The sequence below is a fragment of the Bufo bufo genome, chromosome 11, assembly GCF_905171765.1.
Source record: "Bufo bufo chromosome 11, aBufBuf1.1, whole genome shotgun sequence".
Taxonomy (NCBI): domain Eukaryota; kingdom Metazoa; phylum Chordata; class Amphibia; order Anura; family Bufonidae; genus Bufo; species Bufo bufo.
In genome coordinates this window covers 102,184,323-102,256,411 of record NC_053399.1, presented here as the reverse complement: position 1 = coordinate 102,256,411, position 72,089 = coordinate 102,184,323, and the positions used below count along the sequence as shown (strand labels likewise).

Sequence of the window (72,089 nt, the reverse complement as noted above, 5' to 3'; positions counted from 1 at the left end):
TTTACCGACCATAAGAATCTGGCATACTTGGAGTCGGCCAGGCGTATGAATCCGAGACAGGCCAGATGGTCTCTGTTCTTCTCCAGATTCAATTTTGTTGTTACATTCCGACCTGGGATAAAAAATGTGAAGGCTGATGCTCTCTCTCGCTGTTTTCCGGGAGGAGGAAACTCCGAGGACCCGGGTCCCATTTTGGCGGAGGGGGTAGTTGTTTCTGCTCTATATTCCGATTTGGAGGCCGAGGTCCAGGCTGCCCAGACTGAGACACCTGCCCGTTGTCCTTCTGGGAAGTTGTTCGTGCCTCCTGAGCTACGTCACAAACTCTTTAAGGAGCATCATGATACGGTTCTTGCTGGTCACCCCGGGAGTAGAGCCACGGTGGATCTCATTGCTCGGAGATTTTGGTGGCCGGCTCTTCGTAAGTCGGTGGAGGGTTTTGTGGCTGCTTGTGAGACGTGCGCTCGCGCTAAGGTCCCTCGTTCACGGCCTTCAGGTTCCCTTCTCCCGTTACCCATTCCTTCCCGTCCTTGGACACACCTGTCCATGGACTTTATCACGGATCTTCCTCGTTCCTCGGGGAAGTCGGTGATCCTGGTGGTGGTGGACCGTTTTAGCAAGATGGCTCATTTCGTACCTTTCCCTGGTTTACCTAATGCTAAAACGTTGGCGCAAGCTTTTGTCGACCATATTGTTAAATTGCACGGCATTCCCTCTGATATTGTTTCCGATAGAGGCACGCAGTTTGTGTCCAGGTTCTGGAAGGCTTTCTGTTCTCGCCTGGGGGTTCGGCTGTCCTTCTCTTCTGCTTTTCATCCGCAGTCGAATGGTCAGACTGAGCGCCTCAATCAGAATCTGGAGACATATTTGCGCTGTTTTGTTTCAGAGAACCAGGAGGATTGGTGTTCATTTCTCCCTCTTGCTGAGTTTGCTCTGAACAACCGTCGTCAGGAATCTTCTGATAAGTCACCATTCTTTGGTGCATATGGGTTCCATCCACAGTTTGGGACATTCTCGGGAGGGGCTCTTTCTGGTTTACCTGAGGAGGAGAGATTTTCCTCGTCTTTGTCTACCATTTGGCAAAAGATTCAGGGTAATCTTAAAAAGATGAGTGAGAGGTATAAGCGTGTGGCTGATAAGAGACGTGTGCCTGGTCCGGACCTGAATGTGGGTGATCTGGTGTGGTTGTCTACTAGAAACATTAAGTTGAAGGTTCCCTCCTGGAAATTGGGTCCCAAGTTTATTGGGCCTTATAAAATCTTGTCAGTCATCAATCCTGTTGCCTTCCGTCTTGATCTTCCACGGGTTTGGAAGATACATAATGTATTTCACAGATCTCTCTTAAAACCATATGTCCAGCCCACGGTACCCTCCTCTTTGCCTCCTCCTCCGATTTTGGTTGATGGCAATCTGGAGTTTGAGGTTTCCAGAATTGTGGACTCTCGCATGGTCCGCGGTTCTCTTCAGTACCTCGTTCATTGGAAGGGTTATGGTCCTGAGGAGAGGATGTGGGTTCCGGTGTCGGACATTAAAGCCACTCGCCTCATCAGGGCATTTCATAGGGCTCATCCTGAGAAGGTGGGTCCTGGGTGTCCGGAGTCCACCCGTAGAGGGGGGGGGTACTGTCACTACCAGAGCTTTGGGACGTTCTCACAGCTCTGTTTCTCCACCCCTGTGATGATGTCACTACTAGAGCTGGGAGGAGTTCTCACTACTCTGTTTACTTTTGGTTTCTTTCACCACAGCTGTCCTTCATGTGTTTGATTTTCCTCTCTTTATATCACCCCTCCTCCTATGATAGGATGTGGATTATAGTTCTCACTTCAGTTGTAGCTCTGGCTTTAGTTTCTTCACTTGTAGCTATCAGTTCACTGGACCTGTGTTCTGCTGCAGCTAGCACTCCGGATATTGCCAGCCTGTCCTTGGATCCATCTTCTCTGCGGCTGCAACACCGTCAGCTAAGTGTGCAGACATTGTTGTGTTCCTGTTTATTTTCTGACTGGATCTGAGGTGGCCACGGTTCCCTCCATATACTGAGTAGGGCACTGGTGGCCGTGCCCCTTCCACTATTGTAGGGGTTACAGTGGTCATTAGTCTTAGGCACGTGGGCATGCCTCTTTCTGCCATTTGGATCCGGGCATGTGCTTTAGCAGAATAGGGAGAGCGTTGAGGGTCGGACAGGGGTCACCCGTTATCCTCCCTAGTTCTGGGTCCAGTCAGTAGCTCTGTACTGTGTATTACTATTGTTGCCCACATACAGCCGTGACACTAGTGCACATAATATATGTCTATAAGAGACTAGTGCATATAATATACATCTATAAGAGACTAGTGCACATAATATACATCTATAAGAGACTAGTGCACATAATATACATCCATAGGAGACTAGTGCACATAATATACATCTATAAGAGACTAGTGCACATAATATACATCTATAAGAGACTAGTGCACATAATATATGTCTATAAGAGACTAGTGCATATAATATACATCTATAAGAGACTAGTGCACATAATATACATCTATAGGAGACTAGTGCACATAATATACATCTATAAGAGACTAGTGTACATAATATACATCTATAAGAGACTAGTGCACATAATATACATCTATAAGAGACTAATGTACATAATATACGTCTATAAGAGACTAGTGCACATAATATACATCTATAGGAGACTAGTGCACATAATATACATCTATAGGAGACTAGTGCACATAATATACATCTATAAGAGACTAGTGCACATAATATACATCTATAGGAGACTAGTGCACATAATATACATCTATAAGAGACTAGTGCACATAATATACATCTATAAGAGACTAGTGCACATAATATACATCTATAGGAGACTAGTGCACATAATATACATCTATAGGAGACTAGTGAACATAATATACATCTATAAGAGACTAGTGCACATAATATACATCTATAGGAGACTAGTGCACATACTATACATCTATAGGAGACTAGTGCACATAGTATACATCTATAGGAGACTAGTGCATATAATATACATCTATAAGAGACTAGTGCACATAATATACATCTATAGGAGACTAGTGCACATAATATACATCTATAGGAGACTAGTGCACATAGTATACATCTATAGGAGACTAGTGCACATAATATACGTCTATAAGAGACTAGTGCACATAATATACATCTATAAGAGACTAGTGCACATAATATACATCTATAAGAGACTAGTGCACATAATATACATCTATAAGAGACTAGTGCACATAATATACGTCTATAGGAGACTAGTGCACATAATATACGTCTATAGGAGACTAGTGCACATAATATACATCTATAGGAGACTAGTGAACATAATATACATCTATAAGAGACTAGTGCACATAATATACATCTATAGGAGACTAGTGCACATACTATACATCTATAGGAGACTAGTGCACATAGTATACATCTATAAGAGACTAGTGCATATAATATACATCTAGAGGAGACTAGTGCACATAATATACATCTATAGGAGACTAGTGCACATAATATACATCTATAGGAGACTAGTGCACATAGTATACATCTATAGGAGACTAGTGCACATAATATACGTCTATAAGAGACTAGTGCACATAATATACATCTATAAGAGACTAGTGCACATAATATACATCTATAAGAGACTAGTGCACATAATATACATCTATAGGAGACTAGTGCACATAATATACGTCTATAAGAGACTAGTGCACATAATATACGTCTATAGGAGACTAGTGCACATAATATACGTCTATAGGAGACTAGTGCACATAATATACATCTATAGGAGATAGTGCACATAGAATACATCTATAGGAGACTAGTGCACATAATATACATCTATAGGAGACTAGTGCACATAATATACATCTATAGGAGACTAGTGTACATAATATACATCTATAGGAGACTAGTGCACATAGTATACATCTATAAGAAACTAGTGCACATAATATACATCTATAGGAGACTAGTGCACATAATATACATCTATAGGAGACTAGTGCACATAATATACATCTATAGGAGACTAGTGCACATAATATACATCTATAGGAGACTAGTGCACATAATATACATCTATAGGAGACTAGTGCACATAATATACATCTATAAGAGACTAGTGCATATAATATACATCTATAAGAGACTAGTGCACATAATATACATCTATAGGAGACTAGTGCACATAATATATGTCTATAAGAGACTAGTGCATATAATATACATCTATAGGAGATAGTGCACATAGAATACATCTATAGGAGACTAGTGCACATAATATACATCTATAAGAGACTAGTGCACATAATATACATCTATAAGAGACTAGTGCACATAATATACACCTATGAGAGACTAGTGCACATAATATACATCTATAGGAGACTAGTGCACATAATATACATCTATAGGAGACTAGTGCACATAATATACATCTATAGGACACTAGTGCATATAATATACATCTATAAGAGACTAGTGCACATAATATACATCTATAGGAGACTAGTGCATATAATATACATCTATAGGAGACTAGTGCACATAATATACATCTATAGGCGATAGTGCACATAGAATACATCTATAGGAGACTAGTGTACATAATATACGTCTATAAGAGACTAGTGCACATAATATATATCTATAAGAGACTAGTGCACATAATATACATCTATAGGAGACTAGTGCACATAATATACATCTATAAGAGACTAGTGCACATAATATACATATATAGGAGACTAGTGCACATAATATACATCTATAGGAGACTAGTGCACATAATATACATCTATAAGAGACTAGTGCACATAATATACATCTATAGGAGACTAGTGCACATAATATACATCTATGAGAGACTAGTGCACATAATATATGTCTATAAGAGACTAGTGCATATAATATACATCTATAGGAGACTAGTGCACATAATATACATCTATAGGCGATAGTGCACATAGAATACATCTATAGGAGACTAGTGTACATAATATACGTCTATAAGAGACTAGTGCACATAATATATATCTATAAGAGACTAGTGCACATAATATACATCTATAAGAGACTAGTGCACATAATATACATCTATAAGAGACTAGTGCACATAATATACATCTATAGGAGACTAGTGCACATAATATACATCTATAAGAGACTAGTGCACATAATATACATATATAGGAGACTAGTGCACATAATATACATCTATAGGAGACTAGTGCACATAATATACATCTATGAGAGACTAGTGCACATAATATACATCTATAGGAGACTAGTGCACATAATATACGTCTATAAGAGACTAGTGTACATAATATACGTCTATAAGAGACTAGTGCACATAATATACATCTATAGGAGACTAGTGCACATAATATACGTCTATAAGAGACTAGTGCACATAATATACATCTATAGGAGACTAGTGCACATAATATACATCTATGAGAGACTAGTGCACATAATATACATCTATAGGAGACTAGTGCACATAGTATACATCTATAGGAGACTAGTGCACATAATATACATCTATAGGAGACTAGTGCACATAATATACATCTATAGGAGACTAGTGCACATAATATACGTCTATAAGAGACTAGTGCACATAATATACATCTATAAGAGACTAGTGCACATAATATACATCTATAGGAGACTAGTGCACATAATATACATCTATAGGAGACTAGTGCACATAATATACATCTATAGGAGACTAGTGCACATAATATACATCTATAGGAGACTAGTGCACATAATATACGTCTATAAGAGACTAGTGCACATAATATACATCTATAGGAGACTAGTGCACATAATATACATCTATAAGAGACTAGTGCACATAATATACATCTATAAGAGACTAGTGCACATAATATACATCTATAAGAGACTAGTGCACATAATATACACCTATGAGAGACTAGTGCACATAATATACATCTATAGGAGACTAGTGCACATAATATACATCTATAGGAGACTAGTGCACATAATATACATCTATAAGAGACTAGTGCACATAATATACACCTATGAGAGACTAGTGCACATAATATACATCTATAGGAGACTAGTGCACATAATATACGTCTATAAGAGACTAGTGCACATAATATACATCTATAGGAGACTAGTGCACATAATATACATCTATAGGAGACTAGTGTACATAATATACATCTATAGGAGAATAGTGCACATAATATACATCTATAGGAGACTAGTGTACATAATATACATCTATAGGAGACTAGTGCACATAATATACATCTATAGGAGACTAGTGCACATAATATACATATATAGGAGACTAGTGCACATAATATACGTCTATAAGAGACTAGTGTACATAATATACATCTATAAGAGACTAGTGCACATAATATACATCTATAAGAGACTAGTGCACATAATATACATCTATAGGAGACTAGTGCACATAATATACATCTATAGGAGACTAGTGCACATAATATACATCTATAAGAGACTAGTGTACATAATATACATCTATAAGAGACTAGTGCACATAATATACATCTATAAGAGACTAGTGCATATAATATACATCTATAAGAGACTAGTGCACATAATATACATCTATAGGAGACTAGTGCACATAATATACATCTATAGGAGACTAGTGCACATAATATACATCTATAGGAGACTAGTGCACATAATATACATCTATAAGAGACTAGTGCACATAATATACATCTATAGGAGACTAGTGCACATAATATACATCTATAGGAGACTAGTGCACATAATATACATCTATAGGAGACTAGTGCACATAATATACATCTATAGGAGACTAGTGCACATAATATACATCTATAAGAGACTAGTGCACATAATATACATCTATAGGAGACTAGTGCACATAATATACATCTATAGGAGACTAGTGCACATAATATACATCTATAAGAGACTAGTGCACATAATATACATCTATAGGAGACTAGTGCACATAATATACATCTATAAGAGACTAGTGCACATAATATACATCTATAGGAGACTAGTGCACATAATATACATCTATGAGAGACTAGTGCACATAATATACATCTATAGGAGACTAGTGCACATAATATACATCTATAGGAGACTAGTGCACATAATATACATCTATAAGAGACTAGTGCACATAATATACATCTATAAGAGACTAGTGCACATAATATACATCTATAGGAGACTAGTGCATATAATATACATCTATAAGAGACTAGTGCACATAATATACATCTATAGGAGACTAGTGCACATAATATACATCTATAAGAGACTAGTGCACATAATATACATCTATAAGAGACTAGTGCACATAATATACATCTATAGGAGACTAGTGCACATAATATACATTATGCAAACCCAATTGGAGTACTGACCAGTGTGGTTACGAGCGCCCGACTCGCTGAGACCGCCCCCCGTGTGGTGGATAATGGTTGCGCCGCTCCTGTCATTCAAACAGACCTGGGAGGCGGGCCTAGGACTCAGGAAGAGCGTGACGCGCGTGCGCACGTTGGAAGCAGGGACGCTGATTGCTGCACAGGGAGAGAAGCGAAGTGCCGGAGCAGCATGGCTGAAAAACTAGAGAGCTCGAATCCGGACGGGACCCCCACGAATATGACTCCGGAGCGCCAGGTTCATGTGCAGGAGTTATGGGACCGTCACCGGAGGGAGCGTAGTGTGGACCGCGGCCCTGAGTCTGCAGAGAGCAGTGCAGGTCAGCATGCAGTCACGATGCCGCGACACCAGCCACCGAGAATTGCTGAAAGGTCCTGTTTGGTTGATGATACCTCCGCCATAGCGGAACAGACCGCGCTTTGGGCTAGATTGTCCACAGAGATAAAGTCTGCTCGACTCCCGCGCACCCATGCTTTCAAAAAGTATAATGAGGGACTGACTCGCAAGTTACTGGAGGCACCGGTAAAAGATTTCCTGGTACCAGTACGAAAACTGGACTTTTTTAAACAGCGGGGATTTGGATTTATCCGCAACATGGCGACTAACCGTGAGTAATATGTCAATCGCCGATCTGTGAAGAGAAAGGAGCTTCCCCCTTGGCTACACAGCCTCTATGTAAATGAGGTGGTCGAGTTCATCCCTGCAGAGGGTACACGTGGACCCTATGCCACGGCAGTACATCACCCAGGACAACCCACAGAGAGCCAGGAGCTTGATCAGGACTCTGAGTCTGAGGAAGAGCCAGAAAAGGAACTTTCTACCGCCCCCGTGCGGCCTGCTGCCAAATATGTGCCACCAAGTACAACCCAGAATCAGCATGCTACTGGTTTTGCAGGAACTAATATTCTCTGGCAGCCCGCCATTGTCACCAGAGACCCTGACGTGAAGCCTAAACCTCAAAGGGAAAGGGTTAGGAGAAGAAGGCCCGAGCCACAAATCCTGTGACCAGGAGTGACCCTACAGTTGGGCTGGCTGCATATCTTTTATTGGCGTCACGAACAGGATATTAACCCTTGCGCCATATTTGAGAGACTGTGGCATGTGAATAAGCCCCTTTGCTTTATTGAGAGACTTTTGCTTATTATGCGCTGTTTTGGGCTACAGAACTGTTCAAATTGCTTGGAAAGTGTATGGAGGGGCTATAGTAGTCACCAGCATAAAAATCGCAGTGTTAAAGGTGAGAGGATCCGACATTTGTGTGTCACTAAAACATCTTGCTGTCAGTGACTAGACTGTTTATATGCATTTAAGATGGCCACCGGAGCTCTTGTTTGAAAAGAAATACTGCGCCATCACTGTGGACAAGTTAGCGACACCCCCTGAAGAGCGCAAAAACGTAGTGCCGCCCACTTATGCAAATTGTCTGGTCAAGCCCCTCCTACCTTTACTGTGTTGTTTCTGAAAGGGCAGCCCTGTATGCAAAACGCAGCGCCGCCTCCTCTGCCTGCAGCCACATCAAAGGGAGACGCCGCGCACGGGAGGAGAGTGTGACGTGCGTGTGTCCCAAAGTATCGCGAGCTGCCGGAGCGGATCGCATTGCCTGCCGTCCCCCAAATAGAGCGCACAGTCTGTGAGTACTCCGACTTGCCCTGCTAAGCTAAAGGGAGCACCGCTAGCCAGGAGCGCTATCAGAAGCTCAAGTAAGAGCTGCCTGAGTATTGTATTCAGCCGGTATCAAGTATTTAAAGGGCCATACACCGCAAAATAGCGGTCGCCCATAGTAACGCCGCAAAAATTGTCGCAAATTGCATCCGATTTACCTAACTGTAATCTACTTGTTGTCAGCATGTCTGTGCAGGAAGATAACGTGCAGCCTGACCTCCGCGGACCCCCTGCGGCAGCCGGTCCCAGCGCAATACCAACTGCTGCAGCACCAAGCTTAATGCCTTTGACCATGCCTTATTATTTTGGGGCCCCCTGGTTCCCACGGTATTCTGGAGAAGTTCACACTTTAAGGAACTTTAAAGAGAAAATGCTTGCTGTGTTCAGGTTGTACCCTGTATCCCCAGAACAGCAGATGGAGATTCTTCTGGCGCAATTGGAAGGAGCTGCTCTCAGAGAAGTGAAGTCCTGGCCAAGCTCAGAGAGGAGGACACTGGAGCAGATATTCGAACGTCTCTGCACCACCTTTGAACCCAGGACCGTGTCAGAGGTCAAGATGAGGTTCTTCAGCAAGAAACAGCAAACAAGTGAGTCACTCAGAGACTTTGCATTATCTTTGCAGGAAGCCCTTAGAGCTGTTGTCCAAGTAGACCCCCGTGAGGCAGAGAATCAGGACAAAACCCTGAAAGAGCAGTTTATTGAAGGTGTTAATACAGACAATTTAAAGAGCCAACTTAGAATGTTAGCCGCCCAGCATCCAAGTGCTGCCTTCTTAGACTTCAAAGAACTAGCTATCAGTATACTGGGAAAAAGTCCACCAACAGAACCTGTTAGACCCGCTGTAGTGCCAGCAACACAGCCGGTCACCCCTATCAAACCTTCACCTGTCATCAGTCAGGCAACTCAAGCCCTAATTCCTGACACAGTTGCTGCCCTCACTGAGCAAGTCCAATTCCTGACTAAGAGTCTGGAGAAAGTTCACAAAAAATTGGAACAATGGGAAAAAACATTATTGCTGGAGGATGAGAAACCTGTGTCCAGTAGGCTCTTCTCTCCTGATTACAAAGAGACTTATTCCAAAAATTCGGGTGGTCGCCCTCCAGATTGCACTAGTACCCCCAGCGGCCTAGCTGTACATACTGTCACAAGCCAGGCCATACTGAAGCAACCTTCTGGCAGTTAAACGGGCGACCCCTGAGGTCAGGGACCACCCCTCGGAAGGTAGATCAATAGGTCCAGAAGATCCCTATTGGATGCCAAGATATGTTCGATCCGTCCAGAAGTGACACTTGAAATAAATGGAGTTCCTTTTGTTGCCCTAGTTGACACAGGATCCCAAGTCACTACCATCCAACAGTCTGCATTTGAAAGATACTGGGACCAAAATCAGCTTACCCAGCCCCCAGAATCCTGGCTGAGTCTCATAGCCAGTAACGGCAAACCTGTACCAATACTGGGTTATTGGGAACCTACCATTCAAGTAGGAGGAACTATCTCAACAAGGCATTATTGTAGTACAAGTCAAAGAAAATAACAATAACCCTCAATAGTCCTAGGCATGAATGTCCTCAGGAACTGGTATGTTGAAATGTTGGAAGCTTTACACCAGTCAGTGCCTACTGCTTCTTCTGCTTCTAAGAAGGTAATCCAACAATTATCCGTGTACTGAGAGCACAACAGAGATTCGCCAATGAAAAAGGAGAAATCTGCTGTGTCCGTATCCGAGATAAACAACCTGTGATTCTCAAACGCAACACCGAAACCTTCTTGTGGTGCCGAGCTGTAGTTGGAATTCAAGGTCAAGACTACCAAGCCCTGGTAGAGCCCATTGTCTTGGAAGACTATCCTCTAGTTAGAGCTGCAAGAAGCCTGGTAACCGTCTCTGAAGGTAAAGTGCCTATTTGTCTCCTGAACTTGAGTGATCACAGTGTAACATTAACAAAATACCGTCACATTGCGCAGCTGATCCAAGTTACATTTCAAGATGTCATCAGCGTGGCTACAGATCCCAAGAAACAACACCCTCAGGGCCAAAATTTAAACACCCCCTGGTGGAAAGAACTTCATGTGGGAGATGCTTCCACACCAGAACACCAAGTTGAAGGAGTACTGAAAATCGTGAAAGAGCATCACCGTGCCTTCAGTAAACATTCTACAGACTCTGGAGAAGTAGATATCATTAAACACTCCATCCCTAGAGGTTCACACCCACCGATCAAGGAAAGATATCGGCCTATACCACCTACTATGTACCAATCTGTAAAACAAATGATTCAGGAGATTAAAGACTCCAATATCATCAAAGACAGCCATAGCCCATGGGCTGCACCACTAGTCCTAGTCCGAAAAAAAGACGGCAACCTCAGATTCTGTGTAGACTACAGAAAAATCCTACCAAAATCCTCACAAAGATGCTTACCCTTTACCACGCATAGAGGAATCCTTGACAGCTTTAGGATCTTCAGCCTACTTCTCTACTCTTGATTTAACCAGTGGATACTGGCAAGTACCAATGGCACCAGAAAATCGTGAGAAGACTGCATTTACTACCCCTATGGGCCTATTTGAGTTCAACAGCATGCCCTTTGGACTTTGCAATGCGCCTGGAACTTTTTTAGAGATTAATGGAGCGTTGTCTGGGCCACAACATTTTTTAAACTGTCCTGTTGTACTTGGATGATGTCATCATCTACTCCAAATCTTATGAAGACCATTTGAAACATCTGGCCGTAGTTTTTCAAGTTCTCATTAAGCATGGACTAAAAGTCAAACCATCCAAGTGTCATCTACTGAAGCCAGAAGTTAAATACTTAGGGCATATTGTCAGATCTGAAGGTGTTAAACCAGATCCAGAGAAGAACGCCGCTGTCCGAAATTGGCCTACTCCCACTACGGTGAAAGAAGTGAGAAGTTTCCTCAGTTTCGCAGGATATTACAGACGTTTCATTCCTCACTTTGCCCAAATTGCAGAACCTATATTAGAACTTCTGAGAGGACATCCTAAAAGATATCAGAAATCTCCAATACCAGTTGAATGGAACACTGAAAGAGAAATTGCCTTCCAGCTCCTGAAGAAGAAGTTAACAGAGCCACCAATCTTAGGCTATCCGGATTACCAACAGCTATTTCATCTTTACACAGATGCAAGTAAGAAAGGCCTGGGAGCTGTTTTGTCACAAGTACAAGAAGGTAAAGAAAGAGTCATTTCCTACGCTAGTAAATCTCTTAGAGGTACTGAAAGAAACGACCAAAACTACAGTTCCTTCAAATTGGAATTCCTCGCACTCCTGTGGGCTGTTAGAGAAAAATGTAAAGATTACCTTGCCGCAACACCCTTCGTGGCCTTCACAGATAACAACCCACTAGCACATCTTAACACCGCCAAGTTAGGAGCGTTGGAGCAAAGAGGGGCCTCACGCCTTGCTAACTACAATTTCACCGTAAAGTACAGAACAGGAAAAACTAATGAAAATGCGGATGCATTATCCCGTCTGCCAACCAAAGAAGACCCTACTTCACAAGATGATGTTTGGGAAGAGGTAGAGATGCCATCCTTCTACAAAAACTTTGCCCACCAAGACATAATCACTGTCAAAGGGAAAAAGGTTTTCAACCTTCAACAACAAGTGGATCCAAAATCCCATGTGGACAAAGAAAGATTGATCAAGCTGCAAAATGAAAGCAGAGTGTTAGGTGAACTGCAAGATTTCTTCACCAGCGGAAGAACACCAGAGAGAATCCACAGGAGGAATGCTGATCTGGAGTTGTTAAAACTATGGAGACACAAAACACCTCTTTCTACAGAAGGGCCTTCTATTAAGAAGAACTTTAGACCCAATTACATGGGATCGTCTGTATCAAATCCTAATACCACACCGAGATGCAAGAATAATTCTTGAGATGTACCATGATCAGGACACTTTGGCGTGCAGAATACAGAAGCCACCATCCGTAGAAGATTCTACTGGATCGGGATGAGAGGCGACATTGAAAAACGGTGTCGAGAATGTTCCACCTGTGCTGTTGGAAGAAATGAGAAACATGACCAAAAAGCCCCCTTACATTCCATTGTGAGCAGAACACCATTTGAAATAGTAGCAATTGACCATGTGAAGCTGGAACCAAGTCGCTAATGTTACACATACGCTATGACCATCATTGACCATTACACTAAATTTGTTGTAGCCGTGCCTGTCAAAGACTTGACCGCCAAAACAACTGCAGATGCTTTCTGGAAACCTTTCTTGTTGCCATATGGATGCCCAGAGAGAATACTTACAGATCAGGGATCTGCATTTTAATCACAACTCTTTAAAGAACTCTGTACTTTTCACAACTGTCAGAAAATCAGGACCAGGGCCGACCTTTGGGGTGTGCGGGCTGTGCGGCCGCACAGGGCGCCATAGCAACAGGGGCGCTGGGCGGCCGACAGCTCGCAATGTAATCTGCGGCAGGCGAGGCTGCACTTGTGTTCTCCCTCGGGGCGCCCCCTCCATCTCCCCCTCCCCTGTCTGACCTGCCTGCTGCCCCCGCCGCTGCCAATAAGAAGAGACGGGAGGAGGAGGGGAGGGGCTGTGGCCACTGCGCCACCAATGAAAAAAACTGACCTGAAATACAAATACAGGAGGCGGGTGCCGGAATCAAATAGCCGACACCCGACCTCTGTGACAGGGAGCTGCGATCAGCTGCAGTTGAGTTAACCCTTCAGGTGCGGTACCTGAGGGGTTAACTGCCGCTGATCGCAGCCCCCTGTCACAGAGGTCGGGTGTCGGCTATTTGATTCCGGCACCCGCCTCCTGTATTTGTATAAGAAACGTTGGTGGCACAGTGCGCCCCCCCATATAATAAACATTGGTGGCTCAGTGGGAAGTGCCAATGAGGGTTAAAAAATAATAAAAAAAATTAACTCACCTCCTCCAGTTGATCGCGTAGCTGCCGGTCTCCAGTTCTTTCTTCAGGACCTGTGGTGACGTCACTGAGCTCATCACATGGTCCATTACCATGGTGATGGATCATGTGATGTATCATGTGATGAGCACAGTGATGTCACCACAGGTCCTTTGACAGGTCCTGAAGAAAGAACAGGAGACGATCAATTGGAGGAGGTGAGTTAATTTTTTTTAATTTTTTTTTTAACCCTAATTGGCACTGCCCACTGCGCCACCAATGTTTATTATATTGAGGGGGGCGCACTGCACCACCAATGTTTATTATATTGCGCCACCAATGTTTATTATATGGGGGGCGCACTACGCCACCAATGTTTATTATACTGGGGTGTTGGGGGGGCGCACTGCGCCACCAATGTTTATTATACTGGGGTGTTGGGGGGGCGCACTGCGCCACCAATGTTTATTATACTGGGGTGTTGGGGGGGTGCACTGCGCCACCAATGTTTATTATACTGGGGTGTTGGGGGGGCGCACTGCGCCACCAATGTTTATTATACTGGGGTGTTGGGGGGGCGCACTGCGCCACCAATGTTTATTATACTGGGGTGTTGGGGGGGGCACTGCGCCACCAATGTTTATCATACTGAGGTGTTGGGGGGGCGCACTGCGCCACCAATGTTTATCATACTGGGGTGTTGGGGGGGCGCACTGCGCCACCAATGTTTATCATACTGGGGTGTTGGGGGGGCGCACTGCGCCACCAATGTTTATTATACTGTGGTGTTGGGGGGGCGCACTGCGCCACCAATGTTTATCATACTGAGGTGTTGGGGGGGGCGCACTGCGCCACCAATGTTTATTATACTGGGGTGTTGGGGGGGCGCACTGCGCCACCAATGTTTATCATACTGAGGTGTTGGGGGGGGCGCACTGCGCCACCAATGTTTATCATACTGGCGTGTTGGGGGGGGCGCACTGCGCCACCAATGTTTATTATATTGACCTTCTACCAAGCCTTCTGTATTCAGAATGCTATTATTTTCCCTTATCACCATGTTATAAGGGATGCCGACGCATGCTGCGATTTTCACGCAATGCACAAGTGATGCGTGAAAATGACATGACGTGAGGAAGTGCACTGCGCAGGCGCACACAACGACGGGTTAGGGAAAATTCACAGCAGAGTGCGCATGCGCTGGGAGCCTCGCCGGCGGTTAGGGTAGGGAAAAATTATGGGCCAGTGCACAGGTGCGGTGATCGGATGGATGTTCTCAGCTGGACACCGGCCGACACTGCGCATGCGCTTGGAGCCTCACCAGCGGTTAGGGTAGGGAAAAAGCACTGGCCCGTACGTAATTTTTCCCTTCCCTAACCGCTGGTGAGGCTCCCGGTGCATGCGCAGTGTCGGCCGGTGTCCAGCTGAGAACATCCATCCGATCACCGCACCTGTGCACTGGCCCATAATTTTTCCCTACCCTAACCGCTGGCGAGGCTCCTGGCGCATGCGCACTCTGCGGTGAAATTTCCCTAACCTGTCGTTGTGCGCCTAGGGAAGTATAACATTACACCGGCCTTTGGGGTGTGCGGGCTGGTAACTACTTGGTTGGATAGTCAGCCAGCCTATGCCATGATGCCAGCAACAAGCAGTGTTTTTTTTTTTTTTTTGGGGGGGGGCGCCACAAGGTTAGCTCGCACAGGGCGCCTGAACACCTAAGGCCGGCCCTGATCAGGACCACAGCATACAATCCCCAAGGGAATGGGCTTTGTGAAAAAATGAACCAAACTGTAATTGAGATGTTAAGAGCAGTACCGCCTGCTACAAGAAATGATTGGCCTACTCTATTGGCTCAGTTGATGTATACCTACAATAACACTATTCATTGTTCTACTGGGTATACACCTTACTATCTTATGTTTGGCCGACAAGGTACATTACCTGCTGATCACACTTTGGGCGTACAAGTGCCTGATGCAATCAACCCCCTACCAAAAACTGATTGGGTTAGTGAGCACCAAAGATGTTTGATTGATGCACAGGAAATTGTTTAACAACGCATGGGACATGCCCATGAAAAACAACAGAAAGACTATAATCAATCTGCCAAGGCAGAACCTCTCAAAATTGGTGATCGTGTGTGGTTAAAAAATAACCATCGTACCAGCAAATTAGATAGCAAATGGGAGAGAGAACTTTATACCATCACTGCTATTCTCAATCTAGAAACTCATATGTATGAGATTGCCCAAGAGGACAAATCCCGTGTAGTGCATCGAAATCACCTAAAATTGTGTCTTAAAGAAGATACTCCAGTAGAAACTCCTCAAGAAGAAGCTGTTCCAGAAGAAATTCAATCCTTAGAGCCAGAACTGGAAAAACCAACTGAGCCAGAGGAACCAATACAGTCCTTGGGAAAAACATTATTAGCCTCTGATCCTTGGCAATGTTTCTTAACTCCATGGCTCAACATCTTAGTGCCTGCTAAAACCAACTTTACAACACTTCAACCAGAAGCTGAAGTTACTGCAACTCAGGAAACCTCAAGTTCCCTTGAAGCAAGATCTGAAGAGTCTCAGCCACTTCGTAGATCCGATAGGATTACAAAAGGACAACCACCAGTCCGTTACAGAGATTTCCTGCCCCAGGAGCCGAGAAGACAACTTCCAGCTCTGCCAGTTCAGCGTTTAGGACATCCTTACCTTGTCTTGAGTTCAAGAGGTCAAGAAAAAGACTGATTTATGTTTATCATGTTCCATTTTCCTTAAAGAACTTTTTAAGGGACTATTTGCCTGTTTGCAATGTTCAAGTCTGCACCCGGAGATAGACTTTCACGTACCTCAGCCTCCGTGATATTATATTTTTACATTCAATTAAGCCCAGGGAACGGACTTATACCCTGTGAGCCTCCTGAGATGTTTTTATTTTAGTTTTTTCTTCATCATTGTGGACAATTTTGGTTTCCGGTACATCATCATCTTCATCTTCAAAAAAATAAATAAAAATGTCTTACCCCATTTGTCACATTTCGTTGTTGCCTGAGATATGCTTGCCTAACCCATTTTACTTGCAGGTACAAGTAACACAAGAATGAAAGTTATGGTATTGTTTTCCTATGCATGCATGCTTTTCCCCTTTTTTATATCTTACAGGAAGATACAACATCGGGTCAAGAATGTGTCGAGGGCGACTTACATTTTACCATGGGGGTATGCAGCGTCCCACTACATGTGTGTGGGCACTGCTTAAAAGCACTTTTTACCCTAAAAACTGTATTATGCTGTATTGTGTGACTTTGTACAAATTTATCTGCAAAATCCCTGTTACCAAGCAGATTAGGTGTAATTTATACATCCCACCACTTAGGTTCTATATATACCTAGGTCAGGCCTAGTGAGGCAGATCAGATCAGATCAGGGTTGAGAATGTAGTTAGAGATTAGAGCAGATCTGAGGAGATCAGATTAGATTAGTGGAAGAGAATGCAGAGTGAAGACTCCGCAACACAGATTAGTGAGTGGATCCAACTTCGCTATGAGGTAGTACCAAGATGTGAGGCGCAGAAGAGCGTTTTCCTTCTGTGGCCGAACTATCGACTTGCATCCCTGACCAGTTGGAGAGAGTTTGCCTCCCTGGAATAGAAACAAGCTTCCTAAGGATTCATCGGTGATAAAAGCCATTATTTAGAGCCACAGACACCTTTGCACATGGTGGAGGACTTATAGCTTCTGGCAGCTTCTAGTTGTCATCATAAAGACATTGAAGAAGGGTCAAAAGAAGAGACCCCGGAAAAGATGAGTGAACTGAAGGGTCTACTGCCTGGTGTCCCGGAGAAGAGAAAAGACTCCAGAAAGACACGGAAGTCTGTAGTCGACATCGACAATGGGCTTGAAGAGTCCCTGAGTGGAAATCCCACAAAGTGTCTAAAGGAGAAGGGTGGTACTCCTTCGGCTGATGCCGCAGCAGAACAGAGTAAAGAGCCGCTGGAACAGGAGGCCCAAGAGTGGGGTGCTTCCAACAAGCTAGTGCGAAAAAGTAAGAAGGAACAGAAGTTTGGCCAGCTCCTGGCTGCAGAGAAATACATATCGGCTCGGTATGCCGAAGAACGTGACCGACCTCAGGCTAATGCTCGGGAGAAAGCGTCCAAGGCCCTCTCCTTGGCTAGAGCCCTTGAAGTGCTTGAGGAGCGAAATGAATTAGAGAGGCTGAACAAGCAACTCAGAGCAGAGATGGAAGCTCTCATGAGCTCAAAAGATGCCATCTATGAGTTGGAGAAGCCTAAGCGTGCTCCTGCACAGCAGGTGGAAGAAAATGAGAAACCGGAAGAGGAAGATCCTCTGGAAGGTGCCAAGAAGTCAGAGCCTGTTAAGAATGGGACTGGAGATGGTTGCACCGTGGTGCCAGCCGAGGCAGAGAAGAAGAAGGAAGATGTATCTGCTGAACCAGTTGATGGGGCTGATGTGGAAGAAGCAGAAGACTCTGATACTGAAGCCAAACCTGAGGTAACCCCTGTGGGGACTAAAGAAAAAAGAGAAGTGCTATCTGGTGATAGAATAAAGAAACAGAGTGGGAACACCAGGTGACATTAGAGCGGCTGAAGGGTGGTTTAAAACTGACCAGCCGGATCTCCAACAAAAGGAGGAGGCGGGAGCTCCCCGTGGAAAACGTGGCTGCAAAGGTTACGGAAGTTAAAGGTTGGGGGCCTAAGAAAAAAATTGTCACAAGGGTGTTAAGAACCACGCCTGACTCCGTTATACCCGGGGTCAGGAAGTCGTAGCGATTGGCTGCGCGCTTTATGTAAGATAGGGCTGTTTCCTTATGGTAGCTTTCTGGGTTTGCTTTGCAACCCTTTTGGCTCACTTAGGGATCCGTAGCTCCTTCTCCTCAGCTGTTCCTTGTCCAGCACTCCCAACCTCCTTATATTCCCATCTCACACTTCTCTGGTTGCCAGATATAGAGCTTCCTGCCTGGACATCTATTCTGACCTTCTGGAGCTGTGTTGCTGCGTTCTCTGGTAGTTGGTCCAGAACGCTACCCTCCGGATCCCTGTTGGACCTTTGTGGTCTGCTGTGGTCGCCCACCTGGGTGTATGTGTTTGTCTGTATTCTCTGTCCTCTCCCTGGTGTTTCCCTCTTAGTGATAGTGGTGCGGACTAGCGATCCCACCGGCCCGTTCACTATCTAGGGCTCATTTTAGGGAAAGCCAGGGTTTAGGCACGTGATCGCCGCACGGGTGAGGAACCCGTCTAGGGACGTCAGGGCAGTCAGGTGCCAGCCGCAAGGTGAGTCAGGGGTCACCACCTTTCCCTCTCCCTTGGGCAGGGCCTTCCCATTTCCTTCCCTTTGCGTGACGCCGGTCATTACATTATATCTGGCCCTTATTTTGTGTAGGTAAAAAAAAAATATATAATAATTTTTTTACCTACTTAGAATCCAGTATGGATCCAATTGCTGCTCTGTCCAAACAATTTCATGGCCTGTCTTTGGAGGTGGCAGGATTGAAGGCGTTTACCTTCAATCAGCAATTACAACTGACCGCAAGCCCAGCGGTTGCTACTGGTAACCAGGTTGTTGCGGAACCCAAGGTCCCTCTCCCTGACAGATTTTCTGGGGGAAGGGACAAGTTTTTGACGTTCCGTGAGGCCTGTAAATTATATTTTAAACTGCGCCCTTACTCCTCTGGTAATGAAGAACAGCGGGTGGGGGTTGTTATTTCCCTGCTGCAGGGGGATCCTCAGTCCTGGGCGTTCTCTTTACCCACTGATTCCCAGGCTCTTCGGTCAGTGGATGAGTTTTTCGGGGCCTTGGGTCTCATATATGACGACCCTGACCGAGTCGCACTGGCTGAATCAAGATTACGGAGACTCCTACAAGGAGAGCGGCCGGCAGAGGAGTATTGCTCTGAATTCCGTAGGTGGGCTACGGATACCCAATGGAACGACCCGGCTCTCAGGAGTCAGTTCTGCTCTGGTTTATCCGAAAGGGTTAACGATGCGCTTGCATTATATGAGACCCCCTTTTCCCTTGATGCGGTTATGTCCCTTTCTATCCAAATAGATAGACGCCTTAGGGTCAGGTTGAAAAAACCGGAGCCATTGGTAACCCCTCCCAAGCAGCAGTTAGTCTGTACGGACTTAGACGAGCCTATGCAGCTAGGAGGAACTACTCGTCAGGTCCGTCCTCCTGAGGCTCGCCGTAGGAGAGGGGTCATGTCATTAATGTCTGTCCTTCTTTCCTCAGAAACAAAAGACCGTCGGAAAACTTCTAACCCCAGGCTGTGTGGAGGATGTCAGCCGGGGGGTATACGTTTCCTCCATACGTACATCGCAATTTGTGTTGCCAGCGGTTATTGTTTTTGGTGATAAGACGGAGACTATTTCTTTCTTTCTAGACAGTGGAGCAGGAGTAAATTTGATAGATGCCCATTTTGCCCGCACTATGGGTTTGTCTCTCTGTACGCTGCAGAGACCTATTCCCATATTCGCTATTGATTCTGCTCCTCTGTCTCAGAGAAACCTCACCCACATTGTCCATAACTTACACCTTCGGGTAGGGGACCACCATAACGAGATGCTTTCAGGTTATGTTCTGGAGGGGCTTCCCACTCCGGTAGTGCTGGGTCTTCCCTGGTTGGTAGCGCACAATCCAGTAGTGGATTGGCAGGCCAGGGAGATATTGGAGTGGAGTGAGCATTGCAGAGAAAATTGCTTAAATAGCAATTGCTTAGTCGCCTCCATAACTACCCTACCTACATTTATTTCGGATTTTGAGGATGTTTTTTCTGAAAAGGGTTGTCAGAAGTTACCACCTCATCGTCCTTATGATTGCCCGGTTAACCTTATTCCCGGCGCAAAATTACCCAAGACCAGGTTATATAATCTTTCGGGTCTGGAGAGACAAGCCATGAAAGATTATATCTCCGAGAGCTTGGCTAAGGGACACATCAGACCCTCTTCTTCACCCGTGGCTGCAGGGTTTTTCTTCGTTAAAAAGAAAGATGGGGGCCTGCGTCCTTGCCTAGATTTTCGCGAATTAAACCGGATAACCATCCGAGACCCATACCCTCTTCCTCTCATTCCTGACCTGTTTAACCAGATTGCGGGTGCTAGGTGGTTCTCCAAACTTGATCTTAGGGGGGCCTACAATCTGATTCCTATCAAGGAGGGGGATGAGTGGAAGACAGCTTTTAACACCCCTGAGGGGCATTATGAAAATCTAGTTATGCCTTTCGGTCTGACCAATGCTCCTGCTGTCTTTCAACATTTCGTTAATGATATTTTTAGTCATCTAATCGGCAGGTTTGTGGTAATATACCTAGATGATATTTAAATTTATTCGTCTGATCTGAGAACACATGAGGTGCATGTCAGACAAGTACTGCAGGTCCTACGGACGAATGAATTATATGCTAAAATTGAAAAGTGTGTCTTCGCCGTTCAGGAGATACAGTTCCTAGGTTATTTATTATCTGCTTCAGGTTTCCGTATGGATCCTAGGAAGGTCCAGGCAATTTTAGATTGGGATCTTCCTGAGAACCTCAAAGCACTGCAACGGTTCTTGGGCTTCGCTAATTTCTATAGAAAATTCATTAAAAATTATTCGGTGATTGTAAAACCCCTTACTGACATGACTAGGAAGGGGACTGATTTTTCTAAATGGTCTGACGCCGCTAAAATTGCTTTTTCCTCTCTAAAAGAGAGGTTTACCTCAGCACCTGTACTAATCCAACCTGATGTCTCCCAGCCTTTTATTGTTGAAGTCGATGCGTCAGAGGTGGGAGTGGGGGCGGTGCTGTCTCAGGGTCCGTCTCCTGGCAAATGGCGTCCTTGTGCTTTCTTTTCTAAAAAACTATCTGCAGCAGAAAAGAACTACGATATTGGCAATAGGGAACTATTAGCTATTAAACTAGCGTTTGAAGAATGGCGTCACTTTTTAGAGGGGGCAATCCACCCCGTCACTGTGATTACGGACCACAAAAACCTTCTGTACCTCGAATCAGCTAAGCGTCTCACCCCTAGACAAGCTAGGTGGTCACTATTTTTTACCAGGTTTAACTTTGTTATTACCTATCGTCCTGGGGCAAAAAATACCAAGGCTGATGCACTATCTCGTTGTTTCCCTGGAGGGGGTAATGTGAGTGATCCGGTACCCATTCTACAAAGAGGAGTGGTTGTCTCTGCGGTACACTCTGCTCTGGAGGGGAAGGTGTTAGAGGCCAAGGGGGACGCCCCGGTCTCTTGCCCCTCAGAGAAATTGTTTGTACCGTTGAACCTGCGTCTCGAATTATTAAAGGAACATCATTATTCGGCACTTGCTGGGCACCCGGGTAGTAAAGCAACCTTGGAGCTATTGTCTCGTCGTTTTTGGTGGCCAAGGTTGCGTCATGATGTATTGGATTTTGTGTCTTCTTGTTCTACCTGTGCGCGCGCAAAAGTTTCACATACACGTCCTGCAGGGTCTCTATTACCACTCGTCATTCCCAATAGACCATGGACACATCTGTCAATGGATTTTATCACTGACTTACCTTTGTCTGCGGGTAAAACAGTTATCTTGGTAGTAGTGGACAGGTTTAGCAAAATGGTACACTTCATTGCGTTACCCGCACTACCTAATGCTTAGACTCTTGCTCAGGTATTCATCAGTGAAATCGTGAAGCTTCACGGGGTCCCTTCCGATGTTGTTTTGGATCGGGGAACCCAGTTTATTTCTAAATTTTGGAAAGCTTTTTGTTCCCGTTTGGGGGTACACTTGTCCTTTTCCTCTGCTTTCCATCCTCAGTCCAATGGACAGACTGAGCGTACCAACCAAAACCTGGAGACATATCTAAGATGTTTTGTGTCTGAAAACCAAGAGTTGTGGTCATCATATTTACCGTTAGCTGAGTTTGCCATAAATAATCGTCGTCAGGAATCCACTGGCAAGTCACCATTTCTTGGTGCATATGGTTTTCATCCCCAATTCTGTACTTTCAAAGAGGGGGGGTCTTCTGGGGTTCCCGAAGAGGAACGGTTTTCGTCATCTCTTTCATCGGTATGGCAGAAGGGGCAAGCTAACTTGAAAAATATGGGAGGTAAATACAAATGCATGGCTGATAAGAGACGGTCGCCAGGTCCGGACCTAGGAGTGAATGACTATGTGTGGTTGTCTACTAGGAATATTAAATTGAAGGTTCCCTCTTGGAAACTGGGTCCTAGGTTTATTGGTCCTTACAAAATTGTAGCCATCATCAACCCCGTGGCTTTTTGCCTGGAGCTACCTCAGACTTTTAAAATCCATAATGTCTTTCATAAGTCGTTACTCAAAAAGTATGTTCCACCTCTAGAACCATCACCGCTGCCACCCCCTCCTGTTGTTGTGGATAGTAATCTAGAGTTTCAGATATCCAAAATTGTTAATTCTCGTTGGGTCCGCCGCTCTCTTCAATATCTGGTGCATTGGAGAGGTTACAGTCCCGAGGAAAGAATGTGGGTTCCTGCGTCTGAGGTAAACGCCGACAGGCTAGTTCGGGTTTTTCATGCCTCTCATCCTGAGAGACCTGGTCCTGAGTGTCCGGAGGCCCCTCGTAGAGAGGGGGGTACTGTCACGAGGGTGTCGAGGACCACGCCTGACTCCATTATACCCGGGTCAGGAAGTCGCAGCGGTTGGCTGCATGCTCTATGTAAGATAGGGCTGTTTCCTTATGGTAGCTTCCTGGGTTTGCCTTGCAACCCTTTTTGGCTCACTCAGGGATCCGTAGCTCCTTCTCCTCAGCACTCCCAACCTCCTTATATTCCTCTCTCACACTTCTCTGGTTGCCAGATATAGAGCTTCCTGCCTGGACTTCTATACTGACCCACTGGAGCTGTGTAGCTGTGTTCTCTGGTTGTTGGTCCAGAACGTTACCCTCCGGATCCCTGTTGGACCTTTGTGGTCTGCTGTGGTCGCCCACCTGGGTGTTTCTGTTTGTCTGTATTGTCTGTCCTCTCCTTGGTGTTTTCCTCTTAGTGTCAGTGGTGCAGACTAGTGATCCCACCGCCCCGTTCACTACACAAGGCTCATCTTAGGGAAAGCCAGGGTTTAGGCACGTGATCGCCTCACGGGTGAGGAACCCGTCTAGGGACGTCAAGGCAGTCAGGGGCCAGCCTCAAGGTGAGTCAGGGGTCACCACCTTTCCCTCTCCCTTGGGCAGGGCTTTCCCTTTTCCCTCCCTGTGTGTGACGCCGGTCATTACAGAAATCTAGAAAAGAAGCAAGCCAGAAAGCTAAGTTCTCCAGCGAAGAGGAGACGGAGGAGGCCCTTAGACACTGTAGTCTAGGTAGGAAGGCAGTGTTTATGACAAACCAAGCTCTGATGGCCTGGGTCTGGCAAAATAAAGGGAAGCCTGCGACGCTGGCCATCTCTTCCAGGGGGAACGTTGAGCCGGAAGATGGCAGTATAATGCGGATGCCCTGTCACGAGCATCCAGTTGGTACATGTGTTCACCCCCACAGGTTTGAACAGGGGGGGGGGGATATGTGGCAATGTGAACATTGAGGTGTGGTTTCCCCAGGTTCCAGTCCGGGACTTAGGGCATGCTCATGTCCAGGGATCCTATTTAATCCTGCTACTGGATCTTGGGTGTGGCTCACTCTGGAGTGTCTGTGTGAAGCAGAGTCCTGGTGAGGCTCTGTCAGTGTGGTCTCAGCCGGGTGGGCTGAGGGGCCACGAGGCTAGGCGATAGCCTGAACTTTGGAGGACGCAGTGACGCCTGTGAAACAAGGATCACGAGGCCGGAGTCGGGAGGACTACTGGGCCACAATCCCCCAAAAGGTATTGAAGTGTCACAGCCTGGAGGTTGCTGGACTGAATGGCCATTTGTGTTCCAGGTGTGAACAGGGTTCTCTAGGTGAGTCAGGGATACGCTTGTGTGTTTAGTTACAGCCTCGCCGGGCAAGCGTTTGGTATTTTGTGTGGATGAGACACGGGATAAGTTGAAGCTGCGACTTCTTAACCTGTGCTTTGCTAAAGTGTCTGAAATAAAGCAAGAGTTTGGACATTATAATCGTGTCTGCGAAGATATCTGTGAGTGCGACCCCCTAAAAGAGACGATCGCTTACAACGTCTATAGGTCACAAACCGATGTAATATATGTCTATAGGTCAGATACTGATAGATGTAATATATGTCTATAGGTCAGATACTGATAGATGTAATATACGTCTGTAGGTCACATACTGATATAGATGTAATATATGTCTATAGGTCACATACTGATATAGATGTAATATATGTCTATAGGTCACATACTGATAGATGTAATATATGTCTATAGGTCACATATTGATAGATGTAATATATGTCTATAGGTCACAAACCGATGTAATATATGTCTATAGGTCAGATACTGATAGATGTAATATATGTCTATAGGTCAGATACTGATAGATGTAATATACGTCTGTAGGTCACATACTGATATAGATGTAATATATGTCTGTAGGTCAGATACTGATAGATGTAATATATGTCTATAGGTCACATACTGATAGATGTAATATATGTCTATAGGTCAGATACTGATAGATGTAATATATGTCTATAGGTCACATATTGATAGATGTAATATATGTCTATAGGTCAGATACTGATCGATGTAATATATGTCTATAGGTCAGATACTGATATAGATGTAATATATGTCTATAGGTCACATACTGATATAGATGTAATATATGTCTATAGGTCACATACTGATAGATGTAATATATGTCTATAGGTCACATACTGATAGATGTAATATATGTCTATAGGTCAGATACTGATATAGATGTAATATATGTCTATAGGTCAGATACTGATATAGATGTAATATACGTCTATAGGTCAGATACTGATAGATGTAATATACGTCTGTAGGTCACATACTGATAGATGTAATATACATCTGTAGGTCACATACTGATATAGATGTAATATACGTCTATAGGTCACATACTGATATAGATGTAATATATGTCTATAGGTCACATACTGATAGATGTAATATATGTCTATAGGTCACATACTGATATAGATGTAATATATGTCTATAGGTCACATACTGATATAGATGTAATATATGTCTATAGGTCACATACTGATAGATGTAATATATGTCTGTAGGTCACATACTGATAGATGTAATATATGTCTGTAGGTCACATACTGATAGATGTAATATATGTCTGTAGGTCACATACTGATAGATGTAATATACGTCTGTAGGTCACATACTGATATAGATGTAATATATGTCTATAGGTCACATACTGATAGATGTAATATATGTCTATAGGTCACATACTGATATAGATGTAATATATGTCTATAGGTCACATACTGATATAGATGTAATATATGTCTATAGGTCACATACTGATAGATGTAATATATGTCTGTAGGTCACATACTGATAGATGTAATATATGTCTGTAGGTCAGATACTGATAGATGTAATATACGTCTATAGGTCACATACTGATAGATGTAATATATGTCTATAGGTCACATACTGATATAGATGTAATATATGTCTATAGGTCACATACTGATATAGATGTAATATATGTCTATAGGTCACATACTGATATAGATGTAATATATGTCTATAGGTCACATACTGATATAGATGTAATATATCTCTGTAGGTCACATACTGATAGATGTAATATATGTCTATAGGTCACATACTGATATAGATGTAATATACGTCTATAGGTCACATACTGATAGATGTAATATATGTCTATAGGTCACATACTGATATAGATGTAATATATGTCTATAGGTCAGATACTGATAGATGTAATATACGTCTATAGGTCACATACTGATAGATGTAATATATGTCTATAGGTCACATACTGATATAGATGTAATATATGTCTATAGGTCACATACTGATATAGATGTAATATATGTCTATAGGTCACATACTGATATAGATGTAATATATGTCTATAGGTCACATACTGATATAGATGTAATATACGTCTATAGGTCACATACTGATAGATGTAATATATGTCTATAGGTCACATACTGATAGATGTAATATATGTCTATAGGTCAGATACTGATAGATGTAATATATGTCTATAGGTCACATACTGATAGATGTAATATATGTCTATAGGTCAGATACTGATAGATGTAATATATGTCTATAGGTCACATACTGATAGATGTAATATATGTCTATAGGTCACATACTGATAGATGTAATATATGTCTATAGGTCACATACTGATAGATGTAATATATGTCTATAGGTCACATATTGATAGATGTAATATATGTCTATAGGTCAGATACTGATATAGATGTAATATATGTCTATAGGTCAGATACTGATATAGATGTAATATACGTCTATAGGTCAGATACTGATAGATGTAATATATGTCTATAGGTCACATACTGATAGATGTAATATACGTCTATAGGTCACATACTGATATAGATGTAATATACGTCTATAGGTCAGATACTGATAGATGTAATATATGTCTATAGGTCACATACTGATAGATGTAATATATGTCTATAGGTCAGATACTGATAGATGTAATATATGTCTATAGGTCAGATACTGATAGATGTAATATACGTCTATAGGTCACATACTGATAGATGTAATATATGTCTATAGGTCACTTACTGATAGATGTAATATACGTCTATAGGTCACATACTGATAGATGTAATATATGTCTATAGGTCACATACTGATATAGATGTAATATATGTCTATAGGTCACATACTGATATAGATGTAATATATGTCTATAGGTCACATACTGATAGATGTAATATATGTCTATAGGTCACATACTGATATAGATGTAATATATGTCTATAGGTCACATACTGATATAGATGTAATATATGTCTATAGGTCACATACTGATAGATGTAATATATGTCTATAGGTCACATACTGATAGATGTAATATATGTCTATAGGTCACATACTGATATAGATGTAATATACGTCTATAGGTCACATACTGATAGATGTAATATATGTCTGTAGGTCACATACTGATAGATGTAATATATGTCTATAGGTCACATACTGATATAGATGTAATATATGTCTATAGGTCACATACTGATATAGATGTAATATATGTCTGTAGGTCACATACTGATAGATGTAATATATGTCTATAGGTCACATACTGATAGATGTAATATATGTCTGTAGGTCACATACTGATAGATGTAATATATGTCTGTAGGTCACATACTGATAGATGTAATATATGTCTATAGGTCACATACTGATATAGATGTAATATATGTCTATAGGTCAGATACTGATAGATGTAATATATGTCTATAGGTCACATACTGATAGATGTAATATATGTCTGTAGGTCAGATACTGATAGATGTAATATACGTCTATAGGTCACATACTGATAGATGTAATATATGTCTATAGGTCACATACTGATATAGATGTAATATATGTCTATAGGTCACATACTGATATAGATGTAATATATGTCTATAGGTCACATACTGATATAGATGTAATATATGTCTATAGGTCACATACTGATATAGATGTAATATATGTCTATAGGTCACATACTGATATAGATGTAATATATGTCTATAGGTCACATACTGATATAGATGTAATATATGTCTATAGGTCAGATACTGATAGATGTAATATATGTCTATAGGTCAGATACTGATAGATGTAATATATGTCTATAGGTCAGATACTGATAGATGTAATATATGTCTATAGGTCACATACTGATATAGATGTAATATATGTCTATAGGTCAGATACTGATAGATGTAATATACCGTATGTCTATAGGTCAGATACTGATAGATGTAATATATGTCTATAGGTCAGATACTGATGTGTTCCTTCAAACACAGCGTGGAATCTGGGGTGTGATATAGACTCACATCGGGGAACAGATGATGACGGGAATATGAAATATTTATTATATTCAGATATAACAGAATGTATCATCCGCCATGTAATATAACAAATACATAACAACCAACAGTATAATACCCCCCCCCAGCAGTACATAGGAGAAATATAATCACCCTCTTAATCATAAATTATACTGACGAATCAAGTGCATAATAGAAGCAATATATAGAATCGATTATAATGTCCCCACACCTCCACCTGGTGACCCATCCACATAACAGCCCACACTGCTCCACACCTCCACCTGGTGACCCATCCACATAACGGCCCACACAGCTCCACACCTCCACCTGGTGACCCATCCACGTAACAGCCCACACTGCTCCACACCTCCACCTGGTGACCCATCCACATAACAGCCCACACTGCTCCACACCTCCACCTGGTGACCCATCCACATAACAGCCCACACTGCTCCACACCTCCATCTGGTGACCCATCCACATAACAGCCCACACAGCTCCACACCTCCACCTGGTGACCCATCCTATAACAGCCCACACAGCTCCACACCTCCACCTGTTGACCCATCCACGTCACTGCCCACACTGCTCCACACCTCCACCTGGTGACCCATCCACATAACAGCCCACACAGCTCCACACCTCCACCTGGTGACCCATCCTATAACAGCCCACACAGCTCCACACCTCCACCTGGTGACCCATCCTATAACAGCCCACACAGCTCCACACCTCCACCTGGTGACCCATCCACATAACAGCCCACACAGCTCCACACCTCCACCTGGCGACCCATCCACATAACAGCCCACACAGCTCCACACCTCCATCTGGTGACCCATCCACATAACAGCCCACACAGCTCCACACCTCCACCTGGTGACCCATCCACGTCACTGCCCACACAGCTCCACACCTCCACCTGGTGACCCATCCACGTAACAGCCCACACTGCTCCACACCTCCACCTGGTGACCCATCCACATAACAGCCCACACAGCTCCACACCTCCACCTGGTGACCCATCCACATAACAGCCCACACAGCTCCACACCTCCACCTGGTGACCCATCCACGTAACAGCCCACACTGCTCCACACCTCCACCTGGTGACCCATCCACATAACAGCCCACACAGCTCCACACCTCCACCTGGTGACCCATCCACATAACAGCCCACACAGCTCCACACCTCCACCTGGTGACCCATCCACATAACGGCCCACACAGCTCCACACCTCCACCTGGTGACCCATCCACATAACAGCCCACACAGCTCCACACCTCCACCTGGTGACCCATCCACATAACAGCCCACACAGCTCCACACCTCCGCCTGGTGACCCATCCTATAACAGCCCACACTGCTCCACACCTCCACCTGGTGAACCATCCACATAACAGCCCACACAGCTCCACACCTCCACCTGGTGACCCATCCACATAACAGCCCACACAGCTCCACACCTCCACCTGGTGACCCATCCACATAACAGCCCACACTGCTCCACACCTCCATCTGGTGACCCATCCACATAACAGCCCACACTGCTCCACACCTCCACCTGGTGACCCATCCACATAACGGCCCACACAGCTCCACACCTCCACCTGGTGACCCATCCACATAACAGCCCACACAGCTCCACACCTCCATCTGGTGACCCATCCACGTCACTGCCCACACAGCTCCACACCTCCACCTGGTGACCCATCCACATAACAGCCCACACAGCTCCACACCTCCACCTGGTGACCCATCCACATAACAGCCCACACAGCTCCACACCTCCGCCTGGTGACCCATCCACATAACAGCCCACACAGCTCCACACCTCCATCTGGTGACCCATCCACGTCACTGCCCACACAGCTCCACACCTCCACCTGGTGACCCATCCACATAACAGCCCACACAGCTCCACACCTCCATCTGGTGACCCATCCACATAACAGCCCACACAGCTCCACACCTCCGCCTGGTGACCCATCCACATAACAGCCCACACAGCTCCACACCTCCATCTGGTGACCCATCCACGTCACTGCTCCACACCTCCATCTGGTGACCCATCCACGTCACTGCCCACACAGCTCCACACCTCCACCTGGTGACCCATCCACATAACGGCCCACACAGCTCCACACCTCCACCCGGTGACCCATCCACATAATGGCCCACACAGCTCCACACCTCCACCTGGTGACCCATCCACGTCACTGCTCCACACCTCCACCTGGTGACCCATCCACATAACAGCCCACACTGCTCCACACCTCCACCTGGTGACCCATCCACATAATGGCCCACACAGCTCCACACCTCCACCTGGTGACCCATCCACATAACAGCCCACACAGCTCCACACCTCCACCTGGTGACCCATCCACATAACAGCCCACACAGCTCCACACCTCCACCTGGTGACCCATCCACATAACAGCCCACACAGCTCCACACCTCCATCTGGTGACCCATCCACATAACAGCCCACACTGCTCCACACCTCCACCTGGTGACCCATCCACATAACAGCCCACACAGCTCCACACCTCCACCTGGTGACCCATCCACGTCACTGCCCACACTGCTCCACACCTCCACCTGGTGACCCATCCACATAACAGCCCACACTGCTCCACACCTCCATCTGGTGACCCATCCACATAACAGCCCACACAGCTCCACACCTCCACCTGGTGACCCATCCACATAACAGCCCACACAGCTCCACACCTCCACCTGGTGACCCATCCACATAACAGCCCACACTGCTCCACACCTCCACCTGGTGACCCATCCACATAACAGCCCACACAGCTCCACACCTCCACCTGGTGACCCATCCACATAACAGCCCACACAGCTCCACACCTCCACCTGGTGACCCATCCACGTCACTGCTCCACACCTCCACCTGGTGACCCATCCACGTCACAGCCCACACAGCTCCACACCTCCACCTGGTGACCCATCCACGTCACTGCCCACACAGCTCCACACCTCCACCTGGTGACCCATCCACATAACAGCCCACACAGCTCCACACCTCCACCTGGTGACCCATCCTATAACAGCCCACACTGCTCCACACCTCCACCTGGTGACCCATCCACGTCACTGCCCACACTGCTCCACACCTCCACCTGGTGACCCATCCACATAACAGCCCACACAGCTCCACACCTCCATCTGGTGACCCATCCACATAACAGCCCACACAGCTCCACACCTCCACCTGGTGACCCATCCTATAACAGCCCACACAGCTCCACACCTCCACCTGGTGACCCATCCACGTCACTGCCCACACTGCTCCACACCTCCACCTGGTGACCCATCCACATAACAGCCCACACAGCTCCACACCTCCACCTGGTGACCCATCCACATAACAGCCCACACAGCTCCACACCTCCACCTGGTGACCCATCCACATAACGGCCCACACAGCTCCACACCTCCACCTGGTGACCCATCCACGTCACTGCTCCACACCTCCATCTGGTGACCCATCCACGTCACTGCCCACACAGCTCCACACCTCCACCTGGTGACCCATCCACATAACAGCCCACACAGCTCCACACCTCCACCTGGTGACCCATCCACATAACGGCCCACACAGCTCCACACCTCCACCCGGTGACCCATCCACATAATGGCCCACACAGCTCCACACCTCCACCTGGTGACCCATCCACGTCACTGCTCCACACCTCCACCTGGTGACCCATCCACATAACAGCCCACACTGCTCCACACCTCCACCTGGTGACCCATCCACATAACGGCCCACACAGCTCCACACCTCCACCTGGTGACCCATCCACATAACAGCCCACACAGCTCCACACCTCCACCTGGTGACCCATCCACATAACAGCCCACACAGCTCCACACCTCCACCTGGTGACCCATCCACATAACAGCCCACACAGCTCCACACCTCCATCTGGTGACCCATCCACATAACAGCCCACACTGCTCCACACCTCCACCTGGTGACCCATCCACATAAAAGCCCACACAGCTCCACACCTCCACCTGGTGACCCATCCACGTCACTGCCCACACTGCTCCACACCTCCACCTGGTGACCCATCCACATAACAGCCCACACTGCTCCACACCTCCATCTGGTGACCCATCCACATAACAGCCCACACAGCTCCACACCTCCACCTGGTGACCCATCCACATAACAGCCCACACAGCTCCACACCTCCACCTGGTGACCCATCCACATAACAGCCCACACTGCTCCACACCTCCACCTGGTGACCCATCCACATAACAGCCCACACAGCTCCACACCTCCACCTGGTGACCCATCCACATAACAGCCCACACAGCTCCACACCTCCACCTGGTGACCCATCCACGTCACTGCTCCACACCTCCACCTGGTGACCCATCCACGTCACAGCCCACACAGCTCCACACCTCCACCTGGTGACCCATCCACGTCACTGCCCACACAGCTCCACACCTCCACCTGGTGACCCATCCACATAACAGCCCACACAGCTCCACACCTCCACCTGGTGACCCATCCTATAACAGCCCACACTGCTCCACACCTCCACCTGGTGACCCATCCACGTCACTGCCCACACTGCTCCACACCTCCACCTGGTGACCCATCCACATAACAGCCCACACAGCTCCACACCTCCATCTGGTGACCCATCCACATAACAGCCCACACAGCTCCACACCTCCACCTGGTGACCCATCCTATAACAGCCCACACAGCTCCACACCTCCACCTGTTGACCCATCCACGTCACTGCCCACACTGCTCCACACCTCCACCTGGTGACCCATCCACATAACAGCCCACACAGCTCCACACCTCCACCTGGTGACCCATCCTATAACAGCCCACACTGCTCCACACCTCCACCTGGTGACCCATCCACATAACAGCCCACACAGCTCCACACCTCCACCTGGTGACCCATCCACGTCACTGCCCACACAGCTCCACACCTCCACCTGGTGACCCATCCACATAACAGCCCACACAGCTCCACACCTCCACCTGGTGACCCATCCACGTCACTGCCCACACAGCTCCACACCTCCACCTGGTGACCCATCCACATAACAGCCCACACTGCACCACACCTCCACCTGGTGACCCATCCACGTCACTGCCCACACAGCTCCACACCTCCACCTGGTGACCCATCCACGTCACTGCCCACACAGCTCCACACCTCCACCTGGTGACCCATCCACATAACAGCCCACACAGCTCCACACCTCCACCTGGTGACCCATCCACATAACAGCCCACACTGCTCCACACCTCCACCTGGTGACCCATCCACATAACAGCCCACACAGCTCCACACCTCCATCTGGTGACCCATCCACGTCACTGCCCACACAGCTCCACACCTCCATCTGGTGACCCATCCACATAACAGCCCACACAGCTCCACACCTCCACCTGGTGACCCATCCACATAACAGCCCACACTGCTCCACACCTCCACCTGGTGACCCATCCACATAACAGCCCACACAGCTCCACACCTCCACCTGGTGACCCATCCACGTCACTGCCCACACTGCTCCACACCTCCATCTGGTGACCCATCCACATAACAGCCCACACAGCTCCACACCTCCACCTGGTGACCCATCCACGTCACTGCCCACACAGCTCCACACCTCCGCCTGGTGACCCATCCACATAACAGCCCACACTGCTCCACACCTCCACCTGGTGACCCATCCACATAACAGCCCACACTGAGAAAGGGCCCATATCAAGGAGTACAACAGGGCCCCTTTTGGTTTAGTGTTCCCTACACCTGTTCCTGTGGGGAGGGGATCTCTGCACCCCCCACCCCCATAGTCACATGGTCTATGTGGTAATGTACTCGTCAGGTGTATGACTGCAGGGTGTTATTTATAGTGACCTCCAGCAGATGGCGCCATGACATTACAAAGCCTGAGAACAGTTCACTTCTGGTGACTGCCAACCTCGTCAGTTGAAGATACCTCTGGCCTGGCCAGGGACTGCACATGTTTACTGTTGATGGAGCCTGTGCTGGTGATGGAGCCTGTGCTGGTGATGGATCCCTGCACCCGATGATGGAGCCTGTGCTGGTGATGGATCCCTGCACCCGATGATGGAGCCTGTGCTGGTGATGGATCCCTGCACCCGATGATGGAGCCTGTGCTGGTGATGGATCCCTGCACCCGATGATGGAGCCTGTGCTGGTGATGGATCCCTGCACCCGATGATGGAGCCTGTGCTGGTGATGGATCCCTGCACCCGATGATGGAGCCTGTGCTGGTGATGGATCCCTGCACCCGATGATGGAGCCTGTGCTGGTGATGGATCCCTGCACCCAATGATGGAGCCTGTGCTGGTGATGGATCCCTGCACCCGATGATGGAGCACCATCTGGCTGAGAAGGTGATGCTGTGTGAGGGCAGCTTGTCAGCAGTGATGGAACCCTACTTCAGGATGCACAGACCATCTTTAGGGAACCCCGCATCCATCGTTAGGCCGCTCATTTTGAGGTGCTGAGCAGAATCTCCAGCCAGCAGGGGCAGGAAGTGATAAACTGCCGGGAATAGCATGCCCCCCAACCTTTGGCAAAGCTTATACGAACGCTGTGGGTGTCGCAGGGCCCATCCCTCAGGTCGGAGCGCCCCGATAAATCAGCTGCTTTTTCAGAATCAAAGACTTTGATGGAGTAACCGGGCAGAACCTTGTGCACAGCTTGCCCGCGGGCACAGACGGTGGCCAGGGTGGGCGAGTTGATGAAGATGGGGTGCTCACTGCGGTTGTACACCCACACCTCCCCCTGCTCCTGGCTCAGGACCAGGCCCTGGCCGATCTTCTTTTGGGTCCGTCTCACGGTCTCATTGCGAGGCTCAAGGCCCAAGAGCCCCAGACAGAAGCCGCTGGCCTTGGGCAGGTCATAGAAGATGTGGACAGAAGGTTCGGTGACGCTGTAGAGGCGCCCCACACGTGTGCGGTGCTCCCAGTATGCCAGCTTACACCAGTGACCGTCATGCATGGATCCTCTGGAAAGAGTGGTGTCTGCAACGACAGGAAGACTCATCATACATGGCTGCATATCTGGGGTGTCCTCCATCATTGGGGTAGATGCCTCAGACTGGTCCCTGGATCCTAGGACAATATCCTGCCGTGTATTGGACAGTGTGCAGCACTAGAATGTCAGCTCTGTGACTCAGCATCAACCTTCAGACCAGATATGCAGTACCCCCCCTCTTACCATGTAATCCTCGCACATGATGGCGGCTGGACTCCTGCTCGGTGGGCACCACTTTAGACTGGGCGAGGTGGGCGAACTCTCTCGTCTTGTAGAGCGAAGAGGCGCCCCCATCTGTTCATGGTGGAAAAAAAGAAGAGTGAGCGAGAGGCAAGGTGACCCCGGAGCAAGTCCCTGTTACTGCCCGTCATTACCCGCTGCTGCCAGCCGGCTGAAGTGGTAGGGGTTGCAGCAGACAGAGGTGCCATCCCCACTCCTCCTCCAGAAGTTCTCACAGTGGCTCAGGCTCTTGAGCTCGGTGGTGGTGCGGAGGTCGGGCCATCGGTACAACCTGCAGAGCAGCACCTGAGGCGGCAGCACCTGCTTCCCCGCTCGGGCTTCCCCGGGCAGCCAGATGCAGCCGCAGTCCCAGCGCCCCCGACTTTCCACCGCCTCCAACAACTGCCATCGCTGCTCATCCTTTAGCTTCTTTAGGATCTGGTGGACTGCTGGGCGCAGGGCATTGTGGAGGTCCTCGGGGTGGGAGGGCGCCCCTTCCCCCTGACCCCGGCTGGGTGTTACACAGCGCTGCTTCCAAAGCTGCCTCACTGAGAGGGAGCGGCGAGAGTGGAACATAAGATGAGAGCGGTCGGTCTGCGGGGCCCGGAACCAAACTGGAGCCAGGAGAGCCTGCTGGAAAGGAGAGAAACCGGCGTCTCAGACCTCCACCAGGCAGGAGGCACTGCACACTGACCAGCGTCTCAGACCTCCACGAGGCAGGAGGCACTGCACACTTACCGGCATCTCAGACCTCCACCAGTCAGGAGGCACTGCACACTGACCAGCGTCTCAGACCTCCACGAGGCAGGAGGCACTGCACACTTACCGGCATCTCAGACCTCCACCAGGCAGGAGGCACTGCACACTTACCGGCATCTCAGACCTCCACCAGTCAGGAAGCACTGCACACTTACCAGCGTCTCAGACCTCCACGAGGCAGGAGGCACTGCACACTTACCGGAGTCTCAGACCTCCACCAGGCAGGAGGCACTGCACACTGACCAGCGTCTCAGACCTCCACCAGTCAGGAGGCACTGCACACTTACCGGCATCTCAGACCTCCACCAGGCAGGAGGCACTGCACACTGACCAGCCTCTCAGACCTCCACCAGTCAGGAGGCACTGCACACTTACCGCTGTCTCAGACCTCCACCAGTCAGGAGGCACTGCACACTGACCAGCGTCTCAGACCTCCACCAGTCAGGAGGCACTGCACACTGACCAGCATCTCAGACCTCCACCAGGCAGGAGGCACTGCACACTTACCAGCGTCTCAGACCTCCACCAGGCAGGAGGCACTGCACACTGACCAGCGTCTCAGACCTCCACCAGGCAGGAGGCACTGCACACTTACCGGTGTCTCAGACCTCCACCAGGCAGGAGGCACTGCACACTGACCAGCGTCTCAGACCTCCACCAGGCAGGAGGCACTGCACACTGACCGGCATCTCAGACCTCCACCAGTCAGGAGGCACTGCACACTGACCGGCATCTCAGACCTCCACCAGTCAGGAGGCACTGCACACTTACCGCTGTCTCAGACCTCCACCAGTCAGGAGGCACTGCACACTTACCGCTGTCTCAGACCTCCACCAGTCAGGAGGCACTGCACACTTACCGCTGTCTCAGACCTCCACCAGTCAGGAGGCACTGCACACTGACCAGCGTCTCAGACCTCCACCAGTCAGGAGGCACTGCACACTGACCGGCATCTCAGACCTCCACCAGTCAGGAGGCACTGCACACTTACCGCTGTCTCAGACCTCCACCAGGCAGGAGGCACTGCACACTTACCGGTGTCTCAGACCTCCACCAGGCAGGAGGCACTGCACACTGACCAGCGTCTCAGACCTCCACCAGGCAGGAGGCACTGCACACTGACCGGCATCTCAGACCTCCACCAGTCAGGAGGCACTGCACACTGACCAGCATCTCAGACCTCCACCAGGCAGGAGTCACTGCACACTGACCAGCGTCTCAGACCTCCACCAGGCAGGAGGCACTGCACACTTACCGGTGTCTCAGACCTCCACCAGGCAGGAGGCACTGCACACTTACCAGCTCAGTCAGATGTTCTGTGGTTGAAGATCGGCCATCATCCTATACACCAAGGACCAGAAAAAGTCAACATCAAAATGTATCCATCAATCACCGTCCCTTCACCCTCCTGGTTCTCCTCACTGACATCAGACTGAGACATCAGGTTACAGCTGCTGCCTGTAGAAGGAGGAACAGGCTGAAAGCTACAACCGTCTGTGTATGGGAGGAGGGGGGGGGGGGGGGGAACAGGGTCTCCTCTGCAGTACTCTGCTGCAGGAGACGTAATGTATGTACACAGTGACTGCACCAGCAGAATAGTGAGTGCAGCTCTGGAGTATAATACAGGATGTAACTCAGGACCAGTACAGGATAAGTAATGTATGTACACAGTGACTGCACCAGCAGAATAGTGAGTGCAGCTCTGGAGTATAATACAGGATGTAACTCAGGATCAGTACAGGATAAGTAATGTATGTACACAGTGACTCCACCAGCAGAATAGTGAGTGCAGCTCTGGAGTATAATACAGGATGTAACTCAGGATCAGTACAGGATAAGTAATGTATGTACACAGTGACTGCACCAGCAGAATAGTGAGTGCAGCTCTGGAGTATAATACAGGATGTAACTCAGGATCAGTACAGGATAAGTAATGTATGTACACAGTGACTGCACCAGCAGAATAGTGAGTGCAGCTCTGGAGTATAATACAGGATGTAACTCAGGATCAGTACAGGATAAGTAATGTATGTACACAGTGACTGCACCAGCAGAATAGTGAGTGCAGCTCTGGAGTATAATACAGGCTGTAACTCAGGATTAGTACAGGATAAGTAATGTATGTACACAGTGACTGCACCAGCAGAATAGTGAGTGCAGCTCTGGAGTATAATACAGGCTGTAACTCAGGATTAGTACAGGATAAGTAATGTATGTACACAGTGACTGCACCAGCAGAATAGTGAGTGCAGCTCTGGAGTATAATACAGGATGTAACTCAGGATCAGTACAGGATAAGTAATGTATGTACATAGTGACTGCACCAGCAGAATAGTGAGTGCAGCTCTGGAGTATAATACAGGATGTAACTCAGGATCAGTACAGGATAAGGAATGTATGTACACAGTGACTGCACCAGCAGAATAGTGAGTGCAGCTCTGGAGTATAATACAGGATGTAACTCAGGATCAGTACAGGATAAGTAATGTATGTACACAGTGACTGCACCAGCAGAATAGTGAGTGCAGCTCTGGAGTATAATACAGGCTGTAACTCAGGATTAGTACAGGATAAGTAATGTATGTACACAGTGACTGCACCAGCAGAATAGTGAGTGCAGCTCTGGAGTATAATACAGGCTGTAACTCAGGATTAGTACAGGATAAGTAATGTATGTACACAGTGACTGCACCAGCAGAATAGTGAGTGCAGCTCTGGAGTATAATACAGGATGTAACTCAGGATCAGTACAGGATAAGTAATGTATGTACACAGTGACTGCACCAGCAGAATAGTGAGTGCAGCTCTGGAGTATAATACAGGATGTAACTCAGGATCAGTACAGGATAAGTAATGTATGTACACAGTGACTGCACCAGCAGAATAGTGAGTGCAGCTCTGGAGTATAATACAGGCTGTAACTCAGGATTAGTACAGGATAAGTAATGTATGTACACAGTGACTGCACCAGCAGAATAGTGAGTGCAGCTCTGGAGTATAATACAGGCTGTAACTCAGGATTAGTACAGGATAAGTAATGTATGTACACAGTGACTGCACCAGCAGAATAGTGAGTGCAGCTCTGGAGTATAATACAGGATGTAACTCAGGATCAGTACAGGATAAGTAATGTATGTACACAGTGACTGCACCAGCAGAATAGTGAGTGCAGCTCTGGAGTATAATACAGGCTGTAACTCAGGATTAGTACAGGATAAGTAATGTATGTACACAGTGACTGCACCAGCAGAATAGTGAGTGCAGCTCTGGAGTATAATACAGGATGTAACTCAGGATCAGTACAGGATAAGTAATGTATGTACACAGTGACTGCACCAGCAGAATAGTGAGTGCAGCTCTGGAGTATAATACAGGATGTAACTCAGGATCAGTACAGGATAAGTAATGTATGTACACAGTGACTGCACCAGCAGAATAGTGAGTGCAGCTCTGGAGTATAATACAGGATGTAACTCAGGATCAGTACAGGATAAGTAATGTATGTACACAGTGACTGCACCAGCAGAATAGTGAGTGCAGCTCTGGAGTATAATACAGGATGTAACTCAGGATCAGTACAGGATAAGTAAAGTAATGTATGTACACAGTGACTGCACCAGCAGAATAGTGAGTGCAGCTCTGGAGTATAATACAGGATGTAACTCAGGATCAGTACAGGATAAGTAATGTATGTACACAGTGACTCCACCAGCAGAATAGTGAGTGCAGCTCTGGAGTATAATACAGGATGTAACTCAGGATCAGTACAGGATAAGTAATGTAGGTACACAGTGACTGCACCAGCAGAATAGTGAGTGCAGCTCTGGAGTATAATACAGGATGTAACTCAGGATCAGTACAGGATAAGTAATGTAGGTACACAGTGACTGCACCAGCAGAATAGTGAGTGCAGCTCTGGAGTATTATAGAGGATGTAACTCAGGATCAGTACAGGATAAGTAATGTATGTACACAGTGACTGCACCATCAGAATAGTGAGTGCAGCTCTGGAGTATAATACAGGATGTAACTCAGGATCAGTACAGGATAAGTAATATATGTACACAGTGACTGCACCAGCAGAATAGTGAGTGCAGCTCTGGAGTATAATACAGGATGTAACTCAGGATCAGTACAGGATAAGTAATGTATGTACACAGTGACTGCACCAGCAGAATAGTGAGTGCAGCTCTGGAGTATAATACAGGATATAACTCAGGATCAGTACAGGATAAGTAATGTATGTACACAGTGACTGCACCAGCAGAATAGTGAGTGCAGCTCTGGAGTATAATACAGGATGTAACTCAGGGTCAGTACAGGATAAGTAATGTATGTACACAGTGACTGCACCAGCAGAATAGTGAGTGCAGCTCTGGAGTATAATACAGGATGTAACTCAGGATCAGTACAGGATAAGTAATGTATGTACACAGTGACTGCACCAGCAGAATAGTGAGTGCAGCTCTGGAGTATAATACAGGATGTAACTCAGGATCAGTACAGGATAAGTAATGTAGGTACACAGTGACTGCACCAGCAGAATAGTGAGTGCAGCTCTGGAGTATAATACAGGATGTAACTAAGGATCAGTACAGGATAAGTAATGTAGGTACACAGTGACTGCACCAGCAGAATAGTGAGTGCAGCTCTGGAGTATTATAGAGGATGTAACTCAGGATCAGTACAGGATAAGTAATGTATGTACACAGTGACTCCACCAGCAGAATAGTGAGTGCAGCTCTGGAGTATAACACAGGATGTAACTCAGGATCAGTACAGGATAAGTAATGTATGTACACAGTGACTGCACCAGCAGAATAGTGAGTGCAGCTCTGGAGTATAATACAGGATGTAACTCAGGATCAGTACAGGATAAGTAATGTATGTACACAGTGACTGCACCAGCAGAATAGTGAGTGCAGCTCTGGAGTATAATACAGGATGTAACTCAGGATCAGTACAGGATAAGTAATGTATGTACACAGTGACTGCACCAGCAGAATAGTGAGTGCAGCTCTGGAGTATAATACAGGATGTAACTCAGGATCAGTACAGGATAAGTAATGTAGGTACACAGTGACTGCACCAGCAGAATAGTGAGTGCAGCTCTGGAGTATAATACAGGATATAACTCAGGATCAGTACAGGATAAGTAATGTATGTACACAGTGACTGCACCAGCAGAATAGTGAGTGCAGCTCTGGAGTATTATAGAGGATATTACTAAGGATCAGGGATGTTATCAGGATACACAGAAGTATGTGAGTAATGAAGGGGTTATAAGGCAGAGTAGATGTGGGGTGAGTGGTGACCCTTCCGCCCGGCTCCCCGAGTCTTACCGTGCAGAGTGTGCGTCCTGCTGGCTCCGCGTCTGTCAGTCTGGTAGACAGGGAGATATGGAGTTTCCTGTACTTCTTCCCTCCCCCGCCACAGCCTAACGCCCACCCCGCGGGTGTCACTAACCCCACAGAGTAAACACTGTGCCCAGCAATGTGGCATCGCCCCGAATCCCCAACATGTCATGTTTATATGGAGTGGTACTGTGCGCTGTATATACAGGAGAGGAGTGGTACTGTGCGCTGTATATACAGGAGAGGAGTGGTACTGTGCGCTGTATATACAGGAGAGGAGTGGTACTGTGCGCTGTATATACAGGAGAGGAGTGGTACTGTGCACTGTATATACAGGAGTGGTACTGTGCACTGTATATACAGGAGTGGTACTGTGCGCTGTATATACAGGAGTGGTACTGTGCGCTGTATATACAGGAGTGGTACTGTGCGCTGTATATACAGGAGTGGTACTGTGCACTGTATATACAGGAGTGGTACTGTGCACTGTATATACAGGAGTGGTACTGTGCGCTGTATATACAGGAGTGGTACTGTGCGCTGTATATACAGGAGTGGTACTGTGCGCTGTATATACAGGAGTGGTACTGTGCGCTGTATATACAGGAGTGGTACTGTATGCTGTATATACAGGAGTGGTACTGTGCGCTGTATATACAGGAGTGGTACTGTATGCTGTATATACAGGAGTGGTACTGTGCGCTGTATATACAGGAGTGGTACTGTGCACTGTATATACAGGAGTGGTACTGTGCGCTGTATATACAGGAGTGGTACTGTGCGCTGTATATACAGGAGTGGTACTGTGCGCTGTATATACAGGAGTGGTACTGTGCGCTGTATATACAGGAGTGGTACTGTGCGCTGTATACACAGGAGAGGAGTTGTACTGTGCGTTGTATATACAGGAGAGGAGTTGTACTGTGCGTTGTATATACAGGAGAGGAGTTGTACTGTGCGCTGTATATACAGGAGAGGAGTTGTACTGTGCGCTGTATATACAGGAGAGGAGTTGTACTGTGCGCTGTATATACAGGAGAGGAGTTGTACTGTGCGCTGTATATACAGGAGAGGAGTTCTACTGTGCGCTGTATATACAGGAGAGGAGTTGTACTGTGCGCTGTATATACAGGAGAGGAGTTGTACTGTGCGCTGTATATACAGGAGAGGAGTTGTACTGTGCGCTGTATATACAGGAGAGGAGTTGTACTGTGCGATGTATATACAGGAGAGGAGTGGTACTGTGCGATGTATATACAGGAGAGGAGTGGTACTGTGCGCTGTATATACAGGAGAGGAGTGGTACTGTGCGCTGTATATACAGGAGAGGAGTGGTACTGTGCGCTGTATATACAGGAGAGGAGTGGTACTGTGCGCTGTATATACAGGAGAGGAGTTGTACTGTGCGCTGTATATACAGGAGAGGAGTTGTACTGTGCGCTGTATATACAGGAGAGGAGTTGTACTGTGCGCTGTATATACAGGAGAGGAGTTGTACTGTGCGCTGTATATACAGGAGAGGAGTTGTACTGTGCGCTGTATATACAGGAGAGGAGTGGTACTGTGCGCTGTATATACAGGAGAGGAGTGGTACTGTGCGCTGTATATACAGGAGAGGAGTGGTACTGTGCGCTGTCTATACAGGAGAGGAGTTGTACTGTGCGCTGTCTATACAGGAGAGGAGTTGTACTGTGCGCTGTATATACAGGAGAGGAGTGGTACTGTGCGCTGTATATACAGGAGAGGAGTTGTACTGTGCGCTGTATATACAGGAGAGGAGTTGTACTGTGCGCTGTATATACAGGAGAGGAGTTGTACTGTGCGCTGTATATACTGGAGAGGAGTTGTACTGTGCGATGTATATACAGGAGAGGAGTGGTACTGTGCGCTGTATATACAGGAGAGGAGTTGTACTGTGCGCTGTATATACTGGAGAGGAGTTGTACTGTGCGATGTATATACAGGAGAGGAGTTGTACTGTGCGCTGTATATACTGGAGAGGAGTTGTACTGTGCGCTGTATATACAGGAGAGGAGTTGTACTGTGCGATGTATATACAGGAGAGGAGTTGTACTGTGCGATGTATATACAGGAGAGGAGTTGTACTGTGCGATGTATATACAGGAGAGGAGTTGTACTGTGCGATGTATATACAGGAGAGGAGTTGTACTGTGCGCTGTATATACAGGAGAGGAGTTGTACTGTGCGATGTACATCCAGCATTTCTCTTCCTCCAGTCACTTCCTTCCCAGTTCTGTTTGAGTCGGAGATAAGAGACCGCGCCTGAACTACAACCTCCGTCCTAGACTGTGCTGTATCTAATCCTATCCTGTGTGATACTGACTGCTGAGCTGTGTATCTAATCCTCTCCTGTGTGATACTGACTGCTGAGCTGTGTATCTAATCCTATCCTGTGTGATACTGTCTGCTGAGCTGTGTATCTAATCCTATCCTGTGTGATACTGACTGCTGAGCTGTGTATCTAATCCTATCCTGTGTGATACTGTCTGCTGAGCTGTGTATCTAATCCTATCCTGTGTGATACTGTCTGCTGAGCTGTGTATCTAATCCTATCCTGTGTGATACTGACTGCTGAGCTGTGTATCTAATCCTATCCTGTGTGATACTGTCTGCTGAGCTGTGTATCTAATCCTATCCTGTGTGATACTGACTGCTGAGCTGTGTATCTAATCCTATCCTGTGTGATACTGTCTGCTGAGCTGTGTATCTAATCCTCTCCTGTGTGATACTGTCTGCTGAGCTATGTATCTAATCCTATCCTGTGTGATACTGACTGCTGAGCTGTGTATCTAATCCTATCCTGTGTGATACAGTCTGCTGAGCTGTGTATCTAATCCTATCCTGTGTGATACTGTCTGCTGAGCTGTGTATCTAATCCTGTCCTGTGTGATACTGTCTGCTGAGCCGTGTATCTAATCCTATCCTGTGTGATACTGACTGCTGAGCTGTGTATCTAATCCTATCCTGTGTGATACTGACTGCTGAGCTGTGTATCTAATCCTCTCCTGTGTGATACTGCCTGCTGAGCTGTGTATCTAATCCTATCCTGTGTGATACTGTCTGCTGAGCTGTGTATCTAATCCTATCCTGTGTGATACTGTCTGCTGAGCTGTGTATCTAATCCTATCCTGTGTGATACTGACTGCTGAGCTGTGTATCTAATCCTATCCTGTGTGATACTGTCTGCTGAGCTGTGTATCTAATCCTATCCTGTGTGATACTGACTGCTGAGCTGTGTATCTAATCCTATCCTGTGTGATACTGTCTGCTGAGCTGTGTATCTAATCCTCTCCTGTGTGATACTGTCTGCTGAGCTATGTATCTAATCCTATCCTGTGTGATACTGACTGCTGAGCTGTGTATCTAATCCTATCCTGTGTGATACAGTCTGCTGAGCTGTGTATCTAATCCTATCCTGTGTGATACTGTCTGCTGAGCCGTGTATCTAATCCTGTCCTGTGTGATACTGTCTGCTGAGCCGTGTATCTAATCCTATCCTGTGTGATACTGACTGCTGAGCTGTGTATCTAATCCTATCCTGTGTGATACTGTCTGCTGAGCTGTGTATCTAATCCTCTCCTGTGTGATACTGTCTGCTGAGCTGTGTATCTAATCCTATCCTGTGTGATACAGTCTGCTGAGCTGTGTATCTAATCCTATCCTGTGCGATACTGACCGCTGAGCTGTGTATCTAATCCTATCCTGTGTGATACTGTCTACTGAGCTGTGTATCTAATCCTATCCTGTGTGATACTGTCTGCTGAGCTGTGTATCTAATCCTATCCTGTGTGATACAGTCTGCTGACCTGTGTATCTAATCCTATCCTGTGTGATACAGTCTGCTGAGCTGTGTATCTAATCCTATCCTGTGTGATACAGTCTGCTGAGCTGTGTATCTAATCCTATCCTGTGTGATACTGTCTGCTGAGCTGTGTATCTAATCCTATCCTGTGTGATACTGTCTGCAGAGCTGTGTATCTAATCCTGTCCTGTGTGATACTGACTGCTGAGCTGTGTATCTAATCCTGTCCTGTGTGATACTGACTGCTGAGCTGTGTATCTAATCCTATCCTGTGTGATACTGTCTGCTGAGCTGTGTATCTAATCCTATACTGTGTGATACTGTCTGCTGAGCCTGGATCACAGCTTCTCTTGTGTGATACTGTCTGCTGAGCTGTGTATCTAATCCTGTCCTGTGTGATACTGACTGCTGAGCTGTGTATCTAATCCTCTCCTGTGTGATACTGTCTGCTGAGCTGTGTATCTAATCCTATCCTGTGTGATACTGACTGCTGAGCTGTGTATCTAATCCTATCCTGTGTGATACACTCTGCTGAGCTGTGTATCTAATCCTATCCTGTGTGATACTGTCTGCTGTGCATCTAATCCTATCCTGTGTGATACTGTCTGCTGAGCTGTGTATCTAATCCTATCCTGTGTGATACTGACTGCTGAGCTGTGTATCTAATCCTATCCTGTGTGATACTGTCTGCTGAGCTGTGTATCTAATCCTATCCTGTGTGATACTCTCTGCTGAGCTGTGTATCTAATCCTATCCTGTGTGATACTGTCTGCTGAGCTGTGTATCTAATCCTATCCTGTGTGATACTGTCTGCTGAGCTGTGTATCTAATCCTATCCTGTGTGATACTGCCTGCTGAGCTGTGTATCTAATCCTATCATGTGTGATACTGTCTGCTGAGCTGTGTATCTAATCCTATCCTGTGTGATACTGACTGCTGAGCTGTGTATCTAATCCTATCCTGTGTGATACTGTATGCTGAGCCGTGTATCTAATCCTATCCTGTGTGATACTGACTGCTGAGCTGTGTATCTAATCCTCTCCTGTGTGATACTGACTGCTGAGCTGTGTATCTAATCCTATCCTGTGTGATACTGTCTGCTGAGCTGTGTATCTAATCCTATCCTGTGTGATACTGACTGCTGAGCTGTGTATCTAATCCTATCCTGTGTGATACTGTCTGCTGAGCTGTGTATCTAATCCTATCCTGTGTGATACTGTCTGCTGAGCTGTGTATCTAATCCTATCCTGTGTGATACTGACTGCTGAGCTGTGTATCTAATCCTATCCTGTGTGATACTGTCTGCTGAGCTGTGTATCTAATCCTATCCTGTGTGATACTGACTGCTGAGCTGTGTATCTAATCCTATCCTGTGTGATACTGTCTGCTGAGCTGTGTATCTAATCCTCTCCTGTGTGATACTGTCTGCTGAGCTATGTATCTAATCCTATCCTGTGTGATACTGACTGCTGAGCTGTGTATCTAATCCTATCCTGTGTGATACAGTCTGCTGAGCTGTGTATCTAATCCTATCCTGTGTGATACTGTCTGCTGAGCCGTGTATCTAATCCTGTCCTGTGTGATACTGTCTGCTGAGCCGTGTATCTAATCCTATCCTGTGTGATACTGACTGCTGAGCTGTGTATCTAATCCTATCCTGTGTGATACTGACTGCTGAGCTGTGTATCTAATCCTCTCCTGTGTGATACTGCCTGCTGAGCTGTGTATCTAATCCTATCCTGTGTGATACTGTCTGCTGAGCTGTGTATCTAATCCTATCCTGTGTGATACTGTCTGCTGAGCTGTGTATCTAATCCTATCCTGTGTGATACTGACTGCTGAGCTGTGTATCTAATCCTATCCTGTGTGATACTGTCTGCTGAGCTGTGTATCTAATCCTATCCTGTGTGATACTGACTGCTGAGCTGTGTATCTAATCCTATCCTGTGTGATACTGTCTGCTGAGCTGTGTATCTAATCCTCTCCTGTGTGATACTGTCTGCTGAGCTATGTATCTAATCCTATCCTGTGTGATACTGACTGCTGAGCTGTGTATCTAATCCTATCCTGTGTGATACAGTCTGCTGAGCTGTGTATCTAATCCTATCCTGTGTGATACTGTCTGCTGAGCCGTGTATCTAATCCTGTCCTGTGTGATACTGTCTGCTGAGCCGTGTATCTAATCCTATCCTGTGTGATACTGACTGCTGAGCTGTGTATCTAATCCTATCCTGTGTGATACTGTCTGCTGAGCTGTGTATCTAATCCTCTCCTGTGTGATACTGTCTGCTGAGCTGTGTATCTAATCCTATCCTGTGTGATACAGTCTGCTGAGCTGTGTATCTAATCCTATCCTGTGCGATACTGACCGCTGAGCTGTGTATCTAATCCTATCCTGTGTGATACTGTCTACTGAGCTGTGTATCTAATCCTATCCTGTGTGATACTGTCTGCTGAGCTGTGTATCTAATCCTATCCTGTGTGATACAGTCTGCTGACCTGTGTATCTAATCCTATCCTGTGTGATACAGTCTGCTGAGCTGTGTATCTAATCCTATCCTGTGTGATACAGTCTGCTGAGCTGTGTATCTAATCCTATCCTGTGTGATACTGTCTGCTGAGCTGTGTATCTAATCCTATCCTGTGTGATACTGTCTGCAGAGCTGTGTATCTAATCCTGTCCTGTGTGATACTGACTGCTGAGCTGTGTATCTAATCCTGTCCTGTGTGATACTGACTGCTGAGCTGTGTATCTAATCCTATCCTGTGTGATACTGTCTGCTGAGCTGTGTATCTAATCCTATACTGTGTGATACTGTCTGCTGAGCCGTGTATCTAATCCTATCCTGTGTGATACTGTCTGCTGAGCTGTGTATCTAATCCTGTCCTGTGTGATACTGACTGCTGAGCTGTGTATCTAATCCTCTCCTGTGTGATACTGTCTGCTGAGCTGTGTATCTAATCCTATCCTGTGTGATACTGACTGCTGAGCTGTGTATCTAATCCTATCCTGTGTGATACACTCTGCTGAGCTGTGTATCTAATCCTATCCTGTGTGATACTGTCTGCTGTGCATCTAATCCTATCCTGTGTGATACTGTCTGCTGAGCTGTGTATCTAATCCTATCCTGTGTGATACTGACTGCTGAGCTGTGTATCTAATCCTATCCTGTGTGATACTGTCTGCTGAGCTGTGTATCTAATCCTATCCTGTGTGATACTCTCTGCTGAGCTGTGTATCTAATCCTATCCTGTGTGATACTGTCTGCTGAGCTGTGTATCTAATCCTATCCTGTGTGATACTGTCTGCTGAGCTGTGTATCTAATCCTATCCTGTGTGATACTGCCTGCTGAGCTGTGTATCTAATCCTATCATGTGTGATACTGTCTGCTGAGCTGTGTATCTAATCCTATCCTGTGTGATACTGACTGCTGAGCTGTGTATCTAATCCTATCCTGTGTGATACTGTATGCTGAGCCGTGTATCTAATCCTATCCTGTGTGATACTGACTGCTGAGCTGTGTATCTAATCCTATTATGTGTGATACTGCCTGCTGAGCTGTGTATCTAATCCTATCCTGTGTGATACTGACTGCTGAGCTGTGTATCTAATCCTATCCTGTGTGATACTGTATGCTGAGCCGTGTATCTAATCCTATCCTGTGTGATACTGTCTGCTGAGCTGTGTATCTAATCCTATCCTGTGTGATACTGTCTGCTGAGCTGTGTATCTAATCCTATCCTGTGTGATACAGTCTGCTGAGCTGTGTATCTAATCCTATCCTGTGTGATACTGTCTGCTGAGCCGTGTATCTAATCCTGTCCTGTGTGATACTGTCTGCTGAGCCGTGTATCTAATCCTATCCTGTGTGATACTGACTGCTGAGCTGTGTATCTAATCCTATCCTGTGTGATACTGTCTGCTGAGCTGTGTATCTAATCCTCTCCTGTGTGATACTGTCTGCTGAGCTGTGTATCTAATCCTATCCTGTGTGATACAGTCTGCTGAGCTGTGTATCTAATCCTCTCCTGTGTGATACTGTCTGCTGAGCTGTGTATCTAATCCTATCCTGTGTGATACAGTCTGCTGAGCTGTGTATCTAATCCTATCCTGTGTGATACTGCCTGCTGAGCTGTGTATCTAATCCTATCCTGTGTGATACTGACTGCTGAGCTGTGTATCTAATCCTATCCTGGGTGATACTGTCTGCTGAGCTGTGTATCTAATCCTATGCTGTGTGATACTGTCTGCTGAGCTGTGTATCTAATCCTATCCTGTGTGATACTGCCTGCTGAGCTGTGTATCTAATCCTATCCTGTGTGATACAGTCTGCTGAGCTGTGTATCTAATCCTATCCTGTGTGATACTGTCTGCTGAGCTGTGTATCTAATCCTGTCCTGTGTGATACAGTCTGCTGAGCTGTGTATCTAATCCTATCCTGTGTGATACTGTCTGCTGAGCTATGTATCTAATCCTATCCTGTGTGATACTGTCTGCTGAGCTGTGTATCTAATCCTATCCTGTGTGATACTGCCTGCTGAGCTGTGTATCTAATCCTGTCCTGTGTGATACTGTCTGCTGAGCTGTGTATCTAATCCTATCCTGTGTGATACTGTCTGCTGAGCCGTGTATCTAATCCTGTCCTGTGTGATGCAGTCTGCTGAGCTGTGTATCTAATCCTATCCTATGTGATACTGTCTGCTGAGCTGTGTATCTAATCCTATCCTGTGTGATACTGTCTGCTGAGCGGTGTATCTAATCCCATCCTGTGTGATACAGTCTGCTGTATCTAATCCTATCCTGTGTGATACTGTCTGCTGAGCTGTGTATCTAATCCTATCCTGTGTGATACTGTCTGCTGAGCTGTGTATCTAATCCTATCCTGTGTGATACTCTCTGCTGAGCTGTGTATCTAATCCTATTCTGTGTGATACTGACTGCTGAGCTGTGTATCTAATCCTATCCTGTGTGATACTGACTGCTGAGCTGTGTATCTAATCCTATCCTGTGTGATACTGTCTGCTGAGCGGTGTATCTAATCCCATCCTGTGTGATACAGTCTGCTGTATCTAATCCTATCCTGTGTGATACTGACTGCTGAGCTGTGTATCTAATCCTATCCTGTGTGATACTGTCTGCTGAGCTGTGTATCTAATCCTATCCTGTGTGATACTCTCTGCTGAGCTGTGTATCTAATCCTATCCTGTGTGATACTGACTGCTGAGCTGTGTATCTAATCCTATCCTGTGTGATACTGTCTGCTGAGCTGTGTATCTAATCCTATCCTGTGTGATACTCTCTGCTGAGCTGTGTATCTAATCCGATCATGTGTGATACTGACTGCTGAGCTGTGTATCTAATCCTATCCTGTGTGATACTGTCTGCTGAGCTGTGTATCTAATCCTATCCTGTGTGATACTGACTGCTGAGCTGTGTATCTAATCCTATCCTGTGTGATACTGACTGTTGAGCCGTGTATCTAATCCTATCCTGTGTGATACTGACTGCTGAGCTGTGTATCTAATCCTATCCTGTGTGATACTGTCTGCTGAGCGGTGTATCTAATCCCATCCTGTGTGATACAGTCTGCTGTATCTAATCCTATCCTGTGTGATACTGACTGCTGAGCTGTGTATCTAATCCTATCCTGTGTGATACTGACTGCTGAGCTGTGTATCTCATCCTGTCCTGTGTGATACTGTCTGCTGAGCTGTGTATCTAATCCTATCCTGTGTGATACTGTCTGCTGGGCTGTGTATCTAATCCTATCCTGTGTGATACTGACTGCTGAGCTGTGTATCTAATCCTATCCTGTGTGATACTGTGTGCTGAGCCGTGTATCTAATCCTGTCCTGTGTGATACAGTCTGCTGAGCTGTGTATCTAATCCCATCCTGTGTGATATTAAATGCTGAGCTGTGTATCTAATCCTATCCTGTGTGATACTGACTGCTGAGCTGTGTATCTAATCCTATCCTGTGTGATACTGTCTGCAGAGCCGTGTATCTAATCCTATCCTGTGTGATACTGACTGCTGAGCTGTGTATCTAATCCTATCCTGTGTGATACTGTCTGCTGAGCCGTGTATCTAATTCTATCCTGTGTGATACTGACTGCTGAGCCGTGTATCTAATCCTATCCTGTGTGATACTGTCTGCTGAGCTGTGTATCTAATCCTATCCTGTGTGATACTGACTGCTGAGCTGTGTATCTAATCCTATCCTGTGTGATACTGTCTGCTGAGCTGTGTATCTAATTCTATCCTGTGTGATACTGACTGCTGAGCCGTGTATCTAATCCTATCCTGTGTGATACTGTCTGCTGAGCTGTGTATCTAATCCTATCCTGTGTGATACTGACTGCTGAGCTGTGTATCTAATCCTATCCTGTGTGATACTGTCTGCTGAGCTGTGTATCTAATCCGGTCCTGTGTGATACAGTCTGCTGAGCCGTGTATCTAATCCTATCCTGTGTGATACTGTCTGCTGAGCCGTGTATCTAATCCTATCCTGTGTGATAGTCTGCTGAGCCGTGTATCTAATCCTGTCCTGTGTGATACAGTCTGCTGAGCTGTGTATCTAATCCTATCCTGTGTGATACTGTCTGCTGAGCTGTGTATCTAATCCTGTCCTGTGTGATACTGTCTGCTGAGCTGTGTATCTAATCCTATCCTGTGTGATACTGACTGCTGAGCTGTGTATCTAATCCTATCATGTGTGATACTGCCTGCTGAGCTGTGTATCTAATCCTATCCTGTGTGATACTGCCTGCTGAGCTGTGTATCTAATCCTATCCTGTGTGATACTGACTGCTGAGCTGTGTATCTAATCCTATCCTGTGTGATACCGTCTGCTGAGCTGTGTATCTAATCCTATCCTGTGTGATACTGCCTGCTGAGCTGTGTATCTAATCTTATCCTGTGTGATACTGTCTGCTGAGCTGTGTATCTAATCCTATCCTGTGTGATACTGTCTGCTGATCTGTGTATCTAATCCTATCCTGTGTGATACTGTCTGCTGATCTGTGTATCTAATCCTATCCTGTGTGATACTGTCTGCTGAGCTGTGTATCTAATCCTATCCTGTGTGATACTGACTGCTGAGCTGTGTATCTAATCCTGTCCTGTGTGATACTGCCTGCTGTGTATCTAATCCTGTGTGATACTGCCTGCTGTGTATCTAATCCTGTGTGATACTGCCTGCTGTGTATCTAATCCTGTGTGATACTGCCTGCTGTGTATCTAATCCTGTGTGATACTGCCTGCTGTGTATCTAATCCTGTGTGATACAGCCTGCTGTGTATCTAATCCTGTGTGATACTGCCTGCTGTGTATCTAATCCTGTGTGATACAGCCTGCTGTGTATCTAATCCTGTGTGATACAGCCTGCTGTGTATCTAATCCTGTGTGATACAGCCTGCTGTGTATCTAATCCTGTGTGATACAGCCTGCTGTGTATCTAATCCTGTGTGATACAGCCTGCTGTGTATCTAATCCTGTGTGATACAGCCTGCTGTGTATCTAATCCTGTGTGATACAGCCTGCTGTGTATCTAATCCTGTGTGATACAGCCTGCTGTGTATCTAATCCTGTGTGATACAGCCTGCTGTGTATCTAATCCTGTGTGATACAGCCTGCTGTGTATCTAATCCTGTGTGATACAGCCTGCTGTGTATCTAATCCTGTGTGATACAGCCTGCTGTGTATCTAATCCTGTGTGATACAGCCTGCTGTGTATCTAATCCTGTGTGATACAGCCCGCGGTGCGGACGATGTGAATGATGAGGGTTCTCCTCCCGTCTCCGCTCCCGACAGTCTGGATCTTGCACTGACGACAATGTTTCCTCTTTCCCTGAAAGTCGGGGGAGGGGGAGCACCCAGGACCGCCACCCTGGAGCCACCCAGCCAGGGACCGAGGGGTTAATGCCAGCTGTCAGGGGGTAGAGAGGACAGAGCGATGTTCTGCAGATCTCTAGAGGGGTCAGAGGTGTAATAGTCTGCAGGATATATCACTGTATCTGTCAGGAGGTAGAGAGGACAGAGCGATGTTCTGCAGATCTCTAGAGAGGTCAGAGGAGTAATAATCTGCAGGATATATCACTATGTATCTGACAGGAGGTAGAGAGGACAGAGCGATGTTCTGCAGATCTAGAGGTCAGAGGTGTAATAATCTGCAGGATATATCACTATGTATCTGTCAGGAGGTGGAGAGGACAGAGCGATGTTCTGCAGATCTCTAGAGGGGTCGGAGGTGTAATAATCTGCAGGATCTATCACTATGTATCTGTCAGGAGGTAGAGAGGACAGAGCGATGTTCTGCAGTTCTCTAGAGGGGTCGGAGGTGTAATAATCTGCAGGATATATCACTGTATCTGTCAGGAGGTAGAGAGGACAGAGCGATGTTCTGCAGATCTCTAGAGGGGTCGGAGGTGTGATAATCTGCAGGATATATCACTGTATCTGTCAGGAGGTAGAGAGGACAGAGCGATGTTCTGCAGATCTCTAGAGGGGTCGGAGGTGTGATAATCTGCAGAATATATCACTATGTATCTGTCAGGAGGTAGAGAGGACAGAGCAATGTTCTGCAGATCTAGAGGTCAGAGGTGTAATAATCTGCAGGATATATCACTATGTATCTGTCAGGAGGTAGAGAGGACAGAGCGATGTTCTGCAGTTCTCTAGAGGGGTCGGAGGTGTAATAATCTGCAGGATATATCACTGTATCTGTCAGGAGGTAGAGAGGACAGAGCGATGTTCTGCAGATCTCTAGAGGGGTCGGAGGTGTGATAATCTGCAGGATATATCACTGTATCTGTCAGGAGGTAGAGAGGACAGAGCGATGTTCTGCAGATCTCTAGAGAGGTCAGAGGTGTAATAATCTGCAGGATCTATCACTATGTATCTGTCAGGGGGTAGAGAGGACAGAGCGATGTTCTGCAGATCTCTAGTCAGTGGTGTAATAATCTGCAGGATCTATCACTATGTATCTGTCAGGAGGTAGAGAGGACAGAGCGATGTTCTGCAGATCTAGAGGTCAGTGGTGTAATAATCTGCAGGATCTATCACTGTATCTGACAGGAGGTAGAGAGGACAGAGCGATGTTCTGCAGATCTAGAGGTCAGTGGTGTAATAATCTGCAGGATCTATCACTATGTATCTGTCAGGGGGTAGAGAGAACAGAGCGATGTTCTGCAGATCTAGAGGTCAGAGGTGTAATAATCTGCAGGATATATCACTATGTATCTGTCAGGAGGTAGAGAGGACAGAGCGATGTTCTGCAGATCTCTAGAGGGGTCAGAGGTGTAATAATCTGCAGGATATATCACTGTATCTGTCAGGAGGTAGACAGGACAGAGCGATGTTCTGCAGATCTCTAGAGGGGTCGGAGGTGTGATAATCTGCAGAATATATCACTATGTATCTGTCAGGAGGTAGAGAGGACAGAGCGATGTTCTGCAGTTCTCTAGAGGGGTCGGAGGTGTAATAATCTGCAGGATATATCACTGTATCTGTCAGGAGGTAGAGAGGACAGAGCGATGTTCTGCAGATCTCTAGAGGGGTCGGAGGTGTGATAATCTGCAGGATATATCACTGTATCTGTCAGGAGGTAGAGAGGACAGAGCGATGTTCTGCAGATCTCTAGAGGGGTCGGAGGTGTAATAATCTGCAGGATATATCACTATGTATCTGTCAGGAGGTGGAGAGGACAGAGCGATGTTCTGCAGATCTCTAGAGAGGTCAGAGGTGTAATAATCTGCAGGATCTATCACTATGTATCTGTCAGGGGGTAGAGAGGACAGAGCGATGTTCTGCAGATCTCTAGTCAGTGGTGTAATAATCTGCAGGATCTATCACTATGTATCTGTCAGGAGGTAGAGAGGACAGAGCGATGTTCTGCAGATCTAGAGGTCAGAGGTGTAATAATCTGCAGGATATATCACTGTATCTGTCAGGAGGTAGAGAGGACAGAGCGATGTTCTGCAGATCTAGAGGTCAGAGGTGTAATAATCTGCAGGATATATCACTATGTATCTGTCAGGAGGTGGAGAGGACAGAGCGATGTTCTGCAGATCTCTAGAGAGGTCAGAGGTGTAATAATCTGCAGGATCTATCACTATGTATCTGTCAGGAGGTAGAGAGGACAGAGCGATGTTCTGCAGATCTAGAGGTCAGTGGTGTAATAATCTGCAGGATCTATCACTGTATCTGACAGGAGGTAGAGAGGACAGAGCGATGTTCTGCAGATCTAGAGGTCAGTGGTGTAATAATCTGCAGGATCTATCACTATGTATCTGTCAGGGGGTAGAGAGAACAGAGCGATGTTCTGCAGATCTAGAGGTCAGAGGTGTAATAATCTGCAGGATATATCACTATGTATCTGTCAGGAGGTGGAGAGGACAGAGCGATGTTCTGCAGATCTCTAGAGGGGTCGGAGGTGTGATAATCTGCAGGATCTATCACTATGTATCTGTCAGGAGGTAGAGAGGACAGAGCGATGTTCTGCAGATCTCTAGTCAGTGGTGTAATAATCTGCAGGATCTATCACTATGTATCTGTCAGGAGGTAGAGAGGACAGAGCGATGTTCTGCAGTTCTCTAGAGGGGTCAGAGGTGTAATAATCTGCAGGATATATCACTGTATCTGTCAGGAGGTAGAGAGGACAGAGCGATGTTCTGCAGATCTCTAGAGGGGTCGGAGGTGTGATAATCTGCAGAATATATCACTATGTATCTGTCAGGAGGTAGAGAGGACAGAGCGATGTTCTGCAGATCTCTAGAGGGGTCGGAGGTGTAATAATCTGCAGAATATATCACTATGTATCTGTCAGGAGGTAGAGAGGACAGAGCGATGTTCTGCAGATCTCTAGAGGGGTCGGAGGTGTGATAATCTGCAGAATATATCACTATGTATCTGTCAGGAGGTAGAGAGGACAGAGCGATGTTCTGCAGATCTCTAGAGAGGTCAGTGGTGTAATAATCTGCAGGATCTATCACTATGTATCTGTCAGGAGGTAGAGAGGACAGAGCGATGTTCTGCAGATCTAGAGGTCAGAGGTGTAATAATCTGCAGGATATATCACTATGTATCTGTCAGGAGGTAGAGAGGACAGAGCGATGTTCTGCAGATCTCTAGAGAGGTCAGAGGTGTAATAGTCTGCAGGATATATTGCTGTGTCCCTCTGACACTACCCCCGTGGCTCCTCTGACTGCTCAGTATAAGGAGCTCCTCCACATCCTGCCTGCTGGGTGTAGTAGTACCTCTGAGCTCGGACGTGTTCGCTGAGTGACATCACAGTCGCCAGTCTGCCTGTCCCCGAGCGCCACGTTTCCTCCGGGGGCTTCCTGCTCTTTATATAGACTCCTCCGCACAATGCGACAGAGCTGAGGGCGGACGTCCCACAAATGTCCCTCTGTCCCACAAATGTCCCTCTGTCCATCCATCCCATAAATGTCCCTCTGTCCCACAAATGTCCCTCTGTCCCACAAATGTCCCTCTGTCCATCCATCCCATAAATGTCCCTCTGTCCCACAAATGTCCCTCTGTCCCACAAATGTCCCTCTGTCCCATAAATGTCCCTCTGTCCATCCATCCCATAAATGTCCCTCTGTCCATCCATCCCATAAATGTCCCTCTGTCCCACAAATGTCCCTCTGTCCCACAAATGTCCCTCTGTCCCATAAATGTCCCTCTGTCCCACAAATGTCCCTCTGTCCATCCATCCCATAAATGTCCCTCTGTCCCATAAATGTCCCTCTGTCCCACAAATGTCCCTCTGTCCCACAAATGTCCCTCTGTCCCATAGATGTCCCTCTGTCCCATAGATGTCCCTCTGTCCCATAAATGTCCCTCTGTCCTCTTACCCTCTGTCCCATAAATGTCCCTCTGTCCCATAAATGTCCCTCTGTCCTCTTACCCTCTGTCCCATAAATGTCCCTCTGTCCATCTGTCCCATAAATGTCCCTCTGTCCCATAAATGTCCCTCTGTCCCATAAATGTCCCTCTGTCCCATAAATGTCCCTCTGTCCATCTGTCCCATAAATGTCCCTCTGTCCCATAAATGTCCCATAAATGTCCCTCTGTCCCATAAATGTCCCTCTGTCCCTCTGTCACATAAATGTCCCTCTGTCCATCTGTCCCATAAATGTCCCTCTGTCCCTCTGTCCCATAAATGTCCCTCTGTCCCATAAATGTCCCTCTGTCACATAAATGTCCCTCTGTCCCATAAATGTCCCTCTTACCCTCTGTCCCTCTGTCCCATAAATGTCCCTCTGTCCAATAAATGTCCCTCTGTCCAATAAATGTCCCTCTGTCCAATAAATGTCCCTCTTACCCTCTGTCCCTCTGTCCCATAAATGTCCCTCTGTCCCATAAATGTCCCTCTGTCCAATAAATGTCCCTCTGTCCAATAAATGTCCCTCTGTCCAATAAATGTCCCTCTTACCCTCTGTCCCTCTGTCCAATAAATGTCCCTCTGTCCCATAAATGTCCCTCTTACCCTCTGTCCCTCTGTCCCATAAATGTCCCTCTGTCCAATAAATGTCCCTCTGTCCCATAAATGTCCCTCTGTCCCATAAATGTCCCTCTGTCCCATAAATGTCCCTCTGTCCCATAAAAGTCCCTCTGTCCATTTGTCCCATAAATGTCTCTCTGTCCATCTGTCCCATAAATGTCCCTCTGTCCCTCTGTCCCATAAATGTCCCTCTGTCCCATAAATGTCCCTCTGTCCCTCTGTCACATAAATGTCCCTCTGTCCATCAGTCCCATAAATGTCCCTCTGTCCCATAAATGTCCCTCTGTCCCATAAATGTCCCTCTGTTCCTTTGTCCCATAAATGTCCCTTTGTCCCATAAATGTCCCTCTGTCCCATAAATGTCCCTCTGTCCCATAAATGTCCCTCTGTCCCATAAATGTCCCTCTGTCCCATAAATGTCCCTCTGTCCCTCTTACCCTCTGTCCCATAAATGTCCCTCTGTCCCATAAATAAATGTCCCATAAATGTCCCTCTGTCCCATAAATGTCCCTCTGTCCCATAAATGTCCCTCTGTCCCATAAATGTCCCTCTGTCCCATAAATGTCCCTCTGTCCCATAAATGTCCCTCTGTCCCATAAATGTCCCTCTGTCCCTCTGTCCCATAAATGCCCCTCTGTCCCATAAATGTCCCTCTGTCCCTCTGTCCCATAAATGCCCCTCTGTCCCATTCTTGCCCCTCTGTCCCATTCTTGCCCCTCTGTCCCATTCTTGCCCCTCTGTCCCATAAATGTCCCTCGGTCCCATAAATGTCCCTCTGTCCTCTTACCCTCTGTCCCATAAATGTCCCTCTGTCCATCTGTCCCATAAATGTCCATCTGTCCCATAAATGTCCATCTGTCCCATAAATGTCTCTCTGTCCATCTGTCCCATAAATGTCCCTCTGTCCATCTGTCCCATAAATGTCCCTCTGTCCCATAAATGTCCATCTGTCCCATAAATGTCTCTCTGTCCATCTGTCCCATAAATGTCCCTCTGTCCATCTGTCCCATAAATGTCCCTCTGTCCCATAAATGTCCCTCTGTCCCATAAATGTCCCTCTGTCCATCTGTCCCATAAATGTCCCATAAATGTCCCTCTGTCCCATAAATGTCCCTCTGTCCCATAAATGTCCCTCTGTCCCTCTGTCACATAAATGTCCCTCTGTCCCTCTGTCCCATAAATGTCCCTCTGTCCCATAAATGTCCCTCTGTCCCATAAATGTCCCTCTGTTCCTTTGTCCCATAAATGTCCCTTTGTCCCATAAATGTCCCATAAATGTCCCTCTGTCCCATAAATGTCCCTCTGTCCCTCTTACCCTCTGTCCCTCTGTCCCATAAATAAATGTCCCATAAATGTCCCTCTGTCCCATAAATGTCCCTCTGTCCCATAAATGTCCCTCTGTCCCATAAATGTCCCTCTGTCCCATAAATGTCCCTCTGTCCCATAAATGTCCCTCTGTCCCATAAATGTCCCTCTGTCCCATAAATGCCCCTCTGTCCCATAAATGCCCCTCTGTCCCATAAATGCCCCTCTGTCCCATAAATGTCCCTCTGTCCCATAAATGTCCCTCTTACCCTCTGTCCCTCTGTCCCATAAATAAATGTCCCTCTGTCCCATAAATGCCCCTCTGTCCCATAAATGCCCCTCTGTCCCATAAATGCCCCTCTGTCCCATAAATGTCCCTCTGTCCCTCTGTCCCATAAATGTCGCTCTGTCCATCTGTCCCATAAATGTCCATCTGTCCCATAAATGTCCCTCTGTCCATCTGTCCCATAAATGTCCCTCTGTCCATCTGTCCCATAAATGTCCCTCTGTCCATCTGTCCCATAAATGTCCCTCTGTCCATCTGTCCCATAAATGTCCCTCTGTCCATCTGTCCCATAAATGTCCCTCTGTCCATCTGTCCCATAAATGTCCCTCTGTCCATCTGTCCCATAAATGTCCCTCTGTCCCATAAATGTCCCTCGGTCCCTCTTACCCTCTGTCCCTCTGTCCCATAAATGTCCATCTGTCCCATAAATGTCCCTCTGTCCATCTGTCCCATAAATGTCCCTCTGTCCCATAAATGTCCCTCGGTCCCTCTTACCCTCTGTCCCTCTGTCCCATAAATGTCCATCTGTCCCATAAATGTCCATCTGTCCCATAAATGTCCCTCTGTCCCATAAATGTCCCTCTGTCCCATAAATGTCCCTCTGTCCCTCTGTCCATCAGTCCCATAAATGTCCCTCTGCCCCATAAATGTCCCTCTGCCCCATAAATGTCCCTCTGTCCCATAAATGTCCCTCGGTCCCATAAATGTCCCTCTGTCCTCTTACCCTCTGTCCCATAAATGTCCCTCTGTCCATCTGTCCCATAAATGTCCCTCTGTCCATCTGTCCCATAAATGTCCATCTGTCCCATAAATGTCTCTCTGTCCATCTGTCCCATAAATGTCCCTCTGTCCATCTGTCCCATAAATGTCCCTCTGTCCCATAAATGTCCCTCTGTCCCATAAATGTCCCTCTGTCCATCTGTCCCATAAATGTCCCTCTGTCCCATAAATGTCCCTCTGTCCCATAAATGTCCCTCTGTCCCTCTGTCACATAAATGTCCCTCTGTCCCTCTGTCCCATAAATGTCCCTCTGTCCCATAAATGTCCCTCTGTCCCATAAATGTCCCTCTGTTCCTTTGTCCCATAAATGTCCCTTTGTCCCATAAATGTCCCATAAATGTCCCTCTGTCCCATAAATGTCCCTCTGTCCCTCTTACCCTCTGTCCCTCTGTCCCATAAATAAATGTCCCATAAATGTCCCTCTGTCCCATAAATGTCCCTCTGTCCAATAAATGTCCCTCTGTCCCATAAATGTCCCTCTGTCCCATAAATGCCCCTCTGTCCCATAAATGCCCCTCTGTCCCATAAATGCCCCTCTGTCCCATAAATGCCCCTCTGTCCCATAAATGTCCCTCTGTCCCATAAATGTCCCTCTTACCCTCTGTCCCTCTGTCCCATAAATAAATGTCCCATAAATGCCCCTCTGTCCCATAAATGCCCCTCTGTCCCATAAATGCCCCTCTGTCCCATAAATGCCCCTCTGTCCCATAAATGTCCCTCTGTCCCATAAATGTCCCTCTGTCCCTCTGTCCCATAAATGTCGCTCTGTCCATCTGTCCCATAAATGTCCCTCTGTCCATCTGTCCCATAAATGTCCCTCTGTCCATCTGTCCCATAAATGTCCCTCTGTCCATCTGTCCCATAAATGTCCCTCTGTCCATCTGTCCCATAAATGTCCCTCTGTCCATCTGTCCCATAAATGTCCCTCTGTCCCATAAATGTCCCTCGGTCCCTCTTACCCTCTGTCCCTCTGTCCCATAAATGTCCATCTGTCCCATAAATGTCCCTCTGTCCATCTGTCCCATAAATGTCCCTCTGTCCATCTGTCCCATAAATGTCCCTCTGTCCCATAAATGTCCCTCGGTCCCTCTTACCCTCTGTCCCTCTGTCCCATAAATGTCCCTCTGTCCCATAAATGTCCCTCTGTCACATAAATGTCCCTCTGTCCCTCTGTCCATCAGTCCCATAAATGTCCCTCTGCCCCATAAATGTCCCTCTGCCCCATAAATGTCCCTCTGCCCCATAAATGTCCCTCTGTCCCATAAATGTTCCTCTGTCCCATAAATGTTCCTCTGTCCCATAAATGTCCCTCTGTCCCATAAATGTCCCATAAATGTCCCTCTGCCCCATAAATGTCCCTCTGCCCCATAAATGTCCCTTTGTCCCATAAATGTCCCTCTGTTCCTTTGTCCCTTTGTCCCATAAATGTCCCTCTGTCCCATAAATGTCCCTCTGTCCATCTGTCCCATAAATGTCCCTCTGTCCCATAAATGTCCCTCTGTCCATCTGTCCCATAAATGTCCCATAAATGTCCCTCTGTCCCATAAATGTCCCTCTGTCCCATAAATGTCCCTCTGCCCCATAAATGTCCATCTGTCCCTCTGTCCCATAAATGTCCCTCTGTCCCATAAATGTCCCTCTGTCCATCTGTCCCATAAATGTCCCTCTGTCCATCTGTCCCATAAATGTCCCTTTGTCCCTCTGTCCCATAAATGTCCCTCTGTCCAATAAATGTCCCTCTGTCCCATAAATGTCCCTCTGTCCCTCTTACCCTCTGTCCCTCTGTCCCATAAATAAATGTCCCATAAATGTCCCTCTGTCCCATAAATGTCCCTCTGTCCCATAAATGTCCCTCTGTCCCTCTGTCCCATAAATGCCCCTCTGTCCCATAAATGCCCCTCTGTCCCATAAATGCCCCTCTGTCCCATAAATGCCCCTCTGTCCCATAAATGCCCCTCTGTCCCATAAATGCCCCTCTGTCCCATAAATGTCCCTCGGTCCCATAAATGTCCCTCTGTCCCATAAATGTCCCTCTGTCCCTCTGTCCCATAAATGCCCCTCTGTCCCATAAATGCCCCTCGGTCCCATAAATGCCCCTCGGTCCCATAAATGTCCCTCTGTCCCATAAATGTCCCTCTGTCCCATAAATGTCCCTCTGTCCCATAAATGCCCCTCTGTCCCATAAATGCCCCTCTGTCCCATAAATGCCCCTCTGTCCCATAAATGCCCCTCTGTCCCATAAATGCCCCTCTGTCCCATAAATGCCCCTCTGTCCCATAAATGCCCCTCTGTCCCATAAATGCCCCTCTGTCCCATAAATGTCCCTCTGTCCCTCTGTCCTCTTACCCTCTGTCCCATAAATGTCCCTCTGTCCATCTGTCCCATAAATGTCCCTCTGTCCATCTGTCCCATAAATGTCCCTCGGTCCCTCTTACCCTCTGTCCCTCTGTCCCATAAATGTCCCTCTGTCCCATAAATGTCCCTCTTACCCTCTGTCCCTCTGTCCCATAAATGTCCCTCTGTCCCATAAATGTCCCTCTGTCCCTCTGTCCATCAGTCCCATAAATGTCCCTCTGCCCCATAAATGTCCCTCTGCCCCATAAATGTCCCTCTGCCCCATAAATGTCCCTCTGCCCCATAAATGTCCCTCTGTCCCATAAATGTTCCTCTGTCCCATAAATGTTCCTCTGTCCCATAAATGTCCCTCTGTCCCATAAATGTCCCATAAATGTCCCTCTGCCCCATAAATGTCCCTTTGTCCCATAAATGTCCCTCTGTCCCATAAATGCCCCTCTGTCCATCTGTCCCATAAATGTCCTATAAATGTCCCTCTGTCCCATAAATGTCCCTCTGTCCATCTGTCCCATAAATGTCCCTCTGTCCATCTGTCCCATAAATGTCCCTCTGTCCATCTGTCCCATAAATGTCCCTCTGTCCATCTGTCCCATAAATGTCCCTCTGTCCATCTGTCCCATAAATGTCCCTTTGTCCCTCTGTCCCATAAATGTCCCTCTGTCCCATAAATGACCCTCTGCCCCATAAATGTCCATCTGTCCCTCTGTCCCACAAATGTCCCTCTGTCCCATAAATGTCCCTCTGCCCCATAAATGTCCATCTGTCCCTCTGTCCCATAAATGTCCCTCTGTCCCATAAATGTCCCTCTGTCCATCTGTCCCATAAATGTCCCTCTGTCCATCTGTCCCATAAATGTCCCTCTGTCCATCTGTCCCATAAATGTCCCTCTGTCCCATAAATGTCCCTTTGTCCCTCTGTCCCATAAATGTCCCTCTGTCCCATAAATGTCCCTCTGTCCCTCTTACCCTCTGTCCCTCTGTCCTATAAATAAATGTCCCATAAATGTCCCTCTGTCCCATAAATGTCCCTCTGTCCCATAAATGTCCCTCTGTCCCATAAATGTCCCTCTGTCCCTCTGTCCCATAAATGCCCCTCTGTCCCATAAATGCCCCTCTGTCCCATAAATGCCCCTCTGTCCCATAAATGTCCCTCGGTCCCATAAATGTCCCTCTGTCCTCTTACCCTCTGTCCCATAAATGTCCCTCTGTCCCTCTGTCCTCTTACCCTCTGTCCCATAAATGTCCCTCTGTCCATCTGTCCCATAAATGTTCCTCTGCCCCATAAATGTTCCTCTGTCCCATAAATGTTCCTCTGTCCCATAAATGTCCCTCTGTCCCATAAATGTCCCATAAATGTCCCTCTGCCCCATAAATGTCCCTTTGTCCCATAAATGTCCCTCTGTTCCTTTGTCCCTTTGTCCCATAAATGTCCCTCTGTCCCATAAATGTCCCTCTGTCCATCTGTCCCATAAATGTCCCATAAATGTCCCTCTGTCCCATAAATGTCCCTCTGTCCATCTGTCCCATAAATGTCCCTCTGTCCCATAAATGTCCCTCTGTCCCATAAATGTCCCTTTGTCCCTCTGTCCCATAAATGTCCCTCTGTCCCATAAATGTCCCTCTGTCCCATAAATGACCCTCTGTCCCTCTGTCCCATAAATGTCCCTCTGTCCCATAAATGTCCCTCTACCCCATAAATGTCCCTCTACCCCATAAATGTCCCTCTGCCCCATAAATGTCCCTCTGCCCCATAAATGTCCCTCTGCCCCATAAATGTCCCTCTGCCCCATAAATGTCCCTCTGCCCCATAAATGTCCCTCTGTCCCATAAATGTCCCTCTGTCCCATAAATGTCCCTCTGTCCCATAAATGTCCCTCTGTCCATCTGTCCCATAAATGTCCCTCTGTCCATCTGTCCCATAAATGTCCCTCTGTCCCATAGATGTCCCTCTGTCCCATAAATGTCCCATAAATGTCCCTCTGCCCCATAAATGTCCATCTGTCCCTCTGTCCCATAAATGTCCCTCTGTCCCATAAATGTCCCTCTGTCCCATAAATGTTCCTCTGTCCCATAAATGTCCCATAAATGTCCCTCTGCCCCATAAATGTCCATCTGTCCCTCTGTCCCATAAATGTCCCTCTGTCCCATAAATGTCCCTCTGTCCCATAAATGTCCCTCTGTCCCATAAATGTCCATTTGTCCCTCTGTCCCATAAATGTCCCTCTGTCCCATAAATGTCCCTCTGTCCCATAAATGTTCCTCTGTCCCATAAATGTCCATTTGTCCCTCTGTCCCATAAATGTCCCTCTGTCCCATAAATGTCCATTTGTCCCTCTGTCCCATAAATGTCCCTCTGTCCCATAAATGTCCCTCTGCCCCATAAATGTCCCTCTGTCCCATAAATGTGCCTCTGTCCCATAAATGTCCCTCTGTCCCATAAATGTCCCTCGGTCCCATAAATGTCCCTCTGTCCCTCTGTCCTCTTACCCTCTGTCCCATAAATGTCCCTCTGTCCATCTGTCCCATAAATGTCCCTCTGTCCATCTGTCCCATAAATGTCCCTCTGTCCCATAAATGTCCCTCGGTCCCTCTTACCCTCTGTCCCTCTGTCCCATAAATGTCCCTCTGTCCCATAAATGTCCCTCTTACCCTCTGTCCCTCTGTCCCATAAATGTCCCTCTGTCCCATAAATGTCCCTCTTACCCTCTGTCCCTCTGTCCCATAAATGTCCCTCTGTCCCATAAATGTCCCTCGGTCCCTCTTATCCAATGTCCCTCGGTCCCATAAATGTCCCTCTGTCCATCAGTCCCATAAATGTCCCTCTGCCCCATAAATGTCCCTCTGCCCCATAAATGTTCCTCTGTCCCATAAATGTTCCTCTGTCCCATAAATGTCCCTCTGTCCCATAAATGTCCCATAAATGTCCCTCTGCCCCATAAATGTCCCTTTGTCCCATAAATGTCCCTCTGTTCCTTTGTCCCTTTGTCCCATAAATGTCCCTCTGTCCCATAAATGTCCCTCTGTCCCATAAATGTCCCATAAATGTCCCTCTGTCCCAGAAATGTCCCTCTGTCCATCTGTCCCATAAATGTCCCTCTGTCCATCTGTCCCATAAATGTCCCTCTGTCCATCTGTCCCATAAATGTCCCTTTGTCCCTCTGTCCCATAAATGTCCCTCTGTCCCATAAATGACCCTCTGCCCCATAAATGTCCATCTGTCCCTCTGTCCCACAAATGTCCCTCTGTCCCATAAATGACCCTCTGCCCCATAAATGTCCATCTGTCCCTCTGTCCCATAAATGTCCCTCTGTCCCATAAATGTCCCTCTGTCCATCTGTCCCATAAATGTCCCTCTGTCCATCTGTCCCATAAATGTCCCTCTGTCCATCTGTCCCATAAATGTCCCTCTGTCCCATAAATGTCCCTTTGTCCCTCTGTCCCATAAATGTCCCTCTGTCCCATAAATGTCCCTCTGTCCCATAAATGTCCCTCTGTCCCTCTGTCCCATAAATAAATGTCCCATAAATGTCCCTCTGTCCCATAAATGTCCCTCTGTCCCTCTGTCCCATAAATGCCCCTCTGTCCCATAAATGCCCCTCTGTCCCATAAATGCCCCTCTGTCCCATAAATGCCCCTCTGTCCCATAAATGCCCCTCTGTCCCATAAATGCCCCTCTGTCCCATAAATGTTCCTCTGTCCCATAAATGTCCCTCTGTCCCATAAATGTCCCATAAATGTCCCTCTGCCCCATAAATGTCCCTCTGTCCCATAAATGTCCCTCTGTTCCTTTGTCCCTTTGTCCCATAAATGTCCCTCTGTCCCATAAATGTCCCTCTGTCCATCTGTCCCATAAATGTCCCATAAATGTCCCTCTGTCCCATAAATGTCCCTCTGTCCATCTGTCCCATAAATGTCCCTCTGTCCATCTGTCCCATAAATGTCCCTCTGTCCATCTGTCCCATAAATGTCCCTCTGTCCCATAAATGTCCCTCTGTCCATCTGTCCCATAAATGTCCCTCTGTCCATCTGTCCCATAAATGTCCCTCTGTCCATCTGTCCCATAAATGTCCCTCTGTCCCTCTGTCCCATAAATGTCCCTCTGTCCCATAGATGTCCCTCTGTCCCATAAATGTCCCATAAATGTCCCTCTGCCCCATAAATGTCCATCTGTCCCATAAATGTTCCTCTGTCCCATAAATGTCCCATAAATGTCCCTCTGCCCCATAAATGTCCATCTGTCCCTCTGTCCCATAAATGTCCCTCTGTCCCATAAATGTCCCTCTGTCCCATAAATGTTCCTCTGTCCCATAAATGTCCCTCTGTCCCATAAATGTTCCTCTGTCCCATAAATGTCCCATAAATGTCCCTCTGCCCCATAAATGTCCATCTGTCCCTCTGTCCCATAAATGTCCCTCTGTCCCATAAATGTCCCTCTGTCCCATAAATGTTCCTCTGTCCCATAAATGTCCCTCTGTCCCATAAATGTCCATTTGTCCCTCTGTCCCATAAATGTCCCTCTGTCCCATAAATGTCCATTTGTCCCTCTGTCCCATAAATGTCCCTCTGTCCCATAAATGTCCCTCTGTCCCATAAATGTCCCTCTGCCCCATAAATGTCCCTCTGTCCCATAAATGTCCCTCTGTCCCATAAATGTCCCTTGGTCCCATAAATGTCCCTCGGTCCCATAAATGTCCCTCTGTCCCTCTGTCCATCAGTCCCATAAATGTCCCTCTGCCCCATAAATGTCCCTCTGCCCCATAAATGTCCCTCTGCCCCATAAATGTCCCTCTGCCCCATAAATGTTCCTCTGTCCCATAAATGTCCCATAAATGTCCCTCTGCCCCATAAATGTCCCTCTGTCCCATAAATGTTCCTCTGTCCCATAAATGTCCCTCTGTCCCATAAATGTCCCATAAATGTCCCTCTGCCCCATAAATGTCCCTCTGTCCCATAAATGTCCCTCTGTTCCTTTGTCCCTTTGTCCCATAAATGTCCCTCTGTCCCATAAATGTCCCTCTGTCCCATAAATGTCCCTCTGTCCATCTGTCCCATAAATGTCCCATAAATGTCCCATAAATGTCCCTCTGTCCCATAAATGTCCCTCTGTCCATCTGTCCCATAAATGTCCCTCTGTCCATCTGTCCCATAAATGTCCCTCTGTCCATCTGTCCCATAAATGTCCCTCTGTCCATCTGTCCCATAAATGTCCCTCTGTCCCTCTGTCCCATAAATGTCCCTCTGTCCCATAGATGTCCCTCTGTCCCATAAATGTCCCATAAATGTCCCTCTGCCCCATAAATGTCCATCTGTCCCTCTGTCCCATAAATGTCCCTCTGTCCCATAAATGTCCCTCTGTCCCATAAATGTTCCTCTGTCCCATAAATGTCCCATAAATGTCCCTCTGCCCCATAAATGTCCATCTGTCCCTCTGTCCCATAAATGTCCCATAAATGTCCCTCTGCCCCATAAATGTCCATCTGTCCCTCTGTCCCATAAATGTCCCTCTGTCCCATAAATGTTCCTCTGTCCCATAAATGTCCCATAAATGTCCCTCTGCCCCATAAATGTCCATCTGTCCCTCTGTCCCATAAATGTCCCTCTGTCCCATAAATGTCCCTCTGTCCCATAAATGTTCCTCTGTCCCATAAATGTCCATTTGTCCCTCTGTCCCATAAATGTCCCTCTGTCCCATAAATGTTCCTCTGTCCCATAAATGTCCATTTGTCCCTCTGTCCCATAAATGTCCCTCTGTCCCATAAATGTCCATTTGTCCCTCTGTCCCATAAATGTCCCTCTGTCCCATAAATGTCCCTCTGCCCCATAAATGTCCCTCTGTCCCATAAATGTCCCTCTGTCCCATAAATGTCCCTCTGTCCCATAAATGTCCCTCTGTCCCATAAATGTCCCTCGGTCCCATAAATGTCCCTCTGTCCCTCTGTCCTCTTACCCTCTGTCCCATAAATGTCCCTCTGTCCATCTGTCCCATAAATGTCCCTCTGTCCATCTGTCCCATAAATGTCCCTCTGTCCCATAAATGTCCCTCGGTCCCATAAATGTCCCTCTTACCCTCTGTCCCATAAATGTCCCTCTTACCCTCTGTCCCATAAATGTCCCTCTTACCCTCTGTCCCTCTGTCCCATAAATGTCCCTCTGTCCCATAAATGTCCCTCTTACCCTCTGTCCCTCTGTCCCATAAATGTCCCTCTGTCCCATAAATGTCCCTCGGTCCCTCTTATCCTCTGTCCCTCTGTCCCATAAATGTCCCTCTGTCCCTCTGTCCATCAGTCCCATAAATGTCCCTCTGCCCCATAAATGTCCCTCTGCCCCATAAATGTCCCTCTGCCCCATAAATGTTCCTCTGTCCCATAAATGTTCCTCTGTCCCATAAATGTTCCTCTGTCCCATAAATGTCCCTCTGTCCCATAAATGTCCCATAAATGTCCCTCTGCCCCATAAATGTCCCTTTGTCCCATAAATGTCCCTCTGTTCCTTTGTCCCTTTGTCCCATAAATGTCCCTCTGTCCCATAAATGTCCCTCTGTCCCATAAATGTCCCATAAATGTCCCTCTGTCCCATAAATGTCCCTCTGTCCATCTGTCCCATAAATGTCCCTCTGTCCATCTGTCCCATAAATGTCCCTCTGTCCATCTGTCCCATAAATGTCCCTTTGTCCCTCTGTCCCATAAATGTCCCTCTGTCCAATAAATGACCCTCTGCCCCATAAATGTCCATCTGTCCCTCTGTCCCACAAATGTCCCTCTGTCCCATAAATGACCCTCTGCCCCATAAATGTCCATCTGTCCCTCTGTCCCATAAATGTCCCTCTGTCCCATAAATGTCCCTCTGTCCATCTGTCCCATAAATGTCCCTCTGTCCATCTGTCCCATAAATGTCCCTCTGTCCATCTGTCCCATAAATGTCCCTCTGTCCCTCTGTCCCATAAATGTCCTTCTGTCCCATAGATGTCCCTCTGTCCCATAAATGTCCCTTTGTCCCTCTGTCCCATAAATGTCCCTCTGTCCCATAAATGTCCCTCTGTCCCATAAATGTCCCTCTGTCCCTCTTACCCTCTGTCCCTCTGTCCCATAAATAAATGTCCCATAAATGTCCCTCTGTCCCATAAATGCCCCTCTGTCCCATAAATGCCCCTCTGTCCCATAAATGCCCCTCTGTCCCATAAATGCCCCTCTGTCCCATAAATGCCCCTCTGTCCCATAAATGTCCCTCTGTCCCATAAATGTCCCTCTGTCCTCTTACCCTCTGTCCCATAAATGTCCCTCTGTCCTCTTACCCTCTGTCCCATAAATGTCCCTCTGTCCATCTGTCCCATAAATGTCCCTCTGTCCATCTGTCCCATAAATGTCCCTCTGTCCCATAAATGTCCCTCGGTCCCTCTTACCCTCTGTCCCTCTGTCCCATAAATGTCCCTCTGTCCCATAAATGTCCCTCTGTCCCATAAATGTCCCTCTTACCCTCTGTCCCTCTGTCCCATAAATGTCCCTCTGTCACATAAATGTCCCTCTGTCCATCAGTCCCATAAATGTCCCTCTGCCCCATAAATGTCCCTCTGCCCCATAAATGTCCCTCTGCCCCATAAATGTCCCTCTGCCCCATAAATGTCCCTCTGTCCCATAAATGTCCCTCTGTCCCATAAATGTCCCATAAATGTCCCTCTGCCCCATAAATGTCCCTTTGTCCCATAAATGTCCCTCTGTTCCTTTGTCCCTTTGTCCCATAAATGTCCCTCTGTCCCATAAATGTCCCTCTGTCCATCTGTCCCATAAATGTCCCTCTGTCCCATAAATGTCCCTCTGTCCCATAAATGTCCCTTTTTTCCCTCTGTCCCATAAATGTCCCTCTGTCCCATAAATGACCCTCTGCCCCATAAATGTCCATCTGTCCCTCTGTCCCATAAATGTCCCTCTGTCCCATAAATGTCCCTCTGTCCCATAAATGTCCCTCTGCCCCATAAATGTCCCTCTGCCCCATAAATGTCCCTCTGCCCCATAGATGTCCCTCTGTCCCATAAATGTCCCATAAATGTCCCTCTGCCCCATAAATGTCCCTTTGTCCCATAAATGTCCCTCTGTTCCTTTGTCCCTTTGTCCCATAAATGTCCCTCTGTCCCATAAATGTCCCTCTGTCCATCTGTCCCATAAATGTCCCATAAATGTCCCTCTGTCCCATAAATGTCCATCTGTCCCATAAATGTCCCTCTGTCCATCTGTCCCATAAATGTCCATCTGTCCCATAAATGTCCCTCTGTCCCTCTGTCCCATAAATGTCCTTCTGTCCCATAGATGTCCCTCTGTCCCATAAATGTCCCATAAATGTCCCTCTGCCCCATAAATGTCCATCTGTCCCTCTGTCCCATAAATGTCCCTCTGTCCCATAAATGTTCCTCTGTCCCATAAATGTCCCATAAATGTCCCTCTGCCCCATAAATGTCCATCTGTCCCTCTGTCCCATAAATGTCCCTCTGTCCCATAAATGTCCCTCTGCCCCATAAATGTCCATCTGTCCCTTTGTCCCATAAATGTCCCTCTGTCCCATAAATGTTCCTCTGTCCCATAAATGTCCATTTGTCCCTCTGTCCCATAAATGTCCCTCTGTCCCATAAATGTTCCTCTGTCCCATAAATGTCCA

At 46.8% G+C, this 72,089-nt stretch overlaps 2 protein-coding genes across 53 annotated transcripts; both read right to left on the bottom strand.

Moving 5' to 3' along the window:
- Window positions 1-29,040: 29,040 nt before the first annotated feature.
- Window positions 29,041-35,255, bottom strand: LOC120982510. 50 transcript variants are annotated; one of them, XM_040412723.1, is made up of 13 exons: window positions 34,660-35,255; window positions 34,424-34,613; window positions 33,558-33,643; window positions 33,375-33,512; window positions 33,062-33,337; window positions 32,688-32,969; window positions 32,519-32,604; window positions 32,252-32,435; window positions 32,077-32,114; window positions 29,890-30,954; window positions 29,706-29,843; window positions 29,570-29,615; window positions 29,041-29,478 (listed from the first exon to the last, which is right to left on the bottom strand). In XM_040412723.1, exons 1-9 carry the CDS (start codon window positions 34,748-34,750, stop codon window positions 32,086-32,088), a joined length of 1,362 nt encoding a protein of 453 aa, XP_040268657.1. In that variant the 5' UTR covers window positions 34,751-35,255; the 3' UTR covers window positions 29,041-29,478; window positions 29,570-29,615; window positions 29,706-29,843; window positions 29,890-30,954; window positions 32,077-32,085. The 50 variants fall into 50 exon arrangements, 23 of the variants coding, with proteins under 23 accessions (XP_040268657.1, XP_040268642.1, XP_040268649.1 ...); XM_040412707.1 differs by lacking the exons at window positions 32,077-32,114; window positions 33,375-33,512; window positions 33,558-33,643; window positions 34,424-34,613; window positions 34,660-35,255 and adding exons at window positions 31,205-31,250; window positions 31,297-31,756; window positions 31,932-32,068; window positions 32,115-32,206; window positions 33,741-33,765 and having other exon boundaries at window positions 29,043-29,478; window positions 29,890-30,532; XM_040412708.1 differs by lacking the exons at window positions 32,077-32,114; window positions 33,375-33,512; window positions 33,558-33,643; window positions 34,424-34,613; window positions 34,660-35,255 and adding exons at window positions 31,199-31,848; window positions 31,978-32,068; window positions 32,115-32,206; window positions 33,741-33,765 and having other exon boundaries at window positions 29,890-30,940.
- Window positions 35,256-35,270: 15 nt separating this feature from the next.
- LOC120982513 (mothers against decapentaplegic homolog 6-like) lies at window positions 35,271-57,507 on the bottom strand. 3 transcript variants are annotated; one of them, XM_040412732.1, is made up of 5 exons: window positions 57,466-57,507; window positions 38,331-38,372; window positions 36,428-36,905; window positions 36,237-36,347; window positions 35,271-36,040 (listed from the first exon to the last, which is right to left on the bottom strand). In XM_040412732.1, the coding sequence occupies exons 3-5, from the start codon at window positions 36,846-36,848 to the stop codon at window positions 35,505-35,507; spliced, it is 1,068 nt and encodes a 355-aa protein (XP_040268666.1). In that variant the 5' UTR covers window positions 36,849-36,905; window positions 38,331-38,372; window positions 57,466-57,507; the 3' UTR covers window positions 35,271-35,504. The 3 variants fall into 3 exon arrangements, with proteins under 3 accessions (XP_040268666.1, XP_040268665.1, XP_040268667.1); XM_040412731.1 differs by lacking the exon at window positions 57,466-57,507 and adding an exon at window positions 42,374-42,428; XM_040412733.1 differs by lacking the exon at window positions 57,466-57,507 and adding an exon at window positions 42,374-42,418 and having other exon boundaries at window positions 36,428-36,902.
- Window positions 57,508-72,089: the final 14,582 nt, after the last annotated feature.

What these genes read in the sequence shown, in the direction of transcription:
- LOC120982510 (XM_040412706.1), bottom strand. An exon ending in GGATGGGTCACCAGGTGGAG is followed by an intron (nt 32,605 to 32,687) that starts GTGTGGAGCAGT and finishes CACCGGGTGGAG; the next exon opens with GTGTGGAGCTGTGTGGGCCG. An exon ending in TGACGTGGATGGGTCACCAG is followed by an intron (nt 31,757 to 31,931) that starts GTGGAGGTGTGG and finishes ATGGGTCACCAG; the next exon opens with GTGGAGGTGTGGAGCAGTGT.
- LOC120982513 (XM_040412732.1), bottom strand. Translation starts at nt 36,848, where the DNA reads ATGTTCCACTCTCGCCGCTCCCTCTCAGTGAGGCAGCTTTGGAAGCAG. An exon ending in CAGCCGGCTGGCAGCAGCGG is followed by an intron (nt 36,348 to 36,427) that starts GTAATGACGGGC and finishes CACCATGAACAG; the next exon opens with ATGGGGGCGCCTCTTCGCTC. An exon ending in TCATGTGCGAGGATTACATG is followed by an intron (nt 36,041 to 36,236) that starts GTAAGAGGGGGG and finishes CTGTCGTTGCAG; the next exon opens with ACACCACTCTTTCCAGAGGA.